The 72,089-nt window shown below is 43.3% G+C and overlaps 2 protein-coding genes across 5 annotated transcripts; one reads left to right on the top strand and one right to left on the bottom strand.

Moving 5' to 3' along the window:
- The first annotated feature begins 2,415 nt into the window (after nucleotides 1-2,415).
- LOC111851498 (epidermal growth factor-like protein 6) lies at nucleotides 2,416-15,947 on the top strand. 2 transcript variants are annotated; one of them, XM_023826481.2, is made up of 13 exons: nucleotides 2,416-2,603; nucleotides 4,660-4,766; nucleotides 7,170-7,262; nucleotides 7,907-8,026; nucleotides 8,281-8,400; nucleotides 8,977-9,111; nucleotides 9,526-9,648; nucleotides 10,111-10,173; nucleotides 11,128-11,376; nucleotides 14,106-14,165; nucleotides 14,249-14,344; nucleotides 14,533-14,792; nucleotides 15,160-15,947. In XM_023826481.2, exons 1-13 carry the CDS (start codon nucleotides 2,536-2,538, stop codon nucleotides 15,265-15,267), a joined length of 1,602 nt encoding a protein of 533 aa, XP_023682249.1. In that variant the 5' UTR covers nucleotides 2,416-2,535; the 3' UTR covers nucleotides 15,268-15,947. The 2 variants fall into 2 exon arrangements, with proteins under 2 accessions (XP_023682249.1, XP_023682250.1); XM_023826482.2 differs by lacking the exon at nucleotides 10,111-10,173.
- A 10,245-nt stretch (nucleotides 15,948-26,192) lies between these two features.
- Nucleotides 26,193-65,526, bottom strand: LOC111851516 (neuronal membrane glycoprotein M6-b-like). Of its 3 annotated transcripts, none has more exons than XM_023826519.2 (7): nucleotides 65,409-65,526; nucleotides 34,532-34,718; nucleotides 33,929-34,085; nucleotides 33,563-33,731; nucleotides 32,569-32,642; nucleotides 32,177-32,242; nucleotides 26,193-29,390 (listed from the first exon to the last, which is right to left on the bottom strand). In XM_023826519.2, the coding sequence occupies exons 1-7, from the start codon at nucleotides 65,410-65,412 to the stop codon at nucleotides 29,241-29,243; spliced, it is 807 nt and encodes a 268-aa protein (XP_023682287.1). In that variant the 5' UTR covers nucleotides 65,413-65,526; the 3' UTR covers nucleotides 26,193-29,240. The 3 variants fall into 3 exon arrangements, with proteins under 3 accessions (XP_023682287.1, XP_023682286.1, XP_023682288.1); XM_023826518.2 differs by lacking the exon at nucleotides 65,409-65,526 and adding an exon at nucleotides 47,618-47,965; XM_023826520.2 differs by lacking the exons at nucleotides 26,193-29,390; nucleotides 65,409-65,526 and adding exons at nucleotides 30,154-31,149; nucleotides 47,618-47,959.
- Between the last annotated feature and the right edge of the window lie 6,563 nt (nucleotides 65,527-72,089).

Below are 72,089 nucleotides of genomic sequence, written 5' to 3'. Positions count from 1 at the left end.
TGATGGTCTCTGGCGATAAGGATACACAACCTGTGTACTTATACTTAGATACTTACTTAGAAACTTAGATACTTAGTAAATACTTAGAATTAACCTAAAATTCTTATTCGTGCTTTTTCTTTTCCTCTTTTTTGCTTAGATTGTTGTTGAAAGATTCCTGGCATTCAGCTTCTATTGCAATAATGTGCTGGTTTGTAGAAGCTGTTGTACACATTGAATGGCAAGTTTACCCACACATTTGTGCACAACTGAAGTTTGCATTCAGCTGCAAGATTAATATTCTGCCAATATTCTGTCAGAATGACTACAATGACGTGGTATAATGATTGTCTTAAAAACAATTGTATCTTCAGCATTTTGTTGCTTTGAGCACTTAAAATTGGATGATCTTACTGATAAAGTGTAAAATGTTAGTTATAAGAATGGATCATCAACAGTGGCTTAGGTTTCTTTAATCTTAAAGTCAGGCAGGGTGAACTGTAAGCAAAGGAGACTCACATAAAGTGACATTTAGGAAGTGCTGCTCCACCTGCACTGTGATTCTGAGGAATGCAAAATAAGCTCTTAGAGTAAAGATCACGTAAGTGACAGACAGTCATGCATCAGGCGAGTTCAGTGATCTGAGGGGCACCTGAACCAAGACTGAAGCACGGAGCCTATTTATGAGAATCACACAGAAAAATCAATAAATGGCAACAAAATAAAAACATAAAAAAGACGCATATATATATAGTCCCCGTGCATCGATTAAAAAAATTGAACTAATTAATCACAGAGTTTTCGGTATTTAATCGTGATTAATCGCACAAAATTCTTAACATTTACAAATGTAAAGTTACACAATAACAATTGAAATATATAAATTTTTCTGTAACATAAACCCAGGAGCGTCATATTTTAGATTTTACATTTTAATGAATTAACCTGTGAAAAAACTAAAATTCTTTACTTACACTTGTTGCAAACAAGTATCAAGCTGAGTGATAACTAAATAAACAGACTTCACTGAGAAGAGATGCCATTGTATTACCCATCAAAACACACAATTAAATTAGTTTCCATAAACATAGCAGTTGAAACTTAAAACTAATCTATCATCAGATAACTATTGTACAGTTGTACATTTTACTTTTACGTACAGTAGTTTTGCTCACAGTTTATGCAAATAACAATAGATTCCACTCTTCATCAATAAATTGTACGGTGACACCAAGGTAGTTGTCATTACTTACAGATGTCCTATGATTCCCAGTTAGGGCAACGTACTGAGTTCTCTCTAACATGCTCATTTTCAGTGCCCTATCGTTCTCATATAGAGTGATTATTCTAGACATAGGGTAAAATCCCGTTATAACGGACTTCAAGGGACCTGGCAAAACAGTCCGTTATATCCAGAGTCCGTTATACCCAGAGTTTCTGTATGCCCAGAACACAACTACAGGACACCATTTACTCATGCCACACCCCAGCAGACACACTTGTGGTATATATTATTATATTGTACATGTAGTAATCCAACTTTACCTGACCAGATGCGTGACTATTAATAATCCCGACTCCGTATCTGCGCTGCGTTGGATATCACCGACACGCCACGCGCCTTATAGGCGGAGCTGCATGTCCGTTATAGCCGAACAAAACTACAGCTAAAAGCGGCCATGGGGACTAAATTGTTTGTCCCTTATAAGTGAAATTCCGTTATATGCGAGTCCGCTATATCCGATGCTTTTTCTGCATGTTCTTAAAGGTGCACGACCGGTGCCCGGAACACCGGGACCAGCGGACCTCATCCGTTATAGACGATATTCCGTTATAAGCGAGTTCACTATAACGGGATTTTACTGTAATAGTTCTTCTGTATGGCAGATTATAAAATGAATCTCCTGACGCAATTCAAATTACTTCTTTCAGTCCCTCGTCTTCAATTTTTTTTAACGCGTCAAGATGTACAAATTAATCACAAAAATTAACGCGTTTATTTCCCCAGCACTATATATATATATCTATATATATATATATATATATATATATACATATATGTGTGTGTGTGTATGTCAGTAGTTTATTGCCCTAGATATAAATGAAATATAATGTTGGATGTTTTAGAGAGAGGCCGGCCAGTATTGGGTTACAGAAAGCAGACGCCCGGGGCGTGTAGAACCTTTCCCAGCACACCCCCCCAGCCTCGCTCACTATAATGGGAGCTCACCTCTGGAATTCAAGCTGACGGCGGCCGGGGGGTTTGGGGGGGTTGGGGCAGGAGATGATATGGCTGTAAGACATCGGGGGAGTGGACATCGTGCAGAGAGAGAGAGAGAGAGAGAGAGAGAGAGGGACGGAGGGAGGGAAAGAGAGTGGGGAAAACAGACTAAACAAAGAGTGAGCTTGAGGGTTCTGGGGGAGGGCGGGGGTGGGGGGCTTGAAAAGAGATTGCTGTTAGTGACCCCCCCATCTTAGTGTCCCAGAGAGGAGCAGGATTTGCACACCCCTTATCCAGAAGCTCTACAGCCGACAGGCTCTGCCTCTCAAACAGTCATGAAGCTTCTCTCTTGGATGAGTGCCATGACCCTCCTGCTCTCCTTCAGCGGCGCGGAGCTCCACAGGTGAGTGGCAGATGCAGCAGATGTCTCCACTTCTGCATATACAATTCTTCAAATGGCAAAGCCCAGGCAGATCTGAAATCAATTACAAGCTATTGTCCATATGAGATTGCTGGACTGATCCTCTGTTCTCAGGCCTAACAGCGTTACATGTTCCTGTTTTTACATAGTGAGTCTTGTTGTCTCTCATTTTGTTGTATGAAGCTTTTGGTCAGAAGGCAACAGGTTCAGGTCGATACCTACGGGGGTTCTGGTGCTTTCAACATGAACAAGAAAGCGGGCAGTTTTGTAAATGTGAGCACTTTCATTTATTAGCTTCTCTAAACCAGTGAAACCAGATGAAAAGGCAGATGTTGACCGTGATTTCACGTGTGGTAAATTGCGAAACGGCACTTTATCGTTAAGGCAGTTGAAAGGTGTGGATTTCCTGCGCATAGCTGAGATTCAGAGGAGCCTGTGGGTGTTTTAAGGACAGACAGGTCTGGGGTGCACCTCCTTTTACGATGCCCATGTCCTGGTGGCTGCTCCGCAAGATGCCACGCTAAATGCGGCCAGGCAGCTGTCAGGACAGTCAGCGCTCTGCTCCGCTGGGCTATTCTCGTGCAGTTCAGACAAGTCTCAGATTCCCCCTCCCCACTGCGCGCCCAGGTCCCCTGTGGGCCCCCCGCTCATTTTCGGAAGTGCTGACAGAATGCAAAACATCTGGGACACCCAGAGTTTCACATCATGTTGGCTGGGGGTCAAGGAGTTCATGGGACACTGCATTGTACCTGCATGCCATGGTCTAATTCCATGGGACAGTCTCTATCATCTCAGACTATCCAATGTCTTATTACTGCAGTAGAGGGAATAGAATAGGAGCTCTTATTATCACTGATATAAAAATCAACATGATTTCTTATATTCATTGGATCTGTACTGTCAATACACATAGTAATGAGGTACTGATTTTTGAAACATGTTCTGCAATGCAATTTAAACAAGTTATACTTCACAGCCCCAGTTATTTAAATGGAAGGCGAGGCAAGTGGGATTTATTTAATGTTCTGGTGAGACTGGTGAATGAAATGGAGTGGGAGGAGCTTGGGGAGAACCCCAACCCCCCCCCCCCCCCCCCTCAGCCAGCTGCTATGCCTCTGCTTCCTGTGGAGTCTTGATTTCCCTCTGTGTCCTTTGATTTCTCCGCTGTTTCTCACTGGAGCCACATTAGTGTTTCATATTCATTCTAGGGCTTACTACTGTTTGCCTGTTTATATACATACTGTATATAACTTTCTGCACTGTAAAGTTCATTGTACATATACTTATTCACCTATCATCAGTCTCTGACATGTATTATTTGGTCCTCCTGGGGCAAAATGAACGCAGGAGACCAGCCCAGTCGTTTACTTTACTTGAGTATTGTTTCCAGTAATTGAGTGACTGAGTCTAGTACTTGTTTCCCAATTGAGCTTGGCTTTCTTTCTCTGACCACAGAACACACACCTGGACACTCCTAACCCTTCACCCTATCTCAGCCCTTTCCACTGCCTGAAAGCTGATTTGTTTTTTTGTGTTTCCTTGTTTCTGTCGTCAAAATGGCTGCGTTATACTGTGTCGTTATACACAACTATATTTTTGTATATTTTTGTGTGTCATCTGTTGCCCTTACTGGTCTTGTCAAACACCCTCGAGTCACTTCAGGGGAGATATCCAGTAAACAAATAAGTACTGATTTCTTTAGCCAAGGAAAGGAGAGCGGGGTACCCAGGGGAACCACATGAGCCCAAGGCAGACAGGGAAGGATGCTGATCACAGCCTGGCCCTGAGGCTGCAGCCCACCGGGCCACCCTACTCATCATCTGGATCCAGAAGACAGGAATAATTGTCACATTTACTTTTTTTTTCTTTTTTTTTTTGGATTGACCTGGCCACATAGCTATTCAATACACAGCACTATATATAAAGCAGCTGCCCTTCTGACAGGACAGGTAAATTCAAAGCCAAACTCCTGAATGAAGCAGTTACTAAACATGACTGAATGCTTGTCCCTTTGTGGCCTTTTTCTTCGCCCACTCAGACAGACCAGGCAGGTCTCAGCAGGGACCCAGCCAGGCTTGTGTCGCTATGGGTGGAGATTGGACTGCTGCTACGGCTGGAAGAAGAACAGCAAAGGGTTCTGTGAAGGTGAGCGGCTAATTAGCCTCTGCTTCGGTTAGATATGGAATTAGAAAGTGGATCCTTCATCCTACAATGACACAGTGTTACACCCAAGCCTGTTTGGTTTCATGCCCAAACAGAATTACATATGATTATTTAAAAGGTATGCTCAACATGCAGTTTTATGAGAGAATACATAAATGTTTTATGTACAATGGCCTATATAAACAAAATCAAAACAACATTAACAAAACCCAACAGCAAAAATGAATACACAATGATATTATCTCAAAACAGAAAGGGTAAGTCCTTCCTGAACATCACATGCTTGCTTCTGATTGGACATGGGGGTATAACTATCACAGGAGGATTGCAGTTTATTGCACAATGGCCAAGCTCCGCCTCCTGTTGCCATCTTGGTGCATTTGTTTTGCTGTGTTCCATTTGAATTCAGAACACAGAAATTTCAACTGGAACACCATCTGAATTCAGAGTAATATAGAAGAAGAACTTGTGGCCGTCGGTGGAAATTAGCAGGAGAACAATATAAACTGGATTTGAGAAAGAACTTTTTTTATACACAGCATGTAGTTAGTATGGAATAGTCTTCCGGTTAGTGTGATGCAAGCTAAGAGCTAGATAGTATGAGCTATTAGTTGAGTTCCAACTTGGGAATTCGGAGGTACCTGTGCAACCCTGACCTCAGAATTGAAGATGACTAACCCTGACCCTGCTATGATAGTCGTACTCTGTTCCCAATCAAAAATGAGCACATGATGTTCAATGAGGTCCTACCCTTTCTGATTTGAGTCAATGTTGTTATTCTTGATAATGTTGCGTTCTCCTTTTTGCTGTTGTGTTTTTGTTAATATTGTTGTGTTTTCATTTTTGCTTTTGTGTTTTTGTTAATGTTGCTGCGTTTTAGTTCTTGCTGTCGTGTTTTGTAGTTATGGGCCACTGTATTTATGAGCAGTCATGTGAATCAATCACCTTTTTAACACACATTGAGTCAGTTTACCTTATGTATATTAATTGTACAAGAAATCTAGATCTCTGGTTCAAAGAATTTTAACCGGGAAAATACCATTTGGGGTAGGTTAATTCAGGTCAGAATGAGCCCTTCATTTGATTCCAGATTCTAGAGGTTTGTCACATGTACATGTACAACATGCAGTGAAATGTAAGCTGTAATTGCTGGGAACATTAACAATTAAATTTCAATTGTTACTATACCTTGTCTAGATACCATGCAGTAGGCAGGTAGACTGTGACCTCAGTTGTTCAGGTAGTGATGTACAGTGTATATAAAATGGCAAGTTTTTATGATGTAAAAAAATGAGACCATAATACATCATGTTTAATGTGACCTATAACCTGTATAATTCAATTGGAAAATTAAGAAATCTGTTTTGGAGAGAAAATATATATATATAAAAAACATACAATAAGCTTGTTGCATAAGTGTGCACACCAGTGACGTTAGCGAGAACAGGACGTCCCTCCAAAATCAATAAAAAGACAAGAAAAAAACTGATCGGGGGGCTGCCAAGAGACCTACAGCAACACGGAAAGAGCTGCAAGAATTTCTGGCAGGTACTGGTTATGTACTACATGTGACAACAATCTTCTATATTCTTATATATGTTTGGACTATGGGACACGGTCACAAGATGGAAGCTCTTTCTTACAAAGAAAAACATCCAGGCCTGACTAAATTTAGCAAAAAAAATAAAATCAAGTCTCCCTAAAGTATATGGGAAGATGTGTAATGGTCTGATGAAACCAAGGTTGAACTTTTTGGCCACAACTCCAAAAGGTATGTTAGACACAGAAACAACACTGCGCATCACCAGAAGAACACCAGACCCACAGTGAAGCGTGGTGGTGGTAACGTCATGCTTTGGGGTTGCTTTTCTTCAGCTGGAACTGGGGCTTTAGTCAAAGGGGAGGGAATTATGAACAGATCCAAATGCCAGTCAATTTTTGGCCCAAAACCTACAGCTGCCTGCTAGCTAGCTGATCATGGAGAGGAACTTCACCGTTCAGCATGATGATGACCCCAAGCGCTTTGCAAGGAACAGTGGGCAAATATTGCTAAGTCAAGATGTGGCATGCTGACTCAGAATTTTTCTACCACAATAGTCTTTGATTTAATTAGATGAAATGAAATCAAAAGGTGCTTCAACAAAGTATTAGTTTAAGGGAGTGCACACTTATGCAATGAGCTTATTCTATGTTTTTTATTTTTTATATTTTTCCCCCAAACAGAATTTTTTGTTTTTCAATTGCATTGTACAGCTTATAGGTCACACTAAAGGTGGGAAAAGTTTTGAAGTTATTTATCATGGTCTCTTTTTTATGGCATTTTAACAGGGGTGTGTCCACTTTTCATATCCACTGTATTCTGTAACCCTGTTACCATGTCAACAGCCCAGTGCGAACATGGATGCAAGCATGGAGAATGTGTGGGGCCCAACAAATGCAAGTGTTTCCCAGGATACACCGGGAAGACATGCAGCCAAGGTCAGTGCACTTAACGACTCGGCCGTCTGTAACTCCTGTGAGGGCTCGGCCGTCTGTAACTCCTGTGAGGGCTCGTCCGTCTGTAACTCCTGTGAGGGCTCGGCCGTCTGTAACTCCTGTGAGGGCTCGGCCGTCTGTAACTCCTGTGAGGGCTTGGCCGTCTGTAACTCCTGTGAGGGCTCGGCCGTCTGTAACTCCTGTCAGGATGTCTTCATCATGCCTAAGCTGCAGCTCTTCAGCTTCCTGCCATTAAATCAGCAGCCATTCCTTCCATGTTTGCAGCCCTATAACTGCTGCTGCATACCTGCACACCCAGGATGTTACACTCTGAGAATGTTATGGCAGCACCACCCAGCACAAAGTCACAGACTTAGTCAAGTCAGCTTAACGGTAAATAAAGGTGCATATGCTTCTAGCATGCAGAAGATGATTTCTGAGGCTTTTATGGACAAATTGAAAATAGGGATTCTGACTAACAATGTCTGCTAAAGGAATTAAACACAAAAGGTTTAACATTCAGGGACCTGGTTTTCCAGAGCTTCCCATGAAATCTACCTGGCCGTCATAAAAGCAAAGGTGAATAATCTGTCATGCGATCTCTGGGGAAGGAGAATGCAGGGCAATGAGTGTGTGGTTTTCTGCAGATCTGAACGAGTGCGGCCTGAAGCCACGACCATGCGAGCATCGCTGCATGAACACCCACGGCAGCTACATGTGCTACTGCCTGAATGGATACATGCTCATGGCCGACGGCTCCTGTGCTGGTACGTACACCTTCACTACGGCCCCCGGTGCCTGTATAAAGACACAGTCCTACACTTTTGCATTGCTGTGGTGTCATCAGTAGGTGGCATCATAGGTAAGTACCTGGACTCAACCAATATATTGCAGGGTTTGTTTTAGGAGGCACTTCAGTTGGAGTACCCTTGACTTAGGTACTTCATAGCTGCCTGAATTCCTTATTAACACAGCAGATGATGTGTCGCTCATTTTCTTATGGTGCTATGTCCTGCCCTAGACTCCAGGACTTGCTTGCTGGCTCACTGCCAGTACGGCTGCGAGGAGGTCCAGGGACATACCCGCTGCCTCTGCCCCTCATTGGGCCTGCAGCTGGCCCCAGACCAGAGAACCTGTGTCGGTAAATGCTTTTGATTCTCACGCTCCCACACCAAGTTGGTGTTTAACTTCAGCAGGATAGCAACTCTTCCCCAATCCATTATCTAACAGCAAAATATAAACCTGCACTAATGATCTTCTATGATCATTTTTCCAATATAGGACTACAATGAGTCTAAAATCTATCCCAGTAAGTACAGGGACAAAGTACAGAATACACTAGATGGGATGTCGGGTCACCATAGGGCACTTGTGCATTTAAGGAAATTTAGAGATGCCATTTAACCAAATCACATGTTTTTGGGCAGCTGGAAGAGACCAGGGTGCTCAATCCTGAACAATAGCAGGAGAACATGCCAACTCCAAAGTCCTAACCCTGGATTAGAGAGACACACAGGCTGTCCACTGAGTCACTAGATATATGGGTCAAAACAACTGCAGATGTTCTTAGGAAACTCTGCGCTATAAATGTTCATCCAAACAAGTCATGATGAATGCTTGTATATTTTTAATGTATGTTGACAAGCAGCTGAGCAGTGGAAAAGTTGATTGTTTCTCCTTCTTCTGCTGTAACAAAGCCTCCATCTACATCCAACAGACATTGATGAGTGCACATCCATGAAGAATCCCTGTCCTTACAACAGAAGATGTGTTAACACCTTCGGCAGCTATTTCTGCAAGTGTCAGATCGGGTTCGATCTGAAGTACGTCAACGGCAAATATGACTGTGCAGGTGAGCTACTTTGTATAACCAGGGACTGTTTTTAAAGTAAGGAAATTCAGCAATTTGGTTCAAATGTAGATGTGAAGCAGTGTTTTGGAAAGATTGTTTACCTGAAGAGCAAATTTCAAAAATCTCACTCAGTGAGACTGCCAAAGATAGGCTTTCTAATCATCCATCCATCCATCCATCCATCCATTTTCTGTAACCACTAGTCCTATTCAGAGTGGCAGGGGCCTGGAGCTAATCCACAGTAACAGTAACTCTCTTATGAACTTATCCTGTCCACGTATCCCAAGGACTGAGTGAGCTTTGGAAATGTGCTCTTCAGTTGGAGACAAAAAGCCGCCACATCTGCAGCTCCGCAAGGCAGCCTCCTCCTTTTGCGGGTTATAACTTGCTGCCCTTTGCGCACCGTTGTTTCAGACATCGACGAATGTGGCGACGGCAGCCACCGGTGCAGTCTGCATGCCAGCTGCCTGAACACGCAGGGCTCGTATAAGTGCAAGTGCAAGGCGGGATTCAGGGGCAACGGCACTGAGTGCACAGGTGAGACATGAAGTGGGTGCAAAAGAGATAAACTCTTTAACAGTCATCGCATGGCGACATTGTTTTCAGCTTCATACTATTTTCAGCAGTGCTGAAGCTTTTTAAATGATGTTTGGTCACATTTGATAAACAATAAATACAGAGACAAGAAGCCTACAGTAGTTCATCACATATCTCAAAACACAAGAATGCATGAATGTGGTCCATTTGCTGTTTCCCGTTCCTCACCACGTTCTGTGGATGCGACTGAGGTTAGCTTGCGACGGAAATCACACCTGTGCAAATTCCTGCCTCTGTGTGAACACGTGTCATCACGATGAAGCATTAATTTAAGGCAATTCAGAGATGTGCTGTGATAGTCTCTCTCTTATTACACAAATACTGGCCGGTGCTAGGCTTTCCATACGTCGTTTGCTTTCTTAGAGGGTTTCTCTAAATGAAGGTGCCTTCTGTCTTTTTTAGCAAAGCCATTCTTTCAGCATTCATGGGATGTGGACAGGGGCAGTGCAGATGAGTTCCTCAATGGTGAGACTACGGAATGTGTGACTCTGTGCAGTCCCCTCACGTCCCAGTATTACCTTCAACCCTCCCCCCCCCCCCAAAAAAAAAGCATAGATGCTGCACTGCCTGTTACCTGCAGCCAATCTGCTGCCAGAGTTTTAATTATCTACACATGTGCTTCATAGCAGTGCGCTGATGGAAATAATAATTGCTGATGTGGCAGACCTTTATTTTGTGCACTTTTTTCCATGCATGCATGGGGTACTGTTGTACTTTGAGCATCTGTGTGTTTAGTTATATATAATACAGCAAATAAATTGAATGTTTAGCTTCACTGCAACCTTACATCTCCTGCAACACTAATATTCTCACCAAGTATGAATAATAATAATAATAATAAACATTATTATTATTATTGTTGTTCTTGTTATTATTTTGTACTGTGAGGTTTGTGTCGCCTCCCATCGACCATATGCATGGTGTTCCTCTGGAATATGTTCATGCCTCCCATTGACATCTTCATTGTTGTAATCAATGAGTCAGCCCATCTTGTTTTTGGTCATCAACTTCCACCTTTGGTCATCAACTTCCACTCAACTTGTCTAGGGATTTTGGTTTTTCTCAATGCAAAAAGATATTTAACTCAAGGAAAATAGGTGGTTAACACAACTGAGAAAAATAACAAATACAATGAAATCAGAATTTCAATATGTGTTGCTGCTGGACCTAACCTCTCTACTGTATGAAAGAAACTTAACAAGTAATTGAGCAAAACAAAAAAGGCGGTACAATGTGAATTTAGCTTTACTAATATTTACAAATCTGCATAAGAAAACATGCCAGATGCAAATGGCAAATACGTCTTAGGTTAATTAAAAAGTGGCTATTTTGCGGACTGTATCGCAGTCTGTTATAAAGACCCACCACGGGGCATGTTCATTCCCAGCTTCCTGATGATCTTGATACCCAAACCTGCAGCTATTCCGGACCTGCTGCTGAAAGCACCGCACAGCAAGCTTGACAGTGAGCAGAAAAGGAACCTGATTCCTGAATCTGCGTCAACCTCGCGCTCGAAGACTCATCTTCAGCCTTTTGACTATGATGGAGACGTGTACATCGGAAATCCTGGCGAGACGGAACCAAACAGCAGACTGCCTGAGAAGGAGGGGCAGGAGGAGCAGGAGGAGGAGCAGGAGACACCAGTCGGTCCTCGGGGAGATGTCTTCTGTGAGACTCCTTTCTGTTTACTCTTCTAACCCACTATTGCCATTTCCCTTGCTATCCATACTAGATGATTTCCTTTTTACTCCTTTTGTAAGGAGCTACTTACATTTGTGTTGCCTCAGCACTCCATAGAGTTTTGTTCTTTTTTGATTTATGAAATCTCCGGTGTTCACATCATCATATATACACACACACACACACACACACACACACACAAACCCTAACCTCTAACCCTAACATTAGAAAAATTGGTTACACGTTTTGCAATTAATGCATGAATGTAAAATCAGTCAAAAAAAATTTGCATTTTTAAGTACAATGTCCAGCTTTTTGTGCTTTTTTGTAGTATAAATAGTACCCTTCATGAAATGTAAACAGTATGATTATTAGTGCAAAAATCAGTGCAGCAATGTCACAAATGCAAACAGTATAACAAAAGGAAATATCAATATGCAAATATAAAGACATAATGTAGTAGGAAGCAGTTTAATCTAGGAACTGTTTCCTTATTCCAAACTGCACACACCAATCGTATCACTGCACAGAAGATACAAGCATGAGCATAGTGATATGTTCGAAACAAAGTCTGTGGATTATATTCAATAACCAGGTCATGATTTATGGTAAGAAACATTGTTGGTGGATTTTTCTGGTGCTTTAATCACCATAATGCAGTGCAATGGCATCAGCTGCCAAGTTCTATTGCTTCTGGCGAGGTTTGCGGGGTCCGTGTCATCGGTCAGACCCCAAACAAAACACAGATGCATTCATTTCATACATTTATTTTAACATATTGAATATTTTAAATTAATTACAATGATTAATGTGTACATTTTGACATCCTGAATATATATACACATATATGCCTACATATACATATAGGCAAAATGCATAACAGTGGAATTTTTCACTTATCAGCATTAATAATGACAATTTTCTTAATGGTCAGGGTCCAGAGGAATTTACAGTATTTATATTTATGCTTTCAATTAAATTTTTACCATTCAGATTTAAATGTTATTAAATATTGTACTAATGCTCCTATATACACAATTTTTAGAACTAGGCATGGTATTATATATACACGTTACCACTTTCAATTTCTGTAAAATGCATAAAAATTACATGTTTATTTACCATATTTTTGCAAATTTATTGTTTATTACTCAGTTTTCATATTGTTTGTTCACCTTCCTAGATTGAAAGGACAAAAACATCCACTCTCCTGTCATTCTGCAGTGATCCTGCCAGTCCCTCTAAAAGTACATTTGATGCAGCAAAGTAGGAGGAACATTAGAAAAATAGCTTCTTTCAGTTTCCCAAATAGATCCTGATGCAAGTTTCATAAAACACCTTGATGATAAGGGGAAAAATGACATGATCACAATTATATTTTATATCATTGAAATACTTATATTTTCTTGTTTCAAAATGGTAATAAAATGTATTAAGTTAAAAAAAATGTGTTTTAACAAATCAGCACACAAAATCTGGTGATCCATTTTACCTATAAATACTAATTTGTCAGATGGACTGGAACGAGCTGGTGGCCTTCACACCTCCAGTCTGGGTGCTCCCTGCCTTTCTCCCTTCATTCCCAAGTCACCCGGTGACTTGGAACTGGATTGGTGGACAGTTACTACATATTCCACATGTTTTTTGTAAGTTCTAAATGCAAGAGCAAAGCTGGATTAGAAGTATTTAAACCAAACGGCAAGATGTTCTTGAATTTTAGAAAAATTATGCAGAAAAATAATCTAACTAGCTATACGTCAAGACATCTCGTCTCTCTGACTCTGACTTGGTTGCCTGCGCTGACAGCCAGATGTTCGGTGCTGAAGAAGCCAGTGAAGCCAGGCTTCTCTCCAGTTTCACCAGACAGCGAGAGGAGACAGGCCCCAAGTTGTCCATCGGGGAGGAATTCCCTTCAGTGCCGTGTGAGCCCCTGGGCACATGGTCTTCCCATCCCCGGGGAGGGAGAGCGAGGAAAGACAGAAATTTGGGGCCTTTCATTACCATTCCCTGGAACAGATGTTAAGCAAATAGCACAGATCCCTCAGAGGGGAATGTCTGTCATTAGACTGCAATCTGCTTCTGCTGCTGCTGGGGCTCCCATTGGTCCATCTGCTTGTTAAGTGTTTCGTACAGATCAGCAGGTTTCTCAGAAGAGGCAGGCAGCCTGTCCCACATTCAAGGCAGTGTGTTAACAGAAAAATGACAGCTAGAGTGAGTGTGCATTGCTAAAAGATGAAAAGACGCTCTCTGGTTTAGCTCCATTAACAAACAGCCTTATAATAATCATGCCTCCTCTTTACAAGCACAGTTTCGAAATAATCATTTGCATGTATTAGAATTTAAGCAAAGCTCTATGCAAATATAATTAAAGGAATTTACATTGGTTTTGATATATTTTGTAACTTAGCAGCATGAGTATGTAACATCTATAAGAACATAAGCATCAGTTGATGGTTGTTAAGGTCACATTAATGTATCTGGCCATATGCAGAGGTCACATGTCTTTCAGCTTAATTATTGATATGTAACAGGAGCTGTCATGGACTAATCAATGCTAGGCCAGAGTTCATTATCAATCTGTGTGTCCACTTTGGCCCATGTAATGCTGCACAGGTCAGATTGTACGTTTGAGATTTCTGACCCATGATTCCTACATACACTGTGTTCATACATGTAACATATGCCCACTGACTTCTGCTCATTGTCCCCCTTAACAGTTCCTGTGTTTGGCCCACAGTCAGAGGTGAAGGAGATTTCCGTGGATCCTGGAAAGGAAGGTAATGCAATTTCTTTTTTTGTTTACACAACATCACTTTTGCTCAACCACACATTTGCTCACACTTGCTTTACTATATTTCAGAAGCCATTATGGACTGTGACTTTGATCAAGGAACATGTGAATGGGTACAGGACAAGGAAGATGACTTTGACTGGAATGTGGCTTACCATGATAAAGGTAACATTCAAAATATATTTTAGTGGAGTGTTTGGAAACTTGTTTTTTGTAAAGGCCATAACTCCAAAGTGGATCACAAACTTCCCACTGTGATTGCCACTTCTGTATTGTAGGGGCAATGTACGACATGGCCCAGAGGGGGCACCCTACAGGAGTGTTTGTGGTAAAATCACTCCATCCAACCACAGGTCCTGGATACTACATGGCTGCCAGCCTCCTGGGGCAGAGGAAAGACGTCGCGCGGCTGAAGCTGCTGCTCAATCATGGCGCACAGAGAGCTGCCTTATGCCTGGCCTTTAATTACCGTCTGGTGGGCGAGCAGGTGGGCACCCTGCGTGTGCTACTGGACAACAGCGGCTACCCGGCGTGGGAGCAGCGGAGCAGCCGCGGACGGGCCTGGCAAACCGAGCTTCTCACCGTGGCCTGGGAGGACGAGCCCCCCCAGTCGGTAGGAAGCGTCGCATTGCTGTGAAACTGCATGGTTATCTGAAGCAGCACTCGCATTAAGACCTGCCATATTTACTACAGTCTCCCTCGTAACAGTACAACTGCATTAACATGCACAGTATAAAATGTATAGCTGTCTAGAGATTTAGATATTATAAATGTTATTTTGATGTTTTTGCTACTATTTATCATATAAAATGAAATGACACATGCATTATACCTTTTTGAACATCTAGAATCAGATTTCTGATCATTTTTATAGCACTTTGAGTACATCGGGTGGATTTCTGGTGCCATTTGTTAAAATTTGACATTGCAGGCTTAAATGACTTACTGCTGGCATATTGCTGTCCTTCTGTTATGTGCAGATCATCTTCGAGGCAGAGCGTGGCAAAGGTGTCAGCGGCGAGATTGGCCTGGACAACGTGACGCTCACGCCAGGCTCCTGTGAGGAACACGACTCTGTTATCTTTTAAGCAGCCCAACCGGTGACACCTACAGGCACTGCCGCTCATAGAGCACACACACACAAACACAGTCGCATGCACACACACAAACACACACGCACACACACACACACGCAGACACAAACACAGACACACACACCTCTACAAGCATCACTGAGCCTGGTGAGAGGTCCAGGACAGTGGGCCATATCTCAGTGATTATGAGTTCTCCACTGAACACACACACAGTACCGATTCTGATTCCACAGCAGCTGTTCCAATTACAGATGGCATGGGTGTATAATTAGCTTGAAAAGGCCATTTTAATGACCTCATAGTCCATTAAGGGGCAAGACATCTGTAAAGCACACCAACCAAACACACACTAAACTGTCCAACGAGTATACATTTGATAATACTTAAATAATGTTAACTGTATTAAAGACTCACGATAAGTTAGGACATTAAATGCCTTTAACAACAATCATCGTGAATTGTGATGATAAAATTCTGTTATGTGGAGCAGAATGTTCAGCTTGTGTAGAGCAGTAAATGCAAGAACAGGGAAATTAACACTAGATTTTTCCTGGCTGCTTTTGAAGGGTTTTTATGTTAATTTTGTTTGTTTTATTGTATTAATATTATAACAATGCAGCAGTTGTAAAGTACACTTTCATACTGTATTACAATAAATGTTTTTGTTTTTCTAAGTATTGCATTCTAATTTCATTTCTCCTCTGAGCAGTCTCAGGAAGGTCCTATCAGTTATTCTGAAAATCCACTTAAATGCTTTGCGGAGAAGGGCATTTTGTCTGACAAATGCAGATTTTTGTCAAGAGTTTGTTCCAGTGTTTGAAATGTACCTCTTTGTATTAAGGAAAATGCAGATGAGCATAAAATGGTGTGAGAGGGGGCTACAGCCTTTAAGACAGGTGGCAGGTCAGGTCAGGTTGGGGAGCATGCGCTGATGCAGCACGTTACCACACCCACCGCATGGTGAAACTCCTCTGGATCCTGACTGGTGACCCCCTCAGGCAGATACACAGTCCAGTCCCACCCTCTGGAAATGACCATCCATCTGTCGCAGCCAGGTGTTATGTGAGCGTCCCCTCGGCCTGGTCCATCCCCTCGGGTCCTCAGCAACGAGGATCCTGCGAGCCAGATCACCCTCAGAGAAATGTGCCACATGGCTGTACTGCCGTAACTATCACTTCCTCACCATGCAGGTAATATGGCTCATTCGGGACTCCTCTAGCAACCGTTTGTTCGGCACAAAGTCAAAGATCAGTAAAACTTTCTTCACCACCAAATGCCCCAAGACCACTGGACCCTACAACCCTACCCAACACCCAGTCCATGCAAGCATTGAACAGAGTAGAAGCAAGAACACACCCCTGGCGAACCCCAGAATCAACTGGGAAGAACGCAGAGGTTCCCCCTCCACTCTGCACAGCACTCACAGTACCAGTGTATAGGCCGGTCATGATGTCCAGAAGCTTCCGGGGGATCCCGCAAAGTCTCAGGATGTCCAACAGGGCAACATGATCAACTGAGTTAAACACTTTACGAAAATCAACAAAGGCTGCAAAGAACCTCTGCCGATATTCGCATTGCACTCTCAGTGTCGATGATAGATTTCTTAGGCGTAAAACCAGACTGCTCTGGCCTCTGAAAGGTGAGCAAGTGATCACAGATCCTGCTGAGGATGACCCTAGCAAGGACCTTACCCGGCACTGAGAGCAGTGTTATCCCCCTGTAGTTGCCGCAATCCAGGTGATCACCCTTCCCTTTCCAGGTAGGGACTACAAATCCCATTTTCCAGTCAACTGGGATGATGCCTGACTCCCAAATGGAAGCAAAGATTGCCTGCAATGCCAGGAGGAGAGCCTTACCACCAGCCTGGAGAAGTTCACCCCGGATACCACAGACTCCCATGGATTCTCAGTGAGATTGGGTGGTTCACAGCTGACTGAAGGATCAGCCTCGGGAACCGTGGACCCAGAGATGTCCAACGTCCTAGCTGGAGGTTCAGCTTTAAACAACTGCTCAAAGTAGCCTGCCCAGCGGGTCATAACAGCTGTGTCATCCATAAGGACTGTTCCATTATCTACCCTGACTGCAAGTCTCTGAGGAACAGATTCAGATGTATGCAATGCTTTAATTCCTCTGTGGGATGTGGGTCACTAGACCACAGATGATGTGTCACCTGCTCACAGATTCGTCTAACAACTGCCGTGTTGCCCTCAGAGCCCTCACAGCTGTCCTCCTCAGTTCCTGGTACAGACTGGAGTTGCCACCAAGTCATGAGCTGCAACTCCTATCGATGAAATACCTCCTCCTGGAAACACCAGCAACACCAACACAACCCTCGGCAACCTTCAGGGACTTATCATGGAAGGTCTCCCAAATCACCGACTGACCGAAGTTGCGAGTAAAATGTCTCCCTCTGTGAGACGTCACTCACTGCGGTCGCAGAATACACTGAGGGAACAGACAAGACACCCAAGGGGTGCCTTAGGAAGAGTCTCATAATACGCTCCTTGAAAGGAGTGACATCAGACACCATAAGGAGCAGCCGATCCGTCACAGCAACAGCTACTCCCTACGCATGGTAGACATCAGAGCGACCAGACCAAAAGTAGGTATACCCACCTTCAGAGATCTGGCCACTCCCTGGTCTGCATACCTCAGAGAGTGTTGCCACTGAAATGCGGAGTTTACGAAGCTCCCCCCACAGCAGAGGAAGATGGTCATGTTGCCAGAGAGACAAGACCTTCCATGTGCCCACCTGGATGGGCCTCCTTAGATTGGGACGCAAGTGCCACCATGCAGCAGGCAACGCCTGTTTAGACTGAGCTGCTGAGCTGCTGTGAAGTGTCTTAAGTTCTTATGTAGACCCCTAGTGTTGTTCTATGTATGCATGGGCAGTGTAAGTTTTAATGTAATGATGAGCTTATATTACCATGCCTGGTATTACTCAAATATACTGTCATTTAAGGCAGAATTTTGTGATTTCTCACTGGTTTGTTCTCAAGCTCATGTCACATCCAGCAAGTGTCTTTTCCAATAGTCATTGCAGCAAAGTCATCCCTCCTGACGGGGTGGTGGGATGGTGGCATGAGTCTAATTGCAGTCTAATGACAAATAAATCCCATTTATTCGCTTGTACAGCTCCTTTCGTCTGCTTCCCTGTTCCAGACGTGACAAATTGGTTACTTATGAGAATTTGTGGTTGTATTGTCACATCACACATTAAATCCCACCTGCTCTGTTTTGTCTGGGTACTCTCCTATGAATTACAATCAGTCCCAATTCTGGGTATGTGATTTTGGAGAAGCGGTTGGAAGATCTGAGATTTTGAAATATATACAGTTTACCACTAGTTTTGAAAAAAAAAAACCACTTCTGTACTTTTGTAGCGATGTGGGAAATGGTTTGCTTAAATTTATGTCATATTTAACACCACTCATGCCAGAATCACTTGTTCTCATTGAAAATTCGTCTGAGGCATGCTGAACATTGTGTAGAATTTGGTGGAAGTACAGGATGTAGGTTTGGGCTCAGAGACCGTAATGTTTTGAGTGATCCTGCAAACCTTGAATGGTCTGAGGTGATTCCAGACAGTCTTTATTGTCACTTAATTTTTTAGGAAATGTTGATAAGAAATCACTTTGAAATCTCACTGCTTTGCCTGAACCACAATCTGTGGGCTGTGGAAGATACCCAGGAGAGTGAGGTTAATATTTATATGGATTTTTTACCTAACCAAAGGCGAAACCCCATCTACCACAATTTGTAGTACAAAATGACCTTTGCAGCCTTGCTACTTTTGTCTTATTTCCTGTAAGCAGCAGGTGTCACTATTCTGCAGCAGATAATCTGAAGCACAGTTGACGTGTTTCTAAAGGTTGTACCACTACAAAAGTGACGTATTCCTTATGGTTCTTCAGATATGCTTAGAGATCTTATTCTGTTGAATGAAAGAATTGTATTAATTTTTATTATTGGACTGGAAGTCACAGGTAACAAAGTGTTGCCTCAAATGTAAAATCAACCTTTTAGATTATTCATTAAACTTGGTCACACATTTACATAACTTTTGGATCCATTTTGTTTTTCCATTCTTCTTGTGTATTTCATATACAACAAGTCCAATATTCCAGTTTTTATTTTCCTATGCTTTTCTGAAAATCATCATGACATGTTGACTTGGCCTGGGAAGCCAGCTGGAACAGACTGTGACCCCCCCCCCTCCCAGTGCCGGGCCCCCAAAACAACCCATTTCAGACACGCCCCCACTCTCAGTGCCGGGCCCCCAAAGCAGCTCATTTCAGACACGCCCCCACTCTCAGTGCCGGGCCCCCAAAGCAGCCCATTTCAGACACGCCCCCACTCTCAGTGCCGGGCCCCCAAAGCAGCTCATTTCAGACACGCCCCCACTCTCAGTGCCGGGCCCCCAAAGCAGCTCATTTCAGACACGCCCCCACTCTCAGTGCCGGGCCCCCAAAGCAGCCCATTTCAGACACGCCCCCACTCTCAGTGCCGGGCCCCCAAAGCAGCCCATTTCAGACACGCCCCCACTCTCAGTGCCGGGCCCCCAAAGCAGCCCATTTCAGACACGCCCCCACTCTCAGTGCCGGGCCCCCAAAGCAGCCCATTTCAGACACGCCCCCACTCTCAGTGCCGGGCCCCCAAAGCAGCCCATTTCAGACACGCCCCCACTCTCAGTGCCGGGCCCCCAAAGCAGCCCATTTCAGACACGCCCCCCCTCTCAGTGCCGGGCCCCCAAAGCAGCCCATTTCAGACACGCCCCCACTCTCAGTGCCGGGCCCCCAAAGCAGCCCATTTCAGACACGCCCCCACTCTCAGTGCCGGGCCCCCAAAGCAGCCCATTTCAGATGCCCCAGTGCTGGGCCTCTTGGCAGCTGCTCGTTTCAGTCAAGAGTATGGGAAGCAGATCAAAGGTTGAAGGGAAATGGGGGGGGGGGGGGTTCAAAAATGAAGAGGAAGAACAGAGGGCAGGGGGGCAAGACTTCCCTTGTCCTGCAGAGAAGGATTCTCTTCCTCTGAGGGGGATATAGGGCCCCACATGTCCTCAGGGATGGAGTGTTATACTAATAAGGGGAAATGATGGCTAGAGCACAGGGCTCAGGCACGACTCCCAGAGAAAAGGAAGCAAAGGAGCCGGGATTAATCTCACCCCTCAAGTAATCAGTGTTACAGGCCAATACAAGAGCATCCGTGATGCCGGGATTAATCTCACCCCTCAAGTAATCAGTGTTACAGGCCGTTACAAGAGCATCCGTGATGCCGGGATTAATCTCACCCCTCAAGTAATCAGTGTTACAGGCCGTTACAAGAGCATCCGTGATGCCGGGATTAATCTCACCCCTCAAGTAATCAATGTTACAGGCCGGTGCCATTCGCATATAGTTAGCCATGCATTTTACTGAACATTTTACTGAACATAATCAAATTATGCAGGAGTTAACTGCATAATTTAGTAATCTAGATTTTTGGGACATGGTGGGTCAGTGGGTCATTTCACACCCACTTGTGGGTCGTTTCCGGCTCCAGCTCTCCTTGCAGTGTGCATGTTGTCGTCACATTTCCTGAAGTTTCTCCCACATTTCAGAAGCACACTGTTTAGCTGATGTTGTGTTGGGGGCTGGGTTGATGTGCCCTGTGCTTTCTGGGATGAACCCAACCCTCTCAGGACCCTGCAATGGTTAACAGGTCATGATAAATGAATGGATGGGTGGTGGATTGGGCTGTTATTCTTTGCAGCCAGCTAATCTACCTAAAGGTCAGTCCAGGCTGAATCTCATATATAGCCCCTGCAGAGTTTCAAACAGATTCAGACACAGACATATCACAATTTGGGTGTTGCAGTTTGAATTTCAGTATAGTGAATCAGGCCAACATCAGACTCCTTACCCTACAATAAGTAAGGGATAATGTACAGGCAGCCGGTAGTTATCGCAGAAATAAGCCCCGACAGTGTGATCAGGACCCGACGCGAAGCGGAGGGTCTTGTATCACACTGAAGGGGCTTATTTCTGCGATAACTACCGGCTGCCTGTACATTATCCCGCTTATTACACGGCTACTTGCCACATAAGGAAAAAAACTGGACATGAATATAAATTTGAAACATTTTATTGGCATATTTGTTTTAAATTAACATTTTTAAACGATAATCTTTGTTGGCGCGGACTGATTTTAAACATACAAGTAGTACCGGCTATGCGTTATTACTTTGGAGCGGTCATTATTTGAAAAGAACGAACCTGCAAATGTCTCAACTGACCAATCAGAATCAAGCATTCCAGAGAGCCGTGTAATAACTCCAAATAATCTGAGTTTAACTCCAGTTCCAATTCAATTCATATTTCCAGTTTACTTCCCAGCTATGCAAGTGACTCAAACTATTGTTTTTTATATAATGTTTAGTCCTCCTTCCCAAACAAAGTAAGGTTTTTTTTTTTATATTAAATCACCTCAAGCCCATTTATGCTTCATTAAATTATAAACAAATGGTTCTTTTTCTTATGATCAAACTTAATATGCAATTAGAATAATGCAATTTTTTTATCCTCCAAAAGCAATCTCTATTTATAGCCACGATGGACCAAATGAAAAACAACAGAAGCCTTCTCAGCTGGATGCAGGCTACAGCGATGACCAGCACTCTATTTTCCCAGTATGCATTATCTCTCGAGCTGTTTGTCTTGAGACAGTGCTGTAATCACACAAGCCCATTCATTTAGTTTGCACAATCCAGGAGTCGGCATAAGAAGGAATGGTCATTGACAGCTGGATACACACTAAACTGAACAATCCATGCTAATAGACTCGAGTGAGGTGTCACAATCCAATCATGCAGGCCTTAATCGCAACTCCAGTCTGTACCAGAAACTAAGAAGGATGGCTGTAAGGGCTCTGAGGGCAGACAAGGAGGTGTTTGTTAGAGGGATCTGTGAGCAAGTAACACACCATCTATGGTCTAGCGACCAACATCTAGCTTACAGAGGAATCAAAGCATTACATACATCTGAATCTGTTCCCCGGAGAGTCGCAGTCAGGATGGGTGATAGAACAGTCTTTACAGATGACATTGCAGTTGTGACTCGTTGGGCTGGCTACTTTGAGCAGCTGTTTAAAGCTAATCCTACGCCTACGACGTTGGATGTCTCTGGGTCCACAGTTCTTGAAGATGATCCTCTGGTGGTGACTCAGCTGGGGGTAGGGAAGGCCGCAGGGATCTGTGGTATCCAGGGTGAACTTCTCCAGGCTGGTGGTAAGGCTGTCCTCCTGGCATTACAGACAATCTTTGCTTCATTTTGGGAGACGGGCATCATCGCAACTGACTGAATAATGGGACTTGTAGTCCCTATCCGGAAAGGGAAGGGTGATCGCCTGGATTGGGGCAACTACAGGGGGATGACACTGCTCTCAGTGCCAGGTAAGGTCCTTGCTATGGTCATCCTTAATAGGATCTGTGATCACTTGCTCACCTACCAGTGATCGGAGCAGTGTGGTTTTGTGCCTAAGAAGTCTACCATCGACCGTATCCTGGCACTGAGGGTTCTCATTGAGCACAAATGTGAATATCAGCAGAATTTCTTTGTAGCCTTTGTTGATTTTCATAAAGCGTTCGACTCGTAAAGAGTTGTTCAAGCTGCCCTGTGGGCAGAAGTGGAAATTTCAGGTCCAGAAAGTGAAACCCCAGAGTACTTTGTGACTGACTCTTTATGCTACACTGGTTGGTTGAAACAAAATCTTTACTTTCTGGACCTGAATTTTCCACATCCTGTGACTTCGCAAGATCCCACTGAAGTTGCTGGATGTCAGAGTTACCCTGTACACTGGTGCTGTGAGTGCTGTGCAGAGTGGAGGCAGAAACTCTGCGTTCTTCCCAGTTGATTCTGGAGTTTGTCAGGCGTGTGCTCTTGCTCCTACTTTGTCCAATGCTTGTATGGACTGGGTGTTGGGCAGGGTCTTGGGGTACAGTGGCTGTGGGGCATCTAGTGGTGAAGAAAGATTCAGTGATCTTATATTTGCTGATGATAATGTGATCGTCGTAGAGTCACTGGAGGCTCTGATCAGGACCTCTCAAGAGACTGAGCAAGAAGTCTGAGTGTCTGGGATATCTTTGTAAGAGGATGAGGGTCCAAATCTTTAGAGTCCTGGTGCTCCCTGTTTTGTTGTATGGCTGTGAGACATGGACACTATCCAGTGACCTGAGATGAAGACTGGACTCCTTTGGTAGTGTTTCTCTTTGGAGAATCCTTGAATACTGCTGGTTTGGCTTTGTGTTTAACAAGTGGTTGCTCAGGGAGTCCCGAACGAGGTGCACTACCTGCATTGTGAGGGAGCATCAGGTACAGCAGTATGACCATGTGGCATGATTCCCTGTGGGTGATCCAGCTAGCAGGATCCTCTTTGCTGAGGACCTGAGTGGCTGGAGCAAGCTAAGGGGATACCTATGTAACACCTGGCTGTGGCAGATAGATGGGCATTCCTGGAGGGTGGGACCAGTCCATGTCTCGGCCTGAGGGTTCACAAAACCGGGATCTCAAGGTGTTTCATCATGCGGTGGGTGTGGCAACAATCTGACCTGACTTGGTCTGAAGTGTCGTTTTGCTTTGATTGAAGCTGAGGCACTATTTCTTTCCCGCACACACAGATGCACACATGCACATACAAACAGAGATGCATACATGCCGGCACCCAGAGACGCAGATATGCAGACACAGAGACGCAAAAAATGTATGCACACAGACACACACACACGCACACACACACACAAAACCATGCATGATATCTTTCCTGAACTACCTATCCTTTTATATATTCTTTCACTTGTTCTTTCAGGCAAACACTCTCACACAATCCTCTATTTTTCTAATTATTAATATTACAAAATTGACATACGCTCACCTAAAGGATTATTAGGAACACCATACTAATACGGTGTTTGACCCCCTTTCGCCTTCAGAACTGCCTTAATTCTACAGTACGTGGCATTGATTCAACAAGGTGCTGAAAGCATTCTTTAGAAATGTTGGCCCATATTGATAGGATTGCATCTTGCAGTTGATGGAGATTTGTGGGATGCACATCCAGGGCACGAAGCTCCCGTTCCACCACATCCCAAAGATGCTCTATTGGGTTGAGATCTGGTGACTGTGGGGGCCATTTTAGTACAGTGAACTCATTGTCATGTTCAAGAAACCAATTTGAAATGATTCGAGCTTTGTGACATGGTGCATTATCCTGCTGGAAGTAGCCATCAGAGGATGGGTACATGGTGGTCATAAAGGGATGGACATGGTCATAAACAATGCTCAGGTAGGCCGTGGCATTTAAACGATGCCCAATTGGCACTAAGGGGCCTAAAGTGTGCCAAGAAAACATCCCCCACACTATTACACCACCACCAGCAGCCTGCACAGTGGTAACAAGCCATGATGGATCCATGTTCTCATTCTGTTTACGCCAAATTCTGACTCTACCATTTGAATGTCTCAACAGAAATCGAGACTCATCAGACCAGGCAACATTTTTCCAGTCTTCAACTGTCCAATTTTGGTGAGCTCGTGAAAATTGTAGCCTCTTTTTCCTATTTGTAGTGGAGATGAGTGGTACCCGGTGGGGTCTTCTGCTGTTGTAGCCCATCCGCCTCAAGGTTGTGCGTGTTGTGGCTTCACAAATGCTTTGCTGCATACCTCGGTTGTAACGAGTGGTTATTTCAGTCAAAGTTGCTCTTCTATCAGCTTGAATCAGTCGGCCCATTCTCCTCTGACCTCTAGCATCAACAAGGCATTTTCGCCCACAGGACTGCCGCATACTGGATGTTTTTCCCTTTGCACACCATTCTTTGTAAACCCTAGAAATGGTTGTGCGTGAAAATCCCAGTAACTGAGCAGATTGTGAAATACTCACACCGGCCCGTCTGCCACCAACAACCATGCCACGCTCAAAATTGCTTAAATCACATTTCTTTCCCATTCTGACATTCAGTTTGGAGTTCAGGAGATTGTCTTGACCAGGACCACACCCCTAAATGCATTGAAGCAACTGCCATGTGATTGGTTGATTAGATAATTGCATTAATGAGAAATTGAACAGGTGTTCCTAATAATCCTTTAGGTGAGTGTAAGTAACATGATGTTTTTACAGTAGAGGACCTACCATCTTGACTAGGTATAGCAGTGATACAGTATGTGATTTCATACCCTCTCCACTCTTGCCAGATTGTCTTATTTAGCATGTTAATCAGTCTGATTAAGCAATCCTCAAAATCTACAATGATTGCTTGTAATTTTGTAATTAACTGGACATTGCTCAGAATTATAAATAAAGTTTCAAGTTTTTTAGCTGGTATTTACTTGTCAAAAATAAGTTGAGAAAATGCATTTTACTTATCAGTCAGCTGTGACTGTCCTGACTCATTCCGGGCCAGTTAATTAAGACCTTGGCTGGAACAAGATTCTAGGCTCCCAAAGTCAGGATTAGGAAATCCACTTCTATAGTCTGAGATATTAAGTTTTTGTGTCCTTGTTAATCGTTGACTGGGAGCATCAACAAAGTACCAGTGTTCCTAGTTAGCAGGCTAGCACATTTCTCAGGCTAATTGATCTTATCGGTTCTTGAGCTCTGCTCAAAGAACCCCCTGTCTGGTGCCCCCTGGAGGACCACGGTGGCATGTTAACTTGACACACCCTTTACTGAATATAGTTCCCAAATATAGGGATCCCGCTAGCCTCCTCTGTTTTGGAAAGGATAACACAGCCTTTGTGCTGCCTTATCCATTCATATACCAGCTGCATTCCAGAATGACACTGGGACAAGTTTGCCCATCTCTCTGTGCGGGAGCCACATGGGAGGACCCTCATGCAGAACGTCACTGTACAGCATGTTGTCTCAGCATGACACTCAGCAAAGAAATATTGTCATTTCATTTTCATTTTTATTGAACATTTGTACGCTAAGTATACAAAGCTGTTTGTTTGCCTGTAGTTCTTCATTGTTCTACAATCCTTCACAGCCTCAAGAGGACACTCGCTAATCTAGCCTTTGACCAGTGCCCATTGAATTAACCATTAAAAATCAGTGCTTAAGTGCATAATTACCAAAAATTAAAGGAAATTGTGTACTATATTTATCAAGTAATCAATTCATGTACAATGCTTACAGAAAGTCTTGTGACTCTTGCTTAATTTTGTAAAAATGTTGCAAATCTATTGCTTTCACAGCAAAAGTCCATAGACAAGCAATATTTAACATATCTGTCCATATCTTCTGCACATACATTTTCTTTTTAAGAGTCATAATTTTTTTGACTGAATCAGTTATGTTCTAGCCACTGGCTTCCAAAGGGATACTAAACAGAACAGTGATGTTTGGTGTTTTATGTTACTGCAAAGGTGTTACTAATTATAAATCAACCAATGAGAATGCTTGTCAACTAACTTTATAATTCATATCAGCTCTTTTAGAAGTATAATTTGGGTTTCAATTTATCACTACTTGAAATAAATCTTTTACCTAAAATTTGTTGTTTCAAATATATAAAGTAATGACTTCTGTTATATAAATAAATAAATTTGCAATTTTTTTTACCAGATTAGGCAAGCATCCCAAGACTTTCTGTGGGCACTGTATGTTAACATTTCACATATGTGGAACATGTACACAATTCTGCTGACCGTATTTTCTATTATCAAAGAAACAAAAATAAATTGAGAAGTTCTGCTCCATTGACATTAAATGTTTCTGTTCATTCACAAAACAGATATATGTTTTATCAAGACACACTAGAATGATGAAGGGTCTTATTTCACTCTGAAAATGGCCATTATGTACTCCAACAAAACACATGAAACCTCGTTGGCAGTTGTAGAAAATATCAGTTTACTATAACATTACAAATTGGCACTATAAAGAATTAATAAATTTTATTAAAAAAAAAAAAAAAAACGAAGACAGAAACAAAAAAACTATGACTACAATGCATTTGACATAAAAGGTTGTCAGAAATAAAATAAAAATAAAACTAATAAAAAAAATAAAATATGGGCAAACAATGGCTACAATTTTTTTGTCAGTACAAATGACTACACATCACCTCTATCATCATCTTTTCATGCAATAATGAAGAAACACCAAAACATCCCAGTACATTATTTTCTACTTAAAGAAAAACAAATCAGTGATTTACATCAGAATTTAAGCCTTCATACATTAAAGCAACATAGAAATACAGCGTTCAAAAATAAGTCTTCATTTCAAGGTTTAGATGTGTTTAAAAATATTAAAATAAAAAAATTCTTCACATATAACATATTCATATTGTGTTTGGTCAGTTATGCTTCTTCTGGGGGATGATCTAACTACAGAAAGTATGAGGTCATGGTCTAAACCGACCTTCACTGTAATCTGTAATCTCACCTTTTCAAAAGATCCACATACTCAAGTCTGCTGTGGGAATGGTCGCAGTACGTAATACTTGATTGTAGATCAAAATTTTAAAAATGACAAGGAAAGAGACTTGGAGGTTACACCCTTTACACAAGGTGAGGGTGAGATTAGAATGCATTAATAATCGACCAAGGAGCATTCAGAACCAGCTGAAGAAGGCAGTGATTACCATTATGTTTTAGAACAGAAAATGTTGTCAATGCAATTCCTGCTATCACAATCAGTTCACTTAATGCTGCCTTTTTTCATGCTATGCTTTATTTTTGTAATTTCAATGCAAAATAAAAAAATTGAAGGGAATATGAGATACTTAAAAAATTTGAACCACTACTGCCTCCCGATTTCTTTAGTTGTTGTTATTCTGTCCAGTATTTTTTTTTCTGTAGAGCCAGACAACACTATACATGTTTCCACTCTAACTTCCAAGACATGGAAAATGAGCAATATTAATAAAAATATAAATTAATATGGTTTGCAGCATGGATTTTCTTCGGGTAAAAGCTGCATATAACAATATAAATGCAGCACTACAAATATTTTTTCTGTTTTAGTAAATAATACTATGAATACATACTGCTCGACCTATCTGGTTTTTCTGGTTAAATCACCCAAATAAGTCTCATCAGTGTTAGTATTTGACATTTGAACTTGAGGTAGATTGAAAATGGTCAACATTTTAGGTCATTGTACGTTTAGGGAAACTCATCATCAATATTGCATAATTCTTTTTCTTAAACAGGCAGACATATGCTGGAGTCTTTATACAAATGGAAAGAAATTTATATACCATGTTTCACTATGTACTAAAGGTTGTTTGAAAAACAGGAATATTTGTCAAACTGATGTTTCCACTAGACCACTTAAAACTACATTTCCCAAAATACAATGCATGCATTGCTCCCCCGACAACAGCACATCTCCACACTCGTTTCGGTACAGCGATTCCCTCCCTTTAAAGTCAAGGTGATACATACAGACAGTCATGCACGTAAAACACATTGCGCTAATTTTGTGTACTTATCGAAATGTATGCTCCTTTTCTTGTGCAACAAAGTATAAACCTTCAAGGAAACAGCTTCTTCTCCTAAAACATGGCAAATCATTAGCATGAACTCTTTCTTCAGAGTGCAATGTCTCAAGGTTTATCGGTACATTGCAGAGATAGGAACAGAAGAAGATCATTCTGAAACACGTACTCCAAACAATTAAAAAGGTAAAAAGGATACACACACACACACACACACACACACACACACACACACACACACACATATATATATATATATATATATATATATATATATACGCACATATGATTTTATGTACATATAAACAAAAACTACGGCTCTTCCCGGTGTCATGGCAGATTAATGCAGAAAATGATGCTGATGCACTAGCTGTTAGGGGCTGTGTTAGTGCCGCATGTTAGGGTTACTGGGCATAACTGAAGGTGTGTTTTGTCTTCATCTGGCACCTAGAGTGGGCAAGAGAAAGGGGAGGGTGGGCCTGGGAAATCTTTATGAGTAGGAATTGAGGCATTCCTTTGAACGGGACTGGATATCTTGCAGCTCCTGTTCCTCCTTGGTTTTGATGTCCTGGTACGCATGCATGTGGCTAGCGTCTTTAAGGTAGGCCCAGTTGGCTGACAGGATCATGAGGAAGTGGATCTGGAAGAGAAGGGGGGAGGGCAAAGTGGACAGCAAGAGCGTGGGTCAAAGAGCAGAGCAGGCCATGAGGTGGACTAGGTGGACGGGGAGAGTGTGGGTTAGAGAGCGCAGTGGGCCACGAGGAAGCGAGGCTATGCCTGTGGGCTGAGGCGGACGGGGAGAGTGTGGGTCAGAGAGCGCAGTGGGCCACGAGGAAGCGAGGCTATGCCTGTGGGCTGAGGCGGACGGGGAGAGTGTGGGTCAGAGAGCGCAGTGGGCCACGAGGAAGCGAGGCTATGCCTGTGGGCTGAGGCGGACGGGGAGAGTGTGGGTCAGAGAGCGCAGTGGGCCACGAGGAAGCGAGGCTATGCCTGTGGGCTGAGGCGGACGGGGAGAGTGTGGGTCAGAGAGCGCAGTGGGGCCACGAGGAAGCGAGGCTATGCCTGTGGGCTGAGGCGGACGGTGAGACCGTGGGTCAAAGAGCAGAGCGGGCCACAAGAAAGCGAGGCTATGCCCGTGAGTCGAGGCAGATGGTGAGAGTGTGGGTCAGAGAGAAGAGCGGGCCACGAGGAAGTGAGGCTATGCCAGTGAGCTGAGGTAGCGGGAAAGGATGCACTGAAGGTGCATAGGAGGGGGGCCATCATGGCTTCACCCTGGCATGCATGGGGAGATTAGGCGAGGTTATTTAACTGACTGTTGGTTTATAGAGAAAGAGAGAACCACCAACACCAAGCGCATCTGCTCCGGCTAGAAGAGCCTCTACAAGAAAGACCATCACTGACTCTTCTTTGTAAACAAAGCAGGTTTATTTAATGTAGAAACGGACAAGTACTACAATTTTTAAAATTTTAAGAACAAAAAAATTAAATACTATTGAAATAAGAAATAAGTAGACATGAACAGACAAAAATCAAATATAAGCATGCAGGTTCAGTGTTATAACAGAAAAATGTGGAAATTAAACACATTTTGATGGCAATTGTGTTTGAATAAAAAAATTACAGAAATAAAAAGAAAAACAAGAAAAACAAAATTGTTGACGATTGAAGCTACAAAATCAGGTCTCATATATTTCCTATAAAAAAACAAGATAAATGACCTGTAATATAAGAATCTTTAAGTTACTCAATCTCGCAGGAGTACATCTCTGGCATGACACAAGTCCTTCATTAATGTTGCTGCCTGTTCGCACTATCACTGCCAGTGTCTGGAATTGTTATATTCTCGTACAGGCCACAAGAACAGCCTAGAGCACATCATACGCAACTTGGCTTGAGAAAGTTATTTCATTCAAGAGTCTCTGCAGCTAACTGTGAGTGACCTCAGGGTGTGGGTGTGTGTTTGCATGCGTTGTATATGTCTGTATGATCTCCTGAAGTTTACTCTTTGCGAAGATCTGCTTCACGGCCTGTGACAGGAGGAAGACAGGCTTTCAGCTTTGTCCGCTCCCTTGATAACATCAGAGGCTGCTTGTGCTACTTGACCCAACGATGACTACAACCCCAGCCAAGTGTCACACCGCCATTCCGACGGCCTGAAACAAGAGCCTGTCCCAGTATACAGACACTAAGTTAGGTGTATAAAATGATATTTACATATTATGTCAAAAGAAACGGAACTTTTGCTTCTACGTTCTGATTTTAGTTCACGTTGTCAGTTGGATGCCTTGTAGGCTGCACAAAGGCGATCGGGGCGCGCATTAGAATTTAGTGCAGCAGGCTTCCCGACTTTTAAACTTCAAAACAGCATAGTTATAGGTTGTGGCCATCATGTAGATCAGCTGGTGGAAGAAAACAGAACAACAGGAAATGAGGAACCACTCCACTCTCCGCCACGGGGACTCACAGCAGTAATACAGACACTCAGTAGCCACTTCATTCGGTAGACATAGCTAGTAGAATTTAGGACATACATTTGCCTCCGAAACTAACATAGATGAGTGGCTCTTCAGAGATTCCTTTCTGTGCACCACTGTTGTACTGAGTTGGTTTTTGTACTTTTGCCCTTCCTGTTAGCTTTCCTGTACGCTCTCCTGTTAAGGAGTTTGTGTTTTCTGCTACCAAAATTCCATTGTTTTTTGTTGTTTGTTTGTCACACCACTCTCTGTAAACTTTTAGGAGCACAGTGTGCGAAAAGCCCAGACGGCTAGCTATTTCTGAGATGCTGGAACCACCCATTCTGGCATCAACAGTCACGCTACATAAAAAATTTGCAACATCAGGCATCTTGTGTATTGTAATGCCCAGTCAAACACTAAGTGAGCCTCTTCAACATGTCCACAAACTGTATGTATTCAACTGCAACCAAATGTTTCTCTGCAGGTGGACTTAATAAACTGGCCACTGTTGCATGCTAAATTAATGATACACATGCTGAATCTACCAGGAAAGCTGTTACAATTCTTAAATAAGAAAAGAGCCATTTAGCTGAATTCCAGTCCTTTCCTGTTCTGCAAAGCTGATCATAGCAACATGCCTTCGTTAGCATGGGCACACCCATTGTACCGTTTTCCATACCCACAAACTGCACCTACTGGCTAACTCATGTCACCAGTCAGTTAATCCTTTATTAAATAAACAAACAAACAAACAAATAAATAGATGAAAAGATAAATCAAATGAATAAACAAATAAATACATAAAACAAGCAAACAACTAAGTAAATATGATGCGGAAAAATGTTTTAAAAAAACACATCACATCACATCAACTGCATGGGAAATGAGCTGGAGAAAGAAAGGACCCAGCACCCAAAACCCATAGAGTACTGCGCCATGGCAACAAAATCCAAAGGCACTATAAGCTTACCAGGGCGATAACAGTGGCTCCTGCCCCAGCACAGGCTACTATGTACAGGTGATAGGAGAGATAGAACTGCAAAAGACAGATGGTCCGGTGAATCATAGACGCCAGTTCTGTGCTTTTACAGTGATTCTTCACAGTTTGCGGCAGTGCTATTTAACCAGACAGTGATATATCCATAATCATCCACCCATCTTTGATATATTTTGGTTTATCCATCATCAATTACACAAAAACCTTTGCTAAAACATTCATCACCGAATATCATAATTAATTTAATCAGTCGCACATTTAAAAGTGCACTACACCTTCATATAAATGATTATATAATTTTATTCTTTAATGCCATACATTTAATCATGTCCATTTACTGATGCTGAAGTTTCCGTTTTCCTTACCTCACTGGTGTCGCAGATGTCACTCAGTGTAGCTCCACAGGCTTTCCCGGGAGTTGCAGTCCATGGAATAACCCCTACAAGAAAGAGAGCTTAATTCTTCATAGCATATGTTCTGAGTTAAGAAGAGTAGTGCATAGAAGGTAGGGTAAGATCTGTCATTCAGGATGTCAGTTACTTTTAACAAGAACAATTATTCAGATGCATAAGGCATTTATGATGCAAAGAGATACAGTGACAGGTGTACAGATACATATGTTCAAAAGAAACCCATGGGTGTGGGCTGCTGCAGTCGGGTGACAAACCCACTCAAAGACTAAACTTTTGTCCTGGTACTGATCATTAAATGAGACTGACTTGTGTTTTTTCTCTCGCCAGAGGAAACACTCTTGGATACTTATGCATGACTCGCCTTCTCCATTTCCTGTTCTTTTTTTCTTGTGATTGCCCTTGTGCTAACTGCAAAACAGCTCTCTTTTCATGCGATTGTCCTTGTGCTAACCCGAAACAGCACTTTTTTTTTTCTTGTGATTGCCCTTGTGCTAACCCTAAACAGTTCTTTTTTTCTTGTGATTACCCTTGTGCTAACCCTAAACAGTTCTTTTTGTCTTGTGATTGACCTTGTGCTAACCATAAACAGCTCTTTTTCCCTATGGTCACCTTTGTGATAACCTGCGACAGCTAATTTTTTTGGATACCTATGCATAACTCGCCTTCCCCATTTCCTGTTCTTTTTTTCGTGTGATTGCCCTTCTGCTAACCCTAACCAGCTCCTTTTTTTCTTCTATTCGCCTCTGTACTAACCCTAACCAGCTCTTTTTTTCCAATCCCTGTCACTTTTTTTATGCCCAGCTCCACTCCCAGCTGAAGTCCCTTCCTTTCAGCCATCGTTCCTTGCTTCCTTCCCTTGAGCAGCCCAGCCCCATGATGGAGAGTGGAGGATGAACAGTGTTTCTTCGACATAAACCCCCTCTGAGCGCCATTCCGGCTCACTCACCATACTGCCGCACATCGATGCAGATGGAGTCCTCGGATGTCAGATTGGCTACCGGGGACCTCAGGGCGGCACAGGTGGACCACATGTTGTAGAAGAGAAAAACAGGCACCGCCGAGAAGCCAAAGACTCCCAGCCAGGCCACACCCAGGATGTAGGTCAGGAACACAAACTAAACAGATACAGATGGTCCTTCATCATAATCATCATCATTATCATCGTTACTGTCATTAAAGATCATTCTCATTGACATGATCTGATGTTATGAAGCCCTGGCTGATATTTTAATGCAGGTCCTTGTAGAATAAAGAGTCAATGAAAATCTCCACAGCAAGATGGTGCACAAGGAAGGTGGCAGCCCCAACACACCATGCCACTGATGCAGCGGCCACATGCTGTGGTCTTGAACTCGCTGCGGAGCTCCTTGACAGCTCTGGTCGTGTAGAAGCCTTCGGCCAGCAGGATGATGCCATACAGGAAGAAGAATGAGGCAATGCCGTAGATAACATACTGCATTAGCTGCACCCTGCGGGGGAACATGTGAGAATGCAATGGAGAAACATGCAATGGAGAAGCAGCTGTCCGCTGTGATGCCAAGCCAGCAGAAGAGCTCACATTCAGGGTTTTACTCCCGAAATAACACTTACTTTGCAAAATTTTCATGAAAGTGGATATAAACACAAGAGATCAGAGATTTCTTCAGCACTGGGCTCAAGTACCAGTGTTTCCTAAACTAACATCAAAAGGCATTATAGATTCGTGCAAAGATGTTAGAACCTTGCACTTACTGTATATTCCAAGGATTTATGCAAATAAGCAACAAATGGGTGCAACTAAATGCATTAAATTATTAAATGACAGCTAATTAATGCAATTTGCACAGCATGAGTCAGTTGTTAATTATTGAAGATGGACTCTAGCATTAAGTGAAATGACACTCTTGTGTATACATGGAGACGTGTGCATACTTACACGTCAGTCAGCATTGCGTGATCGCTAAATGTTTTGGAGAAGTGGTTTTCCAGGATGGTGACTGTACCGGTGAGCGCTACATGGCCGCACCCACAAAAGAGGGCCACGCCGGAGAAGCAGAGGATGGTGGCGACCAAGGAAGCGTAGGGAACACCGCCCAAACACTTGATGCAGCATTCAAAGCACCCTGGACACACAAACAGCAAGGTGGTAGAGACCTGTGTTATTTTATGAGCAGTTCAGTTAAATCTGTGGCATTTTGACTGTTGGTGACGAACCAAAATTTTATGTATGAAAGACATGAGGTTTATCCATGTTATTTTCTGCGTAAAATTTACTTCATATACTTCGAATGCATTCCACATACAGTCTGTAGGGTTTTGTTCAGTTTCATTTAGTTAAAAGCTAGTATTATTATAACAATTATTAATTATTTTGTTGTCTAGAAAAGGTTCAAGTACCATTTGGAATGTGAATTGAGTTATTGCCAGTTTAGCTGATCTTAATTTTACCGAAGTAGGTGAATCCTTAAAAAACACGCCTTAAAAATAGGACAAAGTAGCTTCCATGGAAGTAATTTTCCTGAATAATCACATGCTTCACTTAATTATCTGGCTGCTGTCATGGCAACCAACACTACTCATTCCTCATAGCTGCTAATAGCAGGTGGAGGGTGTGCTTCTCAGTCCTGATTACTTCATGTTCAAAGATGCTAAAAGATTCACCATGAATATGGCACAATTTACCCTGCACAGCATAGGAATGCATTTACAAGAAGTCAAAATCAAGTGGGGCTAATTAAAAGGAAACTACTCCATTGTGTGGGAGAAAGTAAACTCAGTCTGTCAGTTTGCTGGGAAATGGCTCTGTGTAGCAGTAATAAATTGATAAGTTTTCAGACACAGCAATCAACAAGAGAATTAAATTAACAGAAGAATATATAACAGGGAAAATAATGAAACATCAAAATCTATTACACAACTGTGTTCATCCTTAATTATTAATAAGGTGCTGTGATTTCAGATTGTTTGCACTGTACTTATTGATGGCTGAGTGATTGATTGCAGTGATGACAATGGATGTCCTGCTGTAGGTTTCGGCTGTTATTAGCCTTGTGGCACAGAGCAGATGCTCAGTGAAAATGGACGGCTCTCTCAGAGGACTGATGCATTGGCAGATTTAAGGGGGGGGGGGGGTGGCTGTGGTGCTATTCGGTTTAGTGCCTCCTTCTGAGATTGACACGCCATCGCCTTTCGGTTCATGCAGGTTAAAGAACAATGCCACTTTTTTATTTGAGTTAATTTGATATATTTCCAACTAAACTAAGCAGAATGGCCTGCCTTCCTACCCATACACCTGGAGAAATGATGGGCACTAATGCTAAGTTCCCACTAAACATTGGACGTCGGATAGGCGTGCAGATCATGTCTATATTAGGTCCGTCAGTCCATGACCAATTCTGGACATCTATACAACGTCCAAACTAGGTCCACAATTTGAACGTCCATCCATGACCCAACTTGCACGTCAATATGACATTCAACATTTGAACGTAATTTTTTTGACGTTATTTGGACGACTATGACAGGTGCAGGAAATATAGTTTTATTTACAAATATCAACATTGTTGTTATCAACATAATAAATGTGAATACAGATGATTATTTCGAAACAAACATGATTTATTATGCCAATGCGTACGTATTTTATGTGCATTTGCGCTGATATGACAATAAATTTTATCGTGCATTGTTTTTTATGTTCGTTCTGAAAACCATGTGAAAACTGAGTAGTGCAGAGCAGCTGTAACAGTTTTATCCACGTCCCTCGCGGACACTTTTGTGCACGTGCAGAACGCGGGATTTCAAAATCTGGCAGCAGCTTGATGCCCGGTCGAACAAATTAACATCCAGCTTGCTAAACCAGGTTAATGCTAAATTATGTTTTTTACTTTTCATGATACTTTAGCTCTGTACTGTTCTGTTGTATACACTGTAGCACCGGCTGGGCTCATGTCCCAGCATGCCCCGCGTGCAGTTGTAAATAGCCATTGTTGTGTTGTTGCTGTTATTGTTAATTAATAGGTAATTCCTTATTGTTGCGCATGTGTTTACATGTGTCTTGTGTGTACCCGGTCTGATCCTCGTGTGTAATTAGCTTACATAAATGTCCCACCGTGGATGCGTCTTACAGTTCGTTGTCTGACAACTTTGTGTTTCTTACATATAATTATGTTTGGTGCTCTTTGGGTGCCTGATGTAATCCTTGTACGGATTATTAATTGAGTGGATGTTCTCCGACAGAGTAGTCTCCGTGTTTCTCTGTTCGCGATACCTCCATCTGCCCGTCGCAGCAATACGTTATTTAAATTTAAGTTTTAATTGAAAGCATGGTGAAATTGTTGTATATATGAATTTAGTCGAGACACGACATACACATTGTCTAAAATTAGTCTGCTTTTGGTATTATAAGACGTCCACAACGACCGCATTTGGACTATAAATAGCCCATACATGGAGGTCCCACGGCCGTCAATACTAGACGTTCATTAGACGTCAAAAAAAGACGTCGCCTGGCGTTACAAAACAACCCCTTCAGTGGACCAAAATTGGACGTCCAAAAACGACATATTAAAGACGTCATTCCGACGTCACTATGCGCAGTGGGTTGCTAGAGTTAAACTTTGAGTTAAACAAAAGGAAATCAAGGCAATTCAATATATGACCCAGAATGGTCTTTGCATCTCCTCAACTGTAAGTAAGATATAAGGTATGTTAAAATACTCTGGGCAGTTATAAAACAAGAGCAGATGTGCAGTAAATCTTACACATTACAAGGCTTCAGGATATTATTCCGCTTACATGATCTTTTATTCTCAGGAAGGAAATGTAAAGATGTATTACTTGCAGTAAACTTCTCATTGGTATTGCTGTCACAACGCCCCTTAGTGAAGAACACAGCGATAGAAACATTTTTGTCACAGAAATGGTGAATAGCTGTTTCTATGGCAGCACGCTACCACAGCTCAATGAGCCTGTCTGTTGCTGGCGGACCTGCTTATCCCACCAACATCTGACACGCAGGCAGGCTGGGGGGAGGATCGGGGACAGAAATGTGACTGAGGGGGTCCGTGGGGCAAGGCAGCAGAGGCGAAAGCTGCCCTGGCCTCTTCCAAGTTAACCCTGATGTCAGTTACACTCATGGGCTGCCGAGACAATCACAAATCATTCGAAAAATGAACTACAGATTATAATGGATGGTATTTATGTTTATTTAGCAGAGATTTTCACCCAAAATGACATACATTTCTGAGAAAGCAGGGTCAGCCAACCCCTGGAGCAAATGAGGATAAGAGCCTTACTCAAGGGCCCAGTGGTGACATCACTCTGCTGTCCCTGGGATTTGAACCCACAACCTTCCGATCACAGGCACAGCAGTCTAACCCACAGAGGCACATGCTGCATCCCCCACAGTCAAATACATAAAATAAAGCAGGTAAAAAATAAACTCACTAGACCCAAAGTTCATGATATTATTTAAATTAAGTAAAGTGATTTGGATATCTCCGCATCTGACTAATATATCAATTCTAATATAGAATTACAATGACCACAAAAATTGCACTTATTTATTTAACGAAAGCAAAGATAAATGCCAGATTAATTATGCAAGTGTTTTGTGGCAGTGGTGATGGAGGTCCACTCAAACTACTCTCCCAGCATCCAAACACAGATCCTCACTGGCAAGACTGTTTGATTACCCCACTGAATATCTTTTTCTTCTTCCATTGAACTGTCAGGACACTCCCAGTGATTCCAGAATATTCCAAAAACACCATTTACCACTTGAAGCTTTATTGTGGTTCCTTTTTGACATTACATAGCACGTCATTTTAATGTGCAGCTGTTGGGTGTAATAACCAAGGCGTCAACGACATAAACAAAGTCAATTTTGCTCACATAGGATTGGGCAAGATATCATAAACACTCCCTCCAGAAACCCCACTACAAACTTTTAACATTTTACATTTTCCTATTTCTAGGTATTTAATTGTAAGGTAAGCTGCTTTCTGTCTTCTCTGTAATGTGCAAATATTTCATGCATTGCTTCCCCATAAAACAAACTGATGAATAGCAGTGCAACAGTATTACTATGGATACCTCATAAAAGAGTCAGGATACTAAACAAAGGAAGGAGAAGTGGGTCACCATCAGAATGCACTACCATGCCTGGCATTCACAGTAGAAATTATAGTGCTTATACCTAGTTCTGGCCTTCAGTTTGTATACACTCTCTATGAACATGCATTTATATGGTAGTACTGCAGAAAACCCAGTTCTGTGCTTTAACATATGATCCCCATTATTCTGTCTTAGTTAGGTGACCTGCTTCCATTGTCATTTTCCAAAGGGCCTGAAATCTTTCAATGGTTTTCCTAATGAACAAATCTTTACAGTAAAGCAGCCAGTCAATTTCCATGGAAATCTCCTTGGGATCTGGGCAAAGCTCTGGGTGTCAGATTGTCAAGGTAACACCTCTGTCTGTATATTCCAGGCACACAGCTGTCACAGGGCCAGCGTAACACCTCTGTCTGTACACTACAGGCACACAGCTGTCACAGGGCCAGCGTAACACCTCTGTCTGTACACTACAGGCACACAGCTGTCACAGGGCCAGCGTAACACCTCTGTCTGTACACTACAGGCACACAGCTGTCACAGGGCCAATGTAACACCTCTGTCTGTACACTACAGGCACACAGCTGTCACAGGGCCAGCGTAACACCTCTGTCGGTACACTACAGGCACACAGCTGTCACAGGGCCAGCGTAACACCTCTGTCTGTACACTACAGGCACACAGCTGTCACAGGGCCAATGTAACACCTCTGTCTGTACACTACAGGCACACAGCTGTCACAGGGCCAGCGTAACACCTCTGTCTGTACACTACAGGCACACAGCTGTCACAGGGCCAGCGTAACACCTCTGTCTGTACACTACAGGCACACAGCTGTCACAGGGCCAATGTAACACCTCTGTCTGTACACTACAGGCACACAGCTGTCACAGGGCCAGCGTATCACCTCTGTCTGTACACTACAGGTACACAGCTGTCACAGGGCCAGCGTATCACCTCTGTCTGTACACTACAGGTACACAGCTGTCACAGGGCCAGCGTAACACCTCTGTCTGTACACTACAGGCACACAGCTATCACAGGGCCAGCGTAACACCTCTGTCTGTACACTACAGGCACACAGCTGTCACAGGGCCAGCGTAACACCTCTGTCTGTATACTACAGGCACACAGCTGTCACAGGGCCAGCGTAACACCTCTGTCTGTACACCACAGGCACACAGCTGTCACAGGGCCAGCGTAACACCTCTGTCTGTACACCACAGGCACACAGCTGTCACAGGGCCAGCGTAACACCTCTGTCTGTACACCACAGGCACACAGCTGTCACAGGGCCAGCGTAACACCTCTGTCTGTACACCACAGGCACACAGCTGTCACAGGGCCAGCGTAACACCTCTGTCTGTACACTACAGGCACACAGCTGTCACAGGGCCAGCGTAACACCTCTGTCTGTACACCACAGGCACACAGCTGTCACAGGGCCAGCGTAACACCTCTATCTGTACACTACAGGCACACAGCTGTCACAGGGCCAGCGTAACACCTCTGTCTGTACACTACAGGCACACAGCTGTCACAGGAACGTGGCACATTACTGTAACAGAGTGGCAGTCTCCATGTTGCAGACCCTGCATGGATCATTTAATGTGGACTCATCTGATTAAGACTAACTCTAAAACGCAAACCTTAATTTCCATGCAATAGAGCTACAGCTTAGTATTGACTAAACTGAGATTCTGTGATGACCTTTCTTCTAAACTCCCTCACCCCCAGGGAGGTCAGTTTGTCCTGACAAAGAATGCTGATATTATCTCTTTCAGCATCAGCAATCTCCAGGCTCATGAAGCAGATGGAGTCATTTCCTTAGACTGCACGAGCTCTCAGCCTAAACTTTCCTGATCCACATTGTCATTTATATTACATTTACGGTTATTTAACAGTGTGTATGAGTGTGTGTGTGTATGTGTGTGTGGGGGGGGGGGGGGGTTGGGTTTATATTACATTGTGGGGACCTGAGGTTCCCCACAATGTGATAAAAACCTGTCATTTTGACGTTGTCAATCCACCAGGTCCTAAATCCAAACCCAATGTGATAAATATGAACTGTGACTATGATGTCCATTTTAACTGTGGTAAAGCTGTCGACAAGTTATTTAAATGAAGTTGCACAAAGGTGTATAAACACACACACACACACACACACACACAGAACAGGCCAAATGAGCAGTTACTCTCTGAGCATTACCATAAATGGAATCAGAGCTGTCCGCTTGTTAGTTTGGTAACGCTTCCTGACTTCAGTTTTTTTCCAAATTATAGCAATAAAACAAGCAGTAATAACTCATGTTGCATGTAGCACATAGATTTTTACAACTACTAAAGAGTTTCATCTAGAGAAGAGTGACAGGAAAAATAAAAGCACAGATTGGACATCGGCGGGCTGTGGAGTGGATCCAGAGATGGGGCGGCTGGCAGCACTGCACCTCGAGGGGGATGCAGCACACGCTGCGGACACTGCGGCGCGGTTATATTTAAATGCCGTTTCAGGCAAACGTGTAGGTATGTGACAAGAGCAGTGCATGATGGGAATTCTGCCCGCCTAACATGGACGCGGCACAGATGGTCTCACGGGCTGGAGGCTGCGGTAGGACACATGTCCTGAGCTCTCAGAGCTATTTATGTTCCGCTCACACACAGACAGACACAGAGAAACAGACACACAAACACACACACACAGACATACTCACAGACATATCTTTGTGGGGACTCTCCATTCACTTCTATGGGTAAAACCCTAACCCCAACAATGACAAACTTAACCCCTACCCAGCCCTAACCTTAACCATAAGAAACCAAACACACCAAAGACTTTTTGGCATTTTAGTTTTATGATTCAGTGTTTATACATTACCTATTATGTATTTAGTTTGTTTAATAAAAGAACAATGTATATATCTAACTTGACCTTCAAGGGGGGGCGGGAGGTGCCTTTGGGGGGGGGGGGGGGGGCACCCCCCGAATATAATGGTAGGGGAAACATTGTGATTGCAGTCATAGATTTTTGTAAATTAGAGGTTTATATTGTGGGGACTGAAAAAATGCCCCCATGAACTAAAAAGTAAGAGGTTTTATAATATTGTGGGGACTTTTGGTACTCTCAGTGTGGTAAATGCAAACCCACACACAAACACACATAGAGACGGCAGACCACAGCAACACCACAATTCAACCGGCTTGCATTTCCTCACTTTCACATGCTTGCAAAACCAGAGAGACATTCCAGATTAACCCACAGTTTTTATTTGTATGGGCCACAATTACGGCCCCCAGAGCTAGCAAGGAGGGACAGAAAGTGAAAAAAGGAACGAAGAAACGAAAAAAACAACAAAAATCTTTGGCCGACTGCTAGAACATAGTGACAAGCTATGAGCAGCAAGGCCGTTGCGTAATCAGTGAGGTGACAGCTGAAGGGAGCATGAGACTGAGGACAGGAAGCCAGGGGCAGGGGGCAGGCCGGTCGCACAAAGGGGCCGTGTGTGAGCCGGGGCCCGCTGATCAGCCTCCCGCTGTCAGCCCAGTGCATCGCCCAGCCTGCCGGCTGCCCAGGGCCCTGCAGCTTCCGCCCTCTTGTTCTCCGGGCCGCGGCACGGCAGCGTGACCACGGAAACTCCAGCGCGACTGCCAGCACACGGAACGCGGTGACAATGAGCCGCTGTGGAGCTGCATGGAAAGATTCGCAGCCCAGTGGGTTGCTGCTGATTTATGGTTTAATCACGTGGGTCCTCTCCTTCAACCAGAAGGCGAGAACCTAATCATCAACGATTAACAAAAAAGCCAACAAAAACTCTCACACCTCTCATAGCTGGTCATAAAAAGAGGGCTGAATTAAATGTCAAGCTGGAATTAAATAAAAATGCAGCGTGCTTGTTTCACATCAAATGTAATTGCTCGATGCATCCATAAACCCTGTCTCCTTCTGTAATTACATAACAAACTGTCAGATGATTTCTTTGGATCACCGGGCTTTTGTCTTACTGTACGGGGAAATGTTTAGGCCACAGCTTTGGCGGCGTTTGCACTGAAAGCGATGAATCATGAAGGCACTATAGAGGCTCTCACCCTATGGCAGTCTCCACCTGCTGGACACAGTCATGCCAGACCCCACCTCTTCTGCTTCTCCTGCTGTTTGTCGTGACATCATCTCTGGGCAGCCCCTAAGAGCCTGTTACGGTTTCTCCTCTAAGCAGCAGCCTAGCAGACCCCTACCCATAATCCCTCAGGAACAAAGAGGCAAAACCATATCATACATGTTGATATGGTTTTTCAGCTCCCTTCAATCCTGACCAGCATAAGCTGCTGAAAGATGGATGGATGGATGGATGGATGGTGGATACATTAATGGATGCACTTCAATCTAAAATGGAAGGCCAGGAGATTAGAACTATAGAATTAGCTCAACCTCCAGAGAATGTTAAAATAATTTAAATTGACTTGATCACTCTGGATTATGGGTTAAAAGAATGTATCCACAGCACAATGCACTTGCAGTGTAAAATCATTGCACTGGACTGCCTGATTCCACATAAAAAATAAATTTTCTAAATGTAACTGGCAGTGACCACAACCCTATAATTTTAAACAATAATGTCGTATGCCAAGCTATGTGAGATACTTGGTTTCGCTTGTTTTGATGACTTGCCAATTTTGAAAAGAATTAATCAAAATAATGTTTAACTATGCTTCATGCATTAATTGATAAAATGAGGGAACAATTTTCCTTTAGCTTCATTGCTATATACATTATGTCCATCCATCCATCCATCCATCCATCCACAGCAACACTATAGTGAAAACCAATGTACATATCATACTGCATGATACAAATCTGCTGTTAAGTCTGTCTAGGACATGGTTCTTATTGATATATATTGGCCTTGAGGTCAATACATTGTTCAGAATGCTATATAAATGTAAATAATTTAAATATAGATTTAACTGAATATGAGGTCACAATTGGTGCTTTACCACTGACAGAGAACCGGTTCCATTCCTGTTTGCGAACCTTTGAAAGGTTCTGCATGTTTCCACAGAAATAGAAACAGGCTCCAAACCAAAAAATCAATTTGCATTGAGAACCAAGAAATAGTTGAGTCCTGAAAGGAAACCTTGAAGACATCATGACTGGGCATCTACAGACGCAACACAAACATGGAGGCAATGGTGGAAAATTTACTCAACTTTCTTACTTGAGTAAAAGTACAGATACCACACCTCTTATAAGTGGTGGTCAACCTGACAAAATCCCTTGTCATCCGCTACATAAAATGATGGTCCAATGTAATCATCTCCATTATTTTAATGGTTGTGTCTTCAGCTCTGGTGCTGCTAACTTTGAACATTGATAGACTTCATACCTAAATATCGACCAGCATTGGTATGTTAACGAATATACCATACATATCAATATATTGTTTGTTCCATCTTCATAAAGACAATGCGTATATGATAAATAATAATAATAAGATGAGAAAAATATATTTTTGAGAGAAAATAGCTGTCACACCCTGCTCCTCCGATTCTCCTGTGTGCCACGCCCCCCTCGTTAACCTCGTGTGAAATCCAGTAGAGTCTTCGCTTATCCGATATTTCGTATTATCCGACGTCCCAGCGTGAGCATAGTCTATTTTTTTGTTGCTTCGGACTCTACCGCAGCTAATTAGTTACCCTGACTGTACAGTGGCGCCCGTCTACACTATGACTCATGTGTCTGTCATTTGCCCCATCCTCACTCATTCACTGTCACAACTCACTACTCAGTATTTAACTTCAGACAATTCTGTAACTGTAAGCTAATTTTTTCAGTTAATTTTTTTCTGTTGTTTTGTTGTAAAAAATGATTATTAGGTTTGTAATGTGTAAAATTATAACATACGCTGAACAAAAATATAAACGCAACACTTTCTGTTTTGCTCCCATTTTGCATGAGCTGAACTCAAAGATCTGAAACATTTTCTACATACACAAAAGACCCATTACTCTCAAATATTGCTCACAAATCTGTCTAAATCTGTGTAAGTGAGCACTTCTCCTTTGCCGAGATAATCCATCCCACCTCACAGGTGTGGCATATCAAGGTGCTGATTAGACAGCATGAATTTTGCACAGGTGTGCCTTAGACTGCCCACAATAAAAGGCCACTCTGAAATGTGCACAGTTTTGGGGGGGGTCAGAAGACCAGTCAGTATCTGATGTGTTCTGTTCATTAAACCCCGAGTTTTCCCCATATCCCAGACTCCCGTGCCTTCCTTCCCGCCGTGCGCTCAGCGAAATGTGACAATAGCGATCACTATTCTAAGTAAAAAAAAAAATTGTGATTCACATTTTACACATTTTGCAGCCTTACACTCAAGTCAAGCACATTGCAAATATTTTTTCTTTCTTAAAACAATGTGCAGAATGTATCAGAGTAATGTATCAGTTTTTGGCTAAGAAATGTAGCGAAACTAAAGTAATAGTTCCAACAACTTAAAATACTCATGTGATATGCAAATTCAAAAAAACCTACTTTGTTACTTTACAGCTCTGCACGGAGGTGAAAGTAAACACCTATTCAGCTACACCCAACACTGATGATGTGATGGTGCCTACTGCTGAAACAAAAATCGGTGGAAACACTGGCTGGTTCCAGATTGGGCACCTGGTTCCGAACTGAAGTGGTTCTCAGAGACACATATACCCCACACTATTACAGAGAGAACCACCAGTTAAGATGTTGGCAAATGATGAGCAAAGCGACAGTCTGAAACTCTTTATAATGACGGAAAAAATTAAGTGGCTCTGCTTTCTGAAAAGCTGAGAAATTATGCTTCGGTGTGAAGAACAGCCTCCAAATAAAAAGATGCATACAGTCAAATTGAAGCACTGGCAAGAGCGACAGCAGCGTCTAATCATTTCTTAAATCTTGCATTTTATTTTTTAAATCTTGCTTATTTCTGTTTCAGTTTCCCTATTATAATACCTCTGACAATGTACACCTGTATGTGCATATGTCCCCACAATTTGCAGCCTTACACTCAAGTCAAGCACATATACATACTGTATATATGACACACACACACACTGGGTACAGTTCACTATTCATAATGATGATTTACTGTAGGAGCTGTACAGTACTTATGGACTGTAATGTATAAATATAGCATCACACCTGCCTTTACTCGATCCTACAGACAAAACCACCAAGTTCACCATTAAAAATAATGATGAGCACTCATACATAACGAGTGAGTGTCGTGAACTCTGTGGGTGTGAATGTCTGTGTGTGTTCAGTAAGCATGTCCTCATATGTTCACGTGGGTAAACGTTTCCTGTGTGGTTTGGTGGGCCGTTTCTGTGATGGCCTACCCTCATGTCCAGGCTGCTCCTGTCTTTCATGGGGGAGGATCTAGGCAACCCTACACCAGACAAACAAGGATGGACAGGGGCGTACCTAGAAATTCTAGGCCCCCAAGCAACCCCTGCCCGGTTTTATATATTCTCCTACATATCAACTCCTCCCTGTAGAGTGCTGGGTCCCCTGAATCGGCCAGGATGTCCATGGTACTACTATGTCCCTGTTTATGGAAGATGGGTGATTTCCACATGCAGCTGCACATTCCTGTACATGCATTTAGAGCAGCGGCATCAGTAGTTGGTGAAGCGCCACTCACACATGCACACAGTGGCTCTGGCTCTGCCGTAAATAACTAGAGCACCTTTGAATCGTAGCTCATTACAGTACAGGAAGTTTGCAGGACGCAGAGGGGGGTGCTGCAGTGTTGGGGGGGGGGGGGGGGGGGGGGGGGGGGACAAGAGGATGCAGGTGAGTTCTGTAGAAAAACTCCACCTCTAAAGGACACAGGGCAGGAAGGACCATCATTAGCATTATTGATGCACATCAGCCATTTTAAATATCCCTCATTGGAGAAAATACTAACATTCTATAAAGTAAAGCTGGTGTTTGACTCCCCCGTCCCTGAGGACAATAATGCCAAGCCGCTGTAGAGGAAATGCAGCCAAGTTTGACTGTTATGGCCAGCGGGTGGTCAGCAGTAAGCTCTGGCAGATTGGACACAGGCTCACTACCTGAAGATCTCTGGCGCGCAGCTCACAGCGCTCTGGCAAGCAAGTGAAATGCAAACGGCCTGCTTCCCTAGTAACATTCAAAGTAAAGGTCAATTCCAGCACCCAGTCACAATATAAACCTTCCTGTCCAGCCATGTGGCCTTGAGCTTCGGCAGCAGATAAGGTGGAAGGAAGCACACTCGTCTCACCGATTCACAGAGTCAGGCCTGAGTGTGTTTTGCCATGGATTCAGGAGTGTCACTGTGCCCGTCTTTGTGCTGGGTTTTGCTCCTCAGGCGAGCCTTTGCCTGCAAACGGCTAATACAGTCCCAGTGTGCAGCCTCGTATCGACAGTCCTGCTAACGAAGCAGCCTGAAAGGCTCCTGTCAGCGAACACGCCGCCACTGATGGGCAGCCACATTAAAACGAATCCTCCCCCAAGTGCTAAAGACCCAGATTTATTCGGTAAATGCTGCAAAATATCACCCACCGAGACCATAAACCACATCACTCCAATTAAAATCCACCTCAAGGAAATGAATTGTAATTGTGATGCAAACAACAGATCAAAAAGAACTTCCTCAATTAAATATCAGTCAATAAATATCAATAAATCAATGCTAGTTATAAATTGCCATTCAAGAAAGCTGCATTGAATTAAATGAACACATTCTTTATTCATTGCAAAATTAAGAAAGTACGATTATTGGCAAGCCATGCTTGACTGCATTCGGTGCTGCTTTTGTTACTTCATCACAGCAGTCACAAGTAGGTTAGACCCCATCTGTTTACGATGCCGTCACCCTCCCAGCTTCACCCTCTTTCCCAGTCTCACCAGTACCTTTTTTGTCTTGGCTCTGCTCTTGGTTGTCCTCTGATGTAGTTTCCATGGCTGTAGTTTCCAGTGAAACACTCCTGTTTTACAAAGACACCTTTCTCTTTCACACACTCTGTGTTCTCTCCTTTCTCACTGGCTTTTCTCTCTCCTGCTTGCTCCCTCTATCGCTCTCTCCTGCTCTCTCTCTGTCTCTCACACGCGCACATACACATACGCACACGCTGACTGAGGAACACGCAGATCGCATTCATCACAACCCTTTCCTGAGATGCAAAGCTCCCATCACATCTGATGTTCTCGGACTTGCAGGCACATGAAGCACCCCCCGCCACCCATACATTAGCGCAAACCCCTCCAACTTGGGCGTATTTTTTCCCACCCCTATTTTCATAGTGGGAACAGAACAGAAACCCACCCCCCCCCCATCCCTGTTGTGAAAAGGTGCCCTTCAATCCATCCACTCTCAGTGTCTCACAGGGGGACAGTCGCAAGTTGCCACTGAAGAATGACCGTATTACGTCACGAGAGGGAACGTGCATAAAGGAGACGAGGACCCCCCCCTTCCAGCTGGGGTGCTATTTGCATAAAAGGCCACTATGTACTGAAGGAGAATACATGTCAGCAGACAATGGCTGGCCCGCTCTTTCCCAGCGAATCGTGTTGGAGGAGGGAGGCCAGTGGAGGGGTTCTCTGTCTCCTGATTGGCACCATATGTCGCCCACTGCCACGCCATTCATTAGCTGTCCCCGGCTACCGTCTGCCTCTGGCTGGTAGCCTCCCTCGATGAGGATAAGCAGGGAGATCTCAGCATTCAGCATAGGGGTGGGATGGGGGGGGGGGGCTGAATAACGGAAAGAACAAAATGAAAAAAAAACACCTCATTTTGAGAACGGAGACTCTGGGTACATGCTAATGTGCTAATGAAGGTCTGTTTTTGGGGGGGGGGGGGTAGCTTTGACATGGGGGCTTCTTACGGATAGGAAACAACAGAGAAAAAACCCACTGGGCGTGGGGGAGGGGTGGGATGGGAATGTGAAGGGAGACCAGTGGCAGCAGAAACATTCCTCAGCACAGAGCGGCACCATCCCTGATTTTTATTTTTTATGCCCATGGGTAATGTTCTGATAGCATCCATAAAAATGATCATGTGATCTACACGGGTTCCCACATTTTCAAAATGTGGCAAACAGTAATTTGGTTAATGGCTGAAGGGCACCAATATCAGAAATAAAGAGAATTCAAACAGCCCATAACCACACAGTCAGGAACTGTCATGCATCTGTGACATTTAGTTTTCCCTTCATTGGGAATTTTCTTTATAAATGTGCATTTTACAGATTCATATTGCTAAAACCAGTGTTGCAAGTACATTACTTTTTATAAAAGTAATGCAATACTTGTGACTAGGGCTAAAGTTGTTATTCTTGAACATGTGTTAAGTACAGGATATACTCGAAAATGAATCGATAAATAAATCTGATAATAAACTGGGTAAACCTATATGGGAATTTTCCACACCTAAGAAATCCACATCTGTTTTTTCAAATAGATTTCATAATTCAAGGTATACACAAAAGGGACAATGACTAAAGGGGGTGTTTTTTATGAATAACCTTCCAAAAGGGGAGTTTTTATGAAGGAGTACATCTAAAAAAATTCCATGTTTATTTTAACCCCCCCCCCCATCAATATGCTGCTCAGAGCAAATCTAGCCTTACAGTATATCTCCTACTGGACATAGAAAGGAAGCAGAATGAAAGCTCTCTTCCTGCTCATCGAGATGTGAAGAATGGAAATATTATCCTATTGTAAAAGTTGCATCAAAGTCTTGTGGCTGGAGAGAGTGGGTTCTAGGTGGGGAGTCTGAGACCAACCCAATTTGGTTGTCTGATTATAGATTATGAATCAAAATCAGGCATGAGGCAGACATCTCCACAGTGGTGATGCAGGCAGAAGGAAGTGCCTGAGGTCTACACAGCTTTCCTTTGCAAGCTGTTACTCCTGTAAACATGGAAACAGCTGGACCATTGCAGGTGAGCATTCCAGGCATCACTGGTACCAGGACATTTGCCCATATCTGAGTCAGCCTAATCTGACAGACACAGATCCTCAGCAGGACTCAGCAAGTTTGGGTTATCCTGCACATCACAGTGTGTGTCAACCAACTTAGCTTCAGAAGCACGTGATTCCATCCGAGTGCTTGCAGCACTGGAAATAAATCAGTTATCTTCTGCTTGGACACAGCTCACTAGGCACAGAAAGAGTACATTGTCAGTCATGTTTTCATGTTTTCCTTTCGTTTTCCTGAGAAATGACCTGTCTAACTTGTGATTCTGTTCTGTAAAGAATTTGGTAAGTTTACATAAGACTACTTTTGAAACTTATGATTGGACAGAAGGAGTTTCCCAGTACATCTGACTGGACAGAAGAAGGGAGTGTCCTGATACTTCTGATTTGACAAAAGAGAGTGCCACTGGAACCATGGAAATCGTCACTGGTCTTCATGGCTGAGCGAACGGTCAGTATCTATTCAGCCCAGGGATCTGAGTAAAATGTGTGACTCACAATCTGCATTCCTCCCCTCTGATTGTGGGCTTCCTCTGTGAAGCATTACAGAATTAGCTTACACTGGATTCTCCAATCCTTCACCACTCTGTCTGTGTACTATCTGTAAATTACATTCCCTGCATTGTTTAATGCACGCTGAAAGGAGTCTAATGTCAGTCTACGGGTCAGTTGTCTGTCTTTCATGTCTCATCATGCCAAACTGACTTCACTGTTCACACAAGCAGAAATTACTCAACTTAAGAGAAAAGGGATTTGCACACTGAAACAAATGAGGTCAGGCATCCAGCATTATTTCTAAGATGCAATCTTCCTGATGTTGCATAACCTTTGCCTGCACCCATGCATAATCCATTCATGGGAGGGATTAAGAAAAAGTTCCAAATATTTGCGCTATAAATATTCAATCAGGAAAACATCTGTCTCATAGACAGAGCATAAACCACACATACACATCACATGTAGAAGATTTTCTCTCGACCTGTGCTTTGAAAACCACTCATCATCTCTGACAATCCACATTGTTTACCACATAGTAGCCTGGGGCTAAAGCACCACAAATTGATTTCTACCTCAATCCTAGATGAAGGAGTAGAAGATTTGTTGAGTAGAAGATCTGAATAAGCGATGCAGTCAGTAACTCATTGCTTCCAATTAAAACTAGGTCTTCTACAAGGATCTTGAGGAGTCTGGATCAATCATTGTGATTGATCCTTTCTAGCTGATGTAGGGACATGGCACTTTTGACTTTGGAGCATGATTGATTTAGTGAAAATGATTTAATGTGCAGTTCTCTTGGAGCCGACACCTTATTGTGGTGGAGGGGTTTGCGTGTTCCAATGATCCCAGTTGCCTGCGGCTTTATGCCCCTGGTAGGGTCACCCAAGGCAAACAGGTCCTGGGTGAGGAACCAGACGAAGTGCGGCTCATAAGACCCCTTGTGATGAGAAGCAACATGGATTCACGTTTTCCCGGCAGTCTAGAATACCCACCCTTTTTGGAGTCCTTGGAAGGGGTGTTGGAGAGCGCTTCAATGACTTCAATTGAGGACCTCAATGCTCACATGGGCAATAACAGTGAGACCTGGAGGGACATGATTGAGAGGGATGCCCCCCCCATCTGAGTGGTGTTTTGTTATTGGACTTCTGTGCTTGTCACCTCAATCCCACCAACACGCTTTCCAATGGGGAAGCAGGAGTCTGGGGACTTGGGGGTGGACTCCCCTATCTCTGGGGAGGAGGTCGCTGAAGTGGTTAAAGAGCTCCTTGGTGGCCAGGCCCTGGGGGTGGATGAGATCCGCTCGGAGTTCCTCAAGGCTCTGGATGTTGCAGGGCTGTCCTGGTTGACACGCATCTGTGACAGCATTGTGTGGACATCAGGGGCGGTGCCTCTGGACTGGCAGACCGGGGTGGTGGTCCCCCTCTTCAAGAAAGGGGACCGGAGGGTGTGTTCCAACTATAGGGGGATCACACTCCTCAGCCTGCCTGGTAAGGTCTATTCGGGGGTCCTGGAGAGGAGAGTCCGCCGGATTGTTGAACCTCAGATTCAGGAGGAGCAGTGTGGTTTTCGCCCTGGCCGTGGAATAGTGGACTAGCTCTATACTCTTGGCAGGGTCCTGGAGGGTGTGTGTGAGTTTGCCCAACCAGTCTACATCTACTTTGTGGACTTGGAGAAGGCATTTGACCATGTCCCTCGGGGAGTCCTGTGGGGAGTGCTCCGGGAGTATGGGGTGCCGGGCTTCCTTACAAGGGCTGTTTAGTCCCTGTATGACTGGTGTCAGAGCTTGGTCCGCATTGTCGGCAAGTCGGACTCATTTCCGGTGAGGGTTGGACTCCGCCAGGGCTGCCCTTTGACATCGATTCTGTTCATAACTTTTATGGACAGAATTTATAGGCACAGCCAGGGCATTGAGGGTGTCCAGTTTGGTGACCTCAGGATTAGGTCTCTGCTTTTTGCAAATGATGTAATTCTGTTCTTCATTGGACGGTGACCTTCGGCTCTCACTGGAGCAGTTCGCAGCCGAGTGTGAAGTGGCTGGAATGAAAATCAGCACTTCCAAATCCAAGATCATGGTCTTCAGCCGGAATAGGGTGTAGTGCTCTCTCCGGGTCGGGGAGGGAGTCCTTCCCCAAGTGGAGGAGTTTAAGCATCTTGGGGTCTTGTTCATGAGTGAGGGAAGGATGGAACGGGAGATCGATAGGCGGATTGGTGCGGCATCAGCAGTGATGCGGGCACTGCGTCAGTCTGTCATGGTGTAGAAGGAGCTGAGCCAAAAGGCAAAGCTCTCGATTTCCCAGTCGATCTACGTTCCTACCGTCGACTATGGTCATTAGCTGTGGGTAGTGGCCGAAAGAACGAGGTCACAAATAGAAGCGGCTGAAATGGGTTTCCTCCGCAGAGTGGCTGGGCTCTCCCTTAGAGATCAGGGGTACATTTCACTACATGTTGTACTTGTTATAACTATGTATGTGACGAATAAAGAATCTTCAATCTTGAATCTCGTGATGTCCCACTGGGAGGAAGCCCCGGGGAAAACCCAGGTCACGCTGGAGAGACTATGTCTCTCGGCTGGCTTTGGAACACCTCGGGATTCCCCCGAAGGAGCTGGACGAAGTGGCTGGTGAGAGGGAAGTCTGGGTTTCCCTGCTTAGACTGCTGCCCCCGCGAACCACCCGGAAAAGCGGTAGGAGATGGACGGATGGATTTCATGTGCAATATATTCTACATCTAGGATTAGATTATGGTTGCAGCTATCACAACCCAAATGGCTGCGATGGGTTGGCGCCCCATTCTGGGTTATTTCCTGCCTTGCGCCCATAAGCCACTAGCATAGGCTCCAAGATCCTGAATAGGACAAGTAAGTGCAGAACAACCCAAATTGAATTACCAAAGTAAGGGATTATCACAAAAATAGAACAAGTAATATAAGTGAAACAATCACACGGGAGGCAACACATGGGGTCTGGTGTCAAACCGGCTTGTGGTTAACTTGCACCATTCCTGAAAGAAGACTAGTGAGTATATTATTTAGCTTACATTTTTTCACAAGAAACTTGTCCAACGTAGACATTTTCTTTACAACTAGTCATTTGTTTTACTGTAGATTATGTCATCACATTAAATCTTGAAGAACTAGCCCTCCAATCAAACATTTCAGACACTGTTGATGTCATTTAACTTCCAAATTAGTTTACAGAAAGAATAATATCACACACAGGTTCAACCAGAGGAATAGCCTAAGAACATCCATCTGCTCGTAGAGAAAAATCTGTAGGCAGAGAAGTTCAAAGAGGGCATAAGCTCCAGGATGCAGCTGCCAACAGAGTGTCAGCATCCGTCTACTATCCAAACAATGAACAAATCATTATTTTCCACTATGAGATACTGCATAAACCACACATATTTACCAAAGGTTGTGAACCAGTAACACCATCAAAATGCACTGCATTTTTCTACTACTTGAATGAAAATGTCATAATTTCATATGTATTTTTTTCGGGTTCTGGGGGGTGTTGGATCCTTTCCCAGACTACACAGGGCATTAGTTTGGGGTCCCCTAGCTGGAATTTTGCGCCTCATTTCAATAGTGTGTCTTGGAATATCTGGCTTCCATCCAACAACTTTCAACATCATGTATAAACCACACACAGCATTAAACTGAAGTATTTAAAGTATTTAAAATATAAATTTTAATATTTAGACTTGGGCACGTTGCACATTTTGTAAATACTAATTACTAAATATTATTATTTATTATGTCCTATGTTGTTTGTAAATGTATGCACCAATACTGCCAACAGATATCCCCAGTACCTGTAGGTGTATGTGGCCAGTGAAGGGAGAAGCACCGGCCAGAACTGACAAAATCATTCCAAGCTTTTTACACAAAGAGACAGTGCTGTACACTGTCTGGGTTTTGTACCCTAACAAAACTCAGTGAAGGTTGATCAGTTGCCCAAAGCCCACCTCCCACTTCAGTCCAGTTTCCAATGAGAGATCTTCCCTCAGCACTGAAATAGAAGACAGACATAACTGTGTATGATGCACCAAACTACAGTATCCCACTGCAGGATGCTCTCTGCACTACAACATTTATTGGCTAGTACAACACTCAGGGCTGAAATCACTGGAATTAACAAAATATAAAAAATAAATAAAAAAGAATTGTTGTTGTGTTATTGTGGCTGTTCTGAACTTTTGCTTAGCAACCATTATTTTGGTTCCAATCTTATACGAGAGTTACCATCTACAAACACACATGTATAGTAATTTCATTTTTTTTGCGTATGTTAAATTATTTTTTTCAATGGCAACACCTGGATGACGTTAAACTGCATCTCGTCCTGAGGTGGTCCTCAAACTTGCAAAGAACAATTTGGGGTTTGTTGGCAGATTGGCACTCTAGTCACCATAAAACAATGTAAAAAAAAACCAAAAACTTTAAGATATTAATTGAATTCTCCCCAATGAGCTTGATGAGCTGAATGGCTTCCTCTCGTTTGTACATTTCTTATGTTTTTATGTTTTGAGAAATGCTATTATAGTCTTGAGTATGTTTCATGAAATGTACCAAAGCAATTGAGAAGAACTGTAAATGGCAGCACCTGGGTAATTTTCCACAAAACCCTTCCAGAATTTAAATGCCACTATTTCAGGGAAACAGATTCAGCAGCAGAGATAAGGGCATATTTACGGTATTGTTATTTAGACCTGGAAGGGAAGGCTCCCTTCTCCCGCTGTTGAGTAAGTAACCTCCACACTTCCACCTTGTCCGCGGGGAAAACTTTGCTTCATGGTACTGCGGTCTCTCCCCCCCAGTCCAAAGCAGTGTTTTAAGTATGGGGGTGTCTCTGCGGTGAGTCAGGTCATCGTATGCTGGCAGGATGTAGATGGTACCGGGCCAGAGCCATGTGAGGACATTACAGTGGTCTGCAAGACCCCATACTTGTTATAAAAGCACTTCATAGATCCATGCTAGAAAGCCTATTCTTCCACAGTAAATCTCTAAACACTCAATAAAATCTTAGAAGAGGGGAACGTTGTTTTGATTTACAAAAAAAACTCAGTTCTTTGGTAAGCCACACAGTTTTAAATGATGCAGAAATCCAAAGGAATATATAGAGAGAGATCTTAATTTAAGGCTAATATATTTTCCACTCCAGCCCCTGACAAGAATTTTACTGCTATCATGTTGTGTTTTTCAGTTTATTTCCATGTATAAGACACAGAAGCCAGGTGAACCATACAGGTAGGTGGCTTTCCTGAAAGAGACAGCAAATAAAACAAATTTCAAGACTGAAACAACTATTTCAAGACTGAGCACAGGATGTGGAAAAACGTTTTTTCCATAATTCCCAAGAAATCAATCTGACAAAAAATGTAAGTAGATATGCTGTTCGTAACATAAGGACAACATTGTGATACGTAAGAGATGTAGCAGGGGTGTGGCTACGGGTGGGTAGGGGTGTAGATATGGGTGGATAGGGGCGTGGCTATGGGTGGGTAGGAGGCGTGGCTACGGGTGGGTAGGAGGCGTGGCTACGGGTGGGAAGGGGTGTGGGCAATGGTTGGGAAGGGGCTTGGCTATGAGAGGGAAGGGGTGTGGCTATGGGTGGGTGGGGGCGTGGCTACATGTGTGTAGGGGCGTGGTTACTGAGCATCTGTCCATTCAACAGAGACAGACAAAATTTAACCAATGATAATTTATTTAATAGGATGTTTACTATTCATTTAACAGAATGCTCAGGGACCCCCATTAGGCAGAACTTTTACTGTAAGTATTCGGGTCGACTACTTTTACCAGCTAGGTGACCCCCCCCAAGACGTACCCACTCATAATCCCCAGATGCCCAGCCCAGGATGACCTCCCTGTAACGCTACTGAGATGCAGCCCAGACACATACACCACGTCCTTCTGGAAGACACAGGAGCAGAGCAGCATCATGATCACACAGTCATGGGCCCTCTGCAGACAGCACTAATCAGTTTCTCAATCACCGAGCAACAGCATGGAGTGGAACCCCAGCCAAGGCACATGACAATCACCCCCAGCCTGCTGTGCCCGGCCGCCCCCACGTCAGCTCAAAGGTTAGCCTGCGTGGGGCATGTTCTGGCCGCAAAATGCCACTGCGGGCCGCCAGCACACAATAGCACCTCACCAAAGGCCCCTGCCGGCATTCCGGCACAGCTCTGTGGAACCCTTCACACAGCCTCCCTGCTAGTACCCCCAGTGCCCACGCTGCTGCGTGCGCTCAGACCTCTGTGGATTAGATCATGCTCGATACTGCCACAATTTAATAAACTAATCTAAGGAATTTGAGTATGGCTGGTATCCAGTGCCAAAGACGAGTCTGTGCTTAGAACCCCTCCCCCGTCATCCAGTCCCAAAGAAGAGTCTGTGCTTAGACCCCCTCCCCCGTCATCCAGTCCCAAAGACGAGTCTGTGCTTAGACCCCCTCCCCCGTCATCCAGTCCCAAAGACGAGTCTGTGCTTAGAACCCCTCCCCCGTCATCCAGTCCCAAAGAAGAGTCTGTGCTTAGACCCCCTCCCCCGTCATCCAGTCCCAAAGACGAGTCTGTGCTCAGACCCCGTCCCCCGTCATCCAGTCCCAAAGACGAGTCTGTGCTTAGACCCCCTCCCCCGTCATCCAGTCCCAAAGAAGAGTCTGTGCTTAGACCCCCTCCCCCATCATCCAGTCCCAAAGACGAGTCTGTGCTTAGAACCCCTCCCCCATCATCCAGTCCCAAAGAAGAGTCTGTGCTTAGACCCCCTCCCCCGTCATCCAGTCCCAAAGACGAGTCTGTGCTTAGACCCCCTCCCCCGTCATCCAGTCCCAAAGAAGAGTCTGTGCTTAGACCCCCTCCCCCGTCATCCAGTCCCAAAGACGAGTCTGTGCTTAGACCCCCTCCCCCGTCATCCAGTCCCAAAGACGAGTCTGTGCTCAGACCCCGTCCCCCGTCATCCAGTCCCAAAGACGAGTCTGTGCTCAGACCCCGTCCCCCGTCATCCAGTCCCAAAGACGAGTCTGTGCTTAGACCCCGTCCCCCGTCATCCAGTCCCAAAGACGAGTCTGTGCTTAGAACCCCTCCCCCATCATCCAGTCCCAAAGACGAGTCTGTGCTTAGAACCCCTCCCCCATCATCCAGTCCCAAAGACGAGTCTGTGCTTAGACTCCTTCCCCCGTAGACCTGACATACTGTAACACCTGAATATGTTTCCATGAGTCTGTGCACACATAACACTCCACTCTAAAATACAATTACCACTTATTGTTCCAAAATCTTGCATATTAACTAAATCAATATGATGTTCATGGACTTTCATGGTCATGGATCTTCTAAAGGAAAACTTTAAGGAATGTCTTTGAAACTTAACTCTCTTCAGTTCATCAGAACTACAAGAAGTATGAAATAATTAAAGATCTATCAGGCACTACCATTTTCATTACCTTTTGTCAATAATCACCAGGGTCAATCCTATAGGCGACACAGGTGGCCACCATGGGCACCAACTTGCCAGCCGATTTCACTTTGCCTCGGACAGGGGATGCCAGTGATGAGGGTTGCCTAGAGTGCCACATTGTGGTTCCTCCCCTAAGTTGGCCAATGCTTAAAAGCATTCCTTAAAATTCACATGAGAACAACAAGAAAAGTTGGGACAAATAATCAGAGGGTCATCTGTAATAGCGGAAAGACAAAAGCACATTCTTGTCTCCATCTTCCTCCTGCTTATACTGGATAAGATGCCTCTCACAGATAGCAAAGGGCACATTCAATGGGATGTCAGACCATCACAAGGAGAACAAAAATATAGTAGAACCAATATCCTGTTTAATGAGTTTGGGTTGTTCTTCAAGGACTCCCTACGAAAAACACCTTAAAGAAACTAATGACATCATCTGAGATCCCGTATTTCATTATCTGAGTTTTTGTGGGTGCAGTTCCTCATAAACCACATTATATCCAAGGACTGAGTCTGCTTATATTTGTTTTACTTGACAACAGATACTTTAATACCAAAGACATGGTGTTTTGATATTTTTGTCAGATAATTGGAGGAATAATTGCACAGAAGAAAAAAATCAAGCAGACTGGAAACGTAAATTTTTGTCATTTTAAATAAAATTGGTTAAAATTATATGTGAAAGTACCTTCTTGGGTGTAGAAGTATTACTTAGTTTATTGGCACATGATATAAGAAAGAGAACATAATCTATACCAATCCATGGGAAACATCCTGGTTAACTACTGTGCCTTATAAATGGTATGAAGAGTGTCTCCTGAATCCCACGTCAGCTGTGAAACAGCAGCACCTTTCTGTCCGGGTTCAGGTCTCTGCAGGCTGAGGTAAACCCAGAAATTCCTCACTCCAGATGCTCTCTTCCTCTGATTTATATGTTCTTTCCTTGGCTATAGCAGCTCAATTGTTTCCTTAAAGTTTCCTTAAGGCTAAAATGGGCGATGACGTCTCACAGCCGTTTAAACTGTACTGCAGATCTCACTCTGTGCTTGTCATCCTTCATCATGGGACACTGTGTGGGTCTCTGAAGGTTTTCTGCTCCACAAGAACATCTGGAACATCTGCCATTACTTCCTACGCTTGTGCTTCCAACCCCCCCCCCCCAAAAAAAATGATCTTACTTAGATACTTGCAGGAAGAACCACTGTGTGGAAGAAAGACAATTTCACCACAGTCACACAGGCCACCAGATTTCCTACAGCTGTTATTCTATCAAGCAAGAAATTTTCCAGATGTGAATATTGCAGATATTTTCATCTGCGCGTGCATAAGCGTGGACGGCCCTGTCAGTGACTTCGCGTGCATAAGCCTGGACGGCCCTGTCAGTGACTCCGTGTGCATAAGCCTGGACGGCCCTGTCAGTGACTCCGCGTGCATAAGCGTGGACGGCCCTGTCAGTGACTCCGCGTGCATAAGCCTGGACGGCCCTGTCAGTGACTCCGCGTGCATAAGCGTGGACGGCCCTGTCAGTGACTCCGCGTGCATAAGCCTGGACGGCCCTGTCAGTGGCTCCGCGTGCATAAGCCTGGACGGCCCTGTCAGTGACTCTACTTCACTTGGTTAAATTCCCCACTTGCTTAAAGCTTCAGCCAATTGCTTGGGGGCCTTTGAATGCCTTTGTTTTTATTTGTGTTTAGCAGCAGCATTAAGTGGGGGGGGGGGGGGGGGGGGGCTCAAGCCGCACAAAGGCCAGCCTGTGAGAGGCTGGATATGCCCCCAGCCTGCCTGCCAAAAGTCTTGCTCCCGCAGCCTCTCTTTAAACTGCCATACCCCCCACTACTAAAAACGGGCTGATTTCAATGGGACCCCCCCTTGCAGAGGAAGACTCCCCAGCAGATCCCCAGCCCCCAACACACACACATACACTTTCCGCTTTCTCCCTCCGTCCCTGTCCCCGATGTTCTATCAGATCAGCCACTTTATCAGACTCATCTGGAATTTCTTCACGTCTCAGATATTTTCTATATATACCAATCAAATAGGAGACAGCACTCCCTTATCACTGATGTGGTATCCACCCTTAACACCTCTGTTGAATTACATGGAGCAGATCATAAAAGTTCTTGGACTGTCATATAATTGGACCAATGAAGTAAACACTTCCCACATCCCTAATATTGCCATCTGTCCTGTCACTTCTAGTCTAGAGCTGTGAAGGATGCCAACTTGCTAATGAAGTGTCTAATGAGAAGAACCTACCCTCCACTCATCTTTAATTTAGAGAGTAATTTCTGCTCCAAACCTGGTAAACATCACTGCTGAAAGGCGTCCTACAGCCCCTACGTTGAACAGAGTCATGTGGAAGACAGGAAGCAACAGAGATTTTATTTGGGGACATGTGTCATAGAAGCAGACGAAAGAAAGCCTTTGTGGCAAAGACGTGGAGAAATGGAGAAAAACCAAAATGCAAAACATGCAATTCCATTGGCAATCTGGGTGGAAATTAGCTACACAGCAGGAGTATTGTCCTGCTTCAAACTTGTCATTCCTTATAAAGCAACCTTCAACAACACTCTGCCTGAGCATAAAAATCTGGCCACATAAAAAGCAAAACTGTCAACATTATTCATTCACAAAGACACGGCACATGTTACTCTGTGATGAGACCAGCTCATTACCATCAAAGCAACATCTCTCTTAAATATTACAGACGTCTTCCATAATATAAACTGACACTTGTTGGCACTGATAGAGGCCAGTGTAAACAACGTAGCATGAGCTCAGCCCCGAAGAGGGTGGCTCAGTGCAGGTCAGGCTGTCCAGCATCCCCAGTGCGGCCCTCTGAATGGAACCCAGTTGGAATTGTGTAAACCAGACACACTTGAGCAGAGGCCCAAGTCCTGCCATTGCACACCATTGTAAACAACGTCCTTCTTTGTCACCAAGAGAGCTTATTACGAAAAAGTACATCAAAAGATGCCAGTTTGTGTACTGGGAGGAAATGTAGACAAAAGAGGATAGGATAAGACAGAAGGGGAGATTGACAGGTGATGAATGCAGAAAAGAGGGAAGGAGAGATGGGGTATGGGAGAGGAGATAAGTGTAGTGGTGGGAGTTTACTGCTGGGCCACTTAATCGAGTCACTTCTCGTGCTTCTCACTGCATTGGCACAAAAGACCTGATCTGCAGCTCAAGTGCACACAGGTTACAGTGAGATCAGAAGCCAGACACGACAATCAGTCTGCAAGGCAACGGTATGGTGGAACTGTACTGACTTTTGAGGTCTGTAAAATGGGAAATCTCAAAGCAGGTTAGAAGCATTACAGAAGAGAGGGTCCTCTTCACAGCACCACATCATAAGGTAAGATAAGTCAAGGCAAGATAAGATAAGATAAATTTCATTCAAATTATACACGTAGTATTGATTTTATATATATGCACACACACACTAATCAGATTAGGTGCCTCCAACGGCACCTCCCGCCCCCCCTTGAAGGTCAAGTTAATTTTATTTAATTTTATTTTCTATATAGCGCCAGATCATTTAAGTCATTTAAGGTCACCTTTCCTATAGAACAGGTCTATACATGGTCCTTTTATTAAACAAACTAAATAGCCTTATGTTATTTATCTTTTTTACACAATGGCTTGTCATTTTTGTCTTTGCATGGTCGCATGTTTACAATCCTCCTCCGCTCTCTGTATCGCGCATGGCGTCAACCACCTGAAACGCAGAAAAAAATATCTGTGTTTTTTAAACGCTCCCAGGGTGGTGAAGATGAACACTTTTTGGATAATTGTCATAAAAAGAAATGTTCTAATGTTTAGTTCAGTTGTTATATTGACTGCTGTCACTAAAAGAAACACATGAACACCATGAATCCTGTCGGTTTCCGTCTCCCCCCCCCCCCCCCCCACAAAGCTGTAAACTTAGGGGAAACACTGTTATATGTATCTAATATTATACATATTATATATACTATTCATATACACAAAAGAGCAGAGCTCACAAAGGCTATCTGTCATATAACAGAAACAATACAATATAGATTTGTTAGGAACAAACCTACTTGCCTTTACTTGCAAGTTTTAAGACGAAATTCCTTCTTAAGATTTGGGTTGAAGCACAATATGCAGGCCCTGACTGCTGCCAGCGAGGGGGGGGGGCGCTAACAGCTAATCACCAGTGCGCATTATTCATTTTTTAAAAATAGGGAAAAAAGTTTAAAAAGCTACTAAATAAAGTGACGGGAAGCACGACTACTTTCCAAACTATGGCTTCATATCAGTGGCTTGTTTTTAGGGCAGGAAGGAGGTTGAACCCCAGGGCCTCTTGGAGAGATGCACGGAAATTAACAAGCGCCCTTCTACTTCAGAACAGTGCTGTCTTACACAGACATATTTGTACCAAAATGACCAGCTACAGTCCTCTGATTGGGTTCAAACCAAATTTGACACATGACTTCCGAAAAGACATTTTTTTTCCTTATTTTGTATAGATATAATAGATATAATCCATTTCCATAACTCGACCACCCTGACTGTTTGTTTCCCAGGAAGCGATAAGGATCAAAGAGCATGGGCCCAGACGGGACCACAGAGCAAGATTTACGTGCGAGCGAGTTCACAGAAAAACAGAATACTATTACATCAAGCAACTTGTTTAGAAATCACACGCTGTTCATAACCAACTGCAAACACTTTTAACAAGGTTTGGAGTGAATCACTTTTTCCATTTACAAAAGGTATGCTAAATGCCAAGATAAAAAAAACTTTGAACAAAGAACACGCTTTTCTTTTAAAAATAGGGGTTTAATTTCCATGATGAAGATGGCATTTTTGCTCTTTTAGTTATCGTGGTCTAACAACGGGTAAACAAAGGAATTTTTGACAAGAGTGCCATAATTCCCTATAATTGATTAACCACAGCAGTCATAAGACAGTCTTAATTGCTAAATTACTTATGATCTAATTGCCTGTATTGAAGAAAAACAGATAACCCTTTAGGTAATATCCTGTCCTTTGAAGATACTTATCCTAAGAGCCAAAATCTACTATTTCCTTGGCAACAACCCTATAAACGAAATAATTTCTGAAAACAAAACACACACGCGCCCATTTAAATATCACTTTATAAAAATGCTTTATTAAAGGTCTCTCAACATTTGAAAGAGCTGCATTTTTTAAGGTGATAAAACTGTTGTAAACATTTTTTCTCATGTTTATTAAAACGGACTTGGAAGGTCACTGTGTTTCATTACCATAAGACATGTGCCCTGCAACAATCTTTCCAAAGTGTCCCCCCGCCCGTTACTGCTGGGAGGGACTTCAGGCCTGGTACCGCCCCCGCAACCCAGCACCAGTTTGGATGGATGATTTTTTTGTGAGGTTTTGTGAAACGTGGACTGCAGAGAGAAATGAAAAAAATCAGGACTGGGTGAAAATGGGTGACAACCTATTTCAGCGTAGCCCGAATTCAGGCTTGGCCTTCCTGTGCATTGTGTACTAAGTGCTACTCAAACTCGCACAGTAAGGTGACTGGCATGACATCTTCCTGGTTATATCAAAAGGGGGGGGGGGGGGGGGTCAATCGATGGAACAGATGTATTAAGTTTAACTGTTTCCTTTCTTTCAAATGTGATCAGGACAGATGAATGGCAAGCGCCATAAAAAGGCAAATGGAAATTATGCAACCCATCATTAAAACCTCCAGCATCCCACGGCCGGATGGAATAACACGTAGCGGGCTGAGGGTTGTGGGTCTCCATACTCTGCGGAGTGAAATTCCACACATCGCATTCACAAAACATCCCTAAGAAAAGAAATATTCTCACTTGGGATTTGGGGTTACAGTAATGGATGATGCCGGTTTCCATTTGGACAAGGAAAAAGGGTAACAGAAATCTGGAAAGTGTGGCAGCTTCTCCTCTCCAGAGGTAACCAAACAGTCGTCTTTGAGGGTCAAATTATAGTTTGCAATCTACAGCTTTTCCAAGTGGGCCAGCACTGTTTAAGCAGTTGTGCCAGCAAGTATTAAAATAAATAAATTAAACATGAGGGTTGCTACAAAAAAAATACCCCCTGGAAATTGTGCATGACTATTGGCCAGGGGACACTGACAAAGGCAGCCAATGAGAGGAGCTGGGCCACTCCCTAATCTCTCCCTCCACAGTAGCTGTTCCTACAGTCACACAAAAGAACAGAACTGAATTAGCAGTGCTCAAGAGCACAAAGCTGGTTCTGTGGCTTCAGCCAGAATTAATGAAAGCTTCATTCTGCCTTTTGTTGTAATTTTATTCCTGCTGCACTGGAATAAAAAGGCAATGACTGTAATTAAATTCACAGAATTCACACTCTAGGTGTATTGACAAGGAAAGTCTTTAGCTTATAGTTTTTTATGCTAACATCAGAAAGCCCATCTTGGAACTTGTTCAAATTTTCATTCAAGACTGAAATATATTCAAATTTAGATGCATGTAAAATGATGCACCAATGGACAGTTTAAGTGCTCTGTCCAGACCACCGGCCAGTGCCTGACTCCTCCAATACCAGGACAAAGTCAGCCTCATCACTGACTCGGGATTAAATATTACATTCAATGTATTTAGGTCAACTTACCTTCCATTACTATGAACACTGTGTTTTTCAGTTTGATATATATAATAAAAAATGTACTCTGTAATTATTAAGTGGAAAGTATAGCTTTATTTCTGTATTATTCCCTGAACAACTTAACCACAAACCCACATTCTGAGAAAACAGTCTAAACTGACCAAGAATAATGCATCGTCAAAAACTGGCTTTCTAAAGCGATCCCTACAAGATAACCCTCTGTTTAGGCAGCTTGTAACAACCATACGGTGCAGGACTACAGATTAGGGGTAATTCTAAGATTTGACACTTTTCGGGGGGGGGGGGGGGGGGGGTCCAGCCACCAAGAAATGATGGACGAAAATGCTAAACGGATAATACTTTTTCAGAGGGGCTGAGACAAAAAAAAATAGGATGGCTGCATCGCCCCTAATTATGGGGTACACTCGCCAATGCTCCATGCAGTGCACTCAGATCATTAGACTGCCCTTATGCTGACTCCGAGTCCGTTACAAAGTGCCCAGGCTTCGAAGAAGAAGCCCGTACTGCCCGTTTCAGAGATACATCAGCTGATGCTCAATAATAATAATAACAACAATAATAATAATAATAATAATAATAAAGTGTTTTAAATAACTTTACATTGAAAGAGGTTAGTACCCAGCATGAACAAGTTTAGCACGGGAATTTTGGGTAGCAAAACAGAAATCAGGCACAGCTCACCAAATCCATTCTATGTAAAAAGTTGGTTTGAAAGAAACATCTGCAACACACATCATAAGTAGTACTACTTCGAGTTAACACACAAATACACAAAACAACATCGCCATTTACCGGGGGATCTTATCACAATCATTAAACACAACAGACATTCTATATAAACAGACTTTACACTTAAACTCGCTTCAGATAAGTAATCTTTAAATACAGATGTTTTCCTACGAATACGAAACAGACAAGTCTGCTAATGTTTTTATGCAACAAAAAATCTAAGAAGTACTGTAGCCTACTCCAGTAAGTGAGGGGATCCTTTTCGCCGCATATGCTATTTCACAGAAATCATTAATAGTCATAATTCATAATCCCAAAGAAAAGCGGGCAAAAGTAAATGCATCTTAGACAGCTGAACATCGAAGATAGACAAGGGATCTTAAAAAAAAAAAATGAAAATGCACCTACCCATTCCGGCGTCTTCACAAAAACTCAGTGGACCGAGTGTAGATATTGCACGGCGAGTGCTGAACTAACTGGGTTCACTTTCCGAGTAACTGGACCACGAGCCGCGCAGGACAGCCTGGGACAGTGACGTCACGGCCCGGGATTACTGCTGGTGACTCCTTTAGCATTTCCCCTGCTTTCTCAGCTTCCTTTTTTTCCAAAGATGTATGCAATATTGTATTTTTTTTTTTTTAATCGAATTATTGTTACGTGCATGTATCATCCAGTGCTTTAAGTATAAATGCTTTGTTTCTAAGAAGTCTGAATACCGTCTAACTAAAATCCAAAATGACTTCATCATCAAATCATGGTGATCAACAGGAATTCATGATGCATCTTGCATTAATTCATGCAATTCACCGTCATTAGTTAAGCATTACTTAAGTATGCGATTGCTACCCTTATAAACTATGTGACAAACACTGAAACACACCCGGGTATTTAGTCTGTTTCACACTTTTTACATTCTGTTCTTTGTGGGACACACATCACATGATGGGGAAATAATCACTTGCAGCACAGAAAACACCAAAAAACAACAGACTTTCATCTTTGGTATGCTGACAACCAGCAGTCCAGATTGAATGGCTGGTTTAGGGCCACAATCACGCAGCACTTCCACACAGTGACACCAGGACGGCAGGGAGAGCAGAGGAGACTCGGCCAGCTGCCTTAGTGACGAAGGCAGGCAAGAGCCCAGCTAACGGCAGGCTGATTTATGGCATCCACATTTGTAAAGAATATGTTGGTCGCAAATGTTACTCTGAGAGCTGAAGCATGATCTGGCGCAGACATGTTTAAAGAGGATTTTTTTGCCACATGTATTTTGACGAACACAGTGAAATACTTATGCTGTTGTAGTGGTGTAAAGACATATCTCATATTTCCAGCAGGCACATATTGAAGACTTATACATCCATCCATCCATTTTCCAACTGTTTGTCCATTATTGGGTCGCAGTCGGCCTGCAGCCCAATCCAGGAGGCTAGAGGGCCAAAGCAGGAGTGTGGAAGCCGAGTAAACACAGGGAAAGCATTTCAGCTTAACACACACAATGTCAAGAAGGCAATAATGACACCAGCAGGAGAGCTTCTCCATTACCATGGAGACGCTGGACAGTCCTACATGCGGTGGCGGCCACAAAACAGCAGAAAATCAGTATACAAGTCATGTTTCATTCCTTACAGGGTTTTTACAGGAACTGGTAACTGGCAAATTGTAACATGAACAATTATTGCTGGTAAACTGACAATACAATTCCACCTAAGCATAGAGATTAAATACTGAAGAACAGCGGCATTTAAACAGAAGACTTACTAAAAGAGAAGTAGAAAGGGATGTGTGTGAACTGGAAATTCAAATGTATCAAGGCTTTTTTAAGGTGTGAAATAAGGTAATAATGTTTGCTGTGGGAGTGCAGCCTGCCACTGTAACTTCTAAGTTTATGAACAAAACAAATCAGACACTGTGAAATGGCCTCCATCAGGAATGAGCCAATTCAGACTCGCCTCATCGGTATTCTGAGAACTGCGAGCTGCAGGCCACAGAGTACAACGTCAGAGAAAGATTATTGTCCACTCGGTAGGTGGTCTTCAAAGTCCTATAATCGAAGACTCTCTGTGCTTTGGTTTGTCACACCGCTATGGAGAAATGACATAAACCAAGATGGGGACTCCCACTGGCCTCATGGCCATAGGCAGACTGAAAGGTACTGTGGGAGAAACTGAGGAGAACAGATTAACTGGCAGAGAATGGGATGCAGGTGCAACTGGTCAATACAGATACATCTGGTCACCTGACTCTTAATCAGCAGATAACTTGAAGCCATTCCCTCTGCCTCGCATATAAAACAACCTTTTATCTTGTCTGAACAACATCCATCCATGTATTCTCTGCTGTTCCAGGGGAGGGTTGTGGTGTCGATGATGATGACGATATCAACATCAGACATTTACAAACAAGAGGGAGCCATTCGGTCCATCATGATGATGGCTGTTGTTGTTATTATTGTTGTTACTATCATCTTACCTGTAACTTTAGGTGGGACCTGACTTACATTTTTGTCCATTGTGGCTACATGTTGGACATTGGACTGGCACGTGTGGCTAAAAGGCTTACATTTTAGAACACCCGGAGGACAGAATGCTGTTTACTGGGGCACCACATTACATGCAAGGATCGAATCCACGCTTCTTTCCAGACAGCTGTACATAATCCCTGTTCATAGTAATCAATCTGATTTCAGTCACTGCTCAGGCATGAAAAATCGATTCATCTGTTGAATGCGGAAAACTGTTAAGACATTTGCTGTTTTGTAATGTGCTAAAGAGGGAAAGATTCATTGCACAGTTTTGGAAGCTCTGCGTAGTGAATGGCACAGGCCCTAGACGCTTTGTGCAAAATAATGATCCGTGAACGTTGTGTTAAATGGACAGTAGCTGGAGATACTGCCTTCCTGGGAAAGCAGAGGAGCCGGGGGCAGTGGTGGGCGGGGGGGGGGGGGGTACTGTAACTCCCGTAATTCATCTCCTCAGTGTCCTGAAGAAGAGTCACCCCCAGCTGTGGGAGGAGAAAGAGGAAGTCGTATCTCTGTAACTCCCCCCCCCCCCTCCCCCCCCCGATGACATGAACTGCAGGGGGGAGACAATAAAGCAGAAAGGAAGCTTCTCGCATCCTCCAGGAAGGGGCCCCTATTATTTAAGACTTCAGAGCAAGATGTACTTTAAAGACATGCAAGTATTATCCTATTAAACTGTTACCATGATTTTCTAATTGAAGTAAAACTCAATCAGCACAGCATACTAGTCATAGAGGAGAAAAAACATTTTAGTAATCATTTACAATACAATTTCATGAAGGATGTCAAGTTATTTCATTTTATACATTTGAATGATTTAAAAATCTGTTGCCTTGGCGGGTATTTTTGTGCAAAACTGAGGGTGTGTTCACTGATATGAAGCAATTAAATCAATTGCATTAAACCTGCCATTCACCCATAGCCTCCAGTATAGACTCCGGACCCCCTGCAACCCTGAATAGCACAAGCAGTTACAGAAGATGGATGGATGGATTGCATTAAACATAATCTATTAGGGTGTATAATGACATATGTGTACTCTAAGCGTTTAATTATAATTTAATGGATAACATAGTACTGTAGCCGTATCCAAAAGTTGGATATAGTGTTAAAATTCCATGAATTCAAGGAAAATGTATAAAAACAGAGCAATGCCTTCAAAACTAAATCAGATTTATGTATTTCCTGTCCCTTCCCTTCGAAAAATGACAATCCAGGCTTAAGATGATGAGAACTGGGACGGGGTCGACACTATGAGCAAGGCAGCGCCACCTAGCTGCAGCACCTCCCTCCAGAACCAGGTATTGCTCTACTGCTGCATTGTGGGAAACTCCCTGGAGCAAATCACTCAGTGTCACTTTTCCAAACCCAGCAAAGAGGAACTGTGAAAAGCCACATGATTTTGGGTGTGCTGGCTGTATAACTTATTTGTGTCAATGCAATTCTTTAAAGTTGACACTAGGTGGAACTCTCCATCCATCTTCTAAACACTAATCTTCACCAGGATCACCGTGGTGCCCATAGTCAAGCCCAGGCAGGCACCATAGGGCATTAGGCTGGGATAAACCCTCACAGGATACCAGTCCATCACATGACAGATGCACATGCACACCAACCATGGAGAGGAGGGTAGTTCTACTTGCTGAGACACGCATAGGTACTCAGAGGAAGCATCCATTATGCCTGCAGAAGGCCAGACTCCTTATTCTTTCATCCATCAGCATGTCAGCAGTCTTGTGTGATTAAAAACACAAAAAAATCCTATATGGACTTGGACTGGTTTTAGAGTAGATGGTCACAGACTCTCATGTAATTATAGGCCTTGCTGGCTGGAAAATTTAAAATTGCAAAGAAAATTTTGAGGTTATTTTTATTTTATAAGTCTCATTAAAGTTAAACAAAGTTGCTTTGAATGTAAGGACAGGCGATAACATCCATAACAGACTGTATGGGCCAGATGCACAGTGGATGAAAGAAGCCTTAATGCTAGAGATAGTCTGGGTTAAAGGAAACACATGAGAGCCAAAGGTAGCCAACAGCATACTAACATATACTATAGTGACAAAAGCATTGGGACACACCTCTGAATCATTACCTACAACTTAACACACCATAACTATGGCTCCTGGTGCTGCAGTACATGGCATTTTTATCTAATATGCTTGTCCATTAATTTGTCAATGCATGTTTTGACCATCCATGCTCTCTGCCTTCCCACATGTCCGCATGGTGCCCAGAGGGGTGACATTGTGGGTGTGACCTACCAACTGAAACATCATGGGTGCCGACTTCAATCTGCACTCAGGACAGGCCGGCGTGGAGAACTGAGTGATTGATGTACCTTGGTTTGACTTAATTACAGTCTACCCCTTGCTTTTAGCAAGCAAGTCCACTCTTTCTTTTTCCTACAATATTAGCATGACAGGGGAGTTGGGCAGCCAGTTGACCTTGGACCCCCAGAGTTTTTTTTCTCCCTACTTGAGAGTTTTTGGTTCCTCTCCTTTGTTGTCATTTGGTTTCTTTCTTTCATTTCTCTGTCTTCGCTTTTCCCTGTTTTTGTATTGTTCTCTCTTAATGATGTTATAATGTATCACACACACATGATAAGTGCCTTGGAGAGACTCTGTTGTGAAAGGCATTATATAAAAATAAATTGAATTAAATTGAATAATTGAATTCAGGTGTTTCATTCAGACATATTGCCATAGGGGGTTACAATAAAGCACCTAGCTATGCAGTCAGGTTTGCAAACATTTGTGATGGAATGGGTTGTTTTGAAGAGCTCAGTGAATTCAAGCCTAGGATGCCCAGGTAGGAGACCTTCCGGATCATGTGCACAGGCTTTTGGATTCAGCCAAGGTGGATCCACAGGGCTGTTCTGCAGAAAAAAATCATAGACGTTGCTGAAAGGCTTAGAAGCATAACATTCATGGTGGTATTCTCTGGAATATTTCCTTGCAGGCAAGGGAGTTCACTGATTAAAAAATAATAAAGCTAGAGAAGCTATAACTAGATGCTGAAAACTCAAAGGGCCTAATTGTCGATGTTTGTTATAGAGCATCTAATGTAGCTGCAGAGGAAAGCAGGATGTTATACAATGATATTATGAGTACAAAAAATTATGTGGCAGTTTTGGGTGATTTTAATATACCTGGGATACAGTGGCTCTACTGTAAATGAACTTGAGATGGTGGAATTGGTTCATTAAATGGAGGTTAATTTTTGTGTCCAAAGAGCAAAGTCCAAGAACAAAATATATGATGTTAGGAAGACTAAATGTAATGATATGAGGCTAAAACTATAAACTAGAAACTGGATGGAGTTAAATAAAACTGTTGAAGAGGCATGGGGATTTCATAAAAGCATATTATTTCTAGCACTTCTTTACACAGCATGTAGTTAGAGTATGGAGTAGTCTTAGACTAGTATTCCTGTTAGTGTAGTGCAAGCTAAAACCCTGGGTTCCTTTAAATCAGCTAGATAAGATTTTAAGAACTTTAAGCTATTAGTTGAGTTCTCCCCAATGAGCTAAAGCCTTTGTAAATTTCTTATGTTCTTAAGATGCCACCTTTGCAATAAGTCAGTTCGTAAAAAAAAAAAAAACCTTCTTTGCTTGATAATCCACAGTCAGCTGTACAGTAAGTGGTTTTATTAAGCACTTAGGAATAACAGAAACAGAGCAGGGGTCATCGAGTGCTGAGGCACATAGTGCGTCATTAAGCCACTAACACTCTGTTCGCCCAATAACTACAGAGTTAAAAACTTCCTCTGGCATTAATCACAACACAAAAATTGTGCCCCAGGATCTCCATGGAATGGGCTTTCATGGCCGCCCAGTTGCATGCAAGCAGAGAAACGCACCTCCAATGCATCTTTATTAATGTAACTGTAACATTACTGTATCCTGCTGATCACATATAAAATTGGTCCTGGAGCCAAAGAATATGCAGTAATGTAATACAAGACTTTTTTGTCTAAAAACCTTTTTTTTGTAAAAGTACACATTATGTAGATAAATTGCACACACAATGTTCAGTGGTAGATGTACTGTGTAATAAACAGAGGTGGAGATTTCAGGTCCAGAGAGTACAAATCCAGACCAGGATTTTGTTTCAAACAACCAGTTGAGCAGTCTGTGACTGTGACTCTTTATACTCAACTGGTTGGTTGAAACAAAATCCTGGTCTGGATTTATACTCTCTGGACCTGAAATCTCCACCTCTGGTAATAAGCTATGTTTGATATCTGCGATAATTGGGACTATCCACTCTACAACAACAACATATTTCGTTTGAGAAACACAAGTACTGTGAACATTTTATGGCTTAAACATGCACAACGGGGCTTAAGAGTCCTCTGTCTGAAAAGCTGCTGGTTTGATTCCCGCTCCCAGCAAAGCCATCACACCATAGTTGGCCCTTAAGGAAGACTATTCCAGTGGTGCTGAACACTGCCTCACTCTGTGATCTGATCCCAAACTTCACCTATGTCTCTCTCTGGAGACCAAGCTTAGTGAGGTGAAAAAGATAATTTCCAACTTGGGGATTAATAAAGTACAACAATAA

This window comes from Paramormyrops kingsleyae, chromosome 16 (genome assembly GCF_048594095.1).
Source record: "Paramormyrops kingsleyae isolate MSU_618 chromosome 16, PKINGS_0.4, whole genome shotgun sequence".
NCBI lineage: Eukaryota > Metazoa > Chordata > Actinopteri > Osteoglossiformes > Mormyridae > Paramormyrops > Paramormyrops kingsleyae.
Note: the sequence above shows the minus strand (reverse complement) of the source record. Positions and strands in the feature narration are given on the sequence as shown.

Excerpts from the sequence above, each read along its gene's own strand:
- LOC111851516 (XM_023826518.2), bottom strand. The coding sequence starts at position 47,666 with ATGGAAACTACATCAGAGGACAACCAAGAGCAGAGCCAAGACAAAAAA. Across the intron at positions 34,086-34,531 it reads CACGCAATGCTGACTGACGT|GGTGCAGCTAATGCAGTATG; the intron begins GTAAGTATGCAC and ends GTTCCCCCGCAG. Across the intron at positions 33,732-33,928 it reads GCCGCTGCATCAGTGGCATG|TTTGTGTTCCTGACCTACAT; the intron begins GTGTGTTGGGGC and ends GTATCTGTTTAG.
- LOC111851498 (XM_023826481.2), top strand. The coding sequence starts at position 2,536 with ATGAAGCTTCTCTCTTGGATGAGTGCCATGACCCTCCTGCTCTCCTTC. Across the intron at positions 8,027-8,280 it reads GGCCGACGGCTCCTGTGCTG|ACTCCAGGACTTGCTTGCTG; the intron begins GTACGTACACCT and ends GTCCTGCCCTAG. Across the intron at positions 9,112-9,525 it reads CGGCAAATATGACTGTGCAG|ACATCGACGAATGTGGCGAC; the intron begins GTGAGCTACTTT and ends CCGTTGTTTCAG.